At 42.6% G+C, this 72089-nt stretch overlaps 1 long non-coding RNA gene and 1 other non-coding gene across 2 annotated transcripts; both read left to right on the top strand.

Moving 5' to 3' along the window:
* Positions 1–18283: 18283 nt before the first annotated feature.
* On the top strand, positions 18284–70725 carry LOC128686096 (uncharacterized). Its single transcript, XR_008406599.2, has 3 exons — positions 18284–19760; positions 28856–29407; positions 65393–70725. It is a non-coding gene; the product is annotated as an uncharacterized lncRNA (long non-coding RNA).
* TRNAL-UAG (transfer RNA leucine (anticodon UAG)) lies at positions 37165–37246 on the top strand. Its single transcript has one exon. It is a non-coding gene; the product is annotated as a tRNA-Leu (tRNA).
* Positions 70726–72089: the final 1364 nt, after the last annotated feature.

Raw genomic sequence — 72089 nt, 5'->3', positions numbered from 1 at the left:
CTCTTCAATAAATCACTATAAACATCTTTAGTGGTCTAGGTATTGAGGATACGCAATGTCATACCTGTAATAAAGTTGGTAGAATTACCGACAATATGTAAAGTAAAAGGACACAAGTGCAACTAATGTGACATTTATTGTGGCAACGTTTCGCTCTCCAGGAGCTTTATCAAGCCATTACAAACAATACATGGACACAGAGGGTATATAAAGGCTCCGAGTGAGGTGCAATACTAGTGAGGTAACATTTCGATGTTCACTAGTGGTGGTAGTAGTAGTAGTAGTAGTAGTAGTAGTAGTAGTAGTAGTAGTAGTAGTAGTAGTAGTAGTAGTAGTAGTAGTAGTAGTAACAAAAATAATACCACTACCACTTCAATAAAGGATCTAACCAGGACAAAATCCAAGCACCACGAACCAGTCAATGCAGGAGTTTACACTATACCCTGTGGAGGCTGTGACAAGATCTACGTAGGTGAAACAGCAAGAAACCTCGACACCCGCCTCAATGAACACATTTACGCATGTAGGAACGACAACTTAAACAACGCCTGTGTACAACACCGAAATTCCACCAATCATCTCATGAAATTCAGAGACGCCCAATTAGTGATCAAAGAAACTAATTTCCGCAGATGGAAGTGCCTTGAATCAGCACTGATCGCTGTTTCGAATACAATTAAACAAAACAACGGCAGCTTCACCATCTCCGAAGTCTTAGCAAGAATCCTCCTGAAAACAGTAAACCCTGCCATCACATAGTCTCTCCTGTTATACTACACAAGCACATTACAGAGAGTGAACACTGAAAAAAAAAAAAAAAAAAAAAACTTGCCTCTTTCCAGTCTATATTTGTCCAACCTATTTTTATGTTACCCAAGTAATAGCTTTTATATCCTTTTACTCATGTACGAATTAATTGCTCTTCCTTATTGTATTATTTTTGTTACTACTACTACTACTACTACTACTACCACCACTAGTGAACATCGAAATGTTACCTCACTAGTATTGCACCTCACTCGGAGCCTTTATATACCCTCTGTGTCCATGTATTGTTTGTAATGGCTCCTGGAGAGCGAAACGTTGCCACAATAAATGTCACATTAGTTGCACTTGTGTCCTTTTACTTTACATAATGTCATACCTGTTTACAAAAGCAGAAATAGGTCCTTATCGTCGAATTACTTCCCCACAACCTGACCTCAATAACAACAATTTTTGAATCAATGGTCACCTTGATAACCAACGAGTTTCAACACGGTTTCAAAGGTCTTTCTTGCCTAACAAATCAACTGTATTGTTTTTTAGCTCAGGTATTTGAGGAAGTGGACGAACCACCACAATGGAATCATGTCAGTCTTGTGATAGTTTCACAGGCTGGACAATAAGTGTACGACATTAAGGGAACATTCTTCCAAGGATCGAGGCCTGACTGACTGATAGGCAACAGAGTTCGTAGAAATTAAATTAAAATCGGAGTGAGAACCAATCAAAAGTGGTGTCCCAAAGGACTAAATCTGGATCATTTGTTGCTCGCAATCAACATTAACTAACTACTCAAGGAAATAAGTACTGACGTAAGTACGCCGATGACATAATAAGCCAATGGAACAACTGAGGACACTAGGAGACTTCAGAATATTTTTTAAATGCAAATATAAAAAAGTGGGACACGTGGCAAATAGAATTCAGTGTGGACAAGTGTTAATCACAGGAAAAGAAATTAGCATCGGCATCGTTATTGTAAATAATAATAATAATAATAATAATAATAATAATAATAATAATAATAATAATAATAATAATAATAATAAGCGTTATTGTAGTGGGGGCGAAAAGGACTCAGGAGTTCTGGTTGGGAAAATCTGAAACCAAGTCAGCAGTACCTTAGTGTTTCTGTAAAAAAAAAAAAAAGAGCATACGTAACAGAAGTCATCTGTAAGTCTGTTAGATTATGTTCACCAAAATACAAGTTGTAAAATACTGTTCAACTTATACAGAAAAAAAGTTAAGTAACATAATTAAGTGAACACTGTGAACTACTGGTTGATCAGGCTCTGATCCACCAGGAGGCCTGGTCACAGACCGGGCCGCGGGGGCGTTGACCCCCGGAACTCTCTCCAGGTAAGCTTATAGGAATACTCTGGTTAAACTTATGAGATGGAATAGAAGAGTTTGAAAAGAAATTGCAGACTGCTGTAAACTAATACATCACCTGTAGACTAATACATCAATTGTAGACTAAAACAGCTGTAGACGAATACACTGGTTGTAGAAACATACACTACCTATAGAATAATACACCTATAGAATAATACACCAGTTGTTGAATAATAAACCAGTTGTGGAATCACCAGCACATTGACCGGATGTGAATTTGCCGAAATCCCGAGCGGCTTCAGTCGACCGAGAACCCGTTAACCCTTACGGTTCAGCGATCGGCAGTCCGGCAACACACGTCACTCCAACGATAATTGCTGCCTGAACATGACGTGGTCACTAAAGCAGGGAGCGGGTGGGGATATGGTGGTGGTGATGGTTGTGGTTGGTGGGGGGGGAGAGGAGTATGTTAGTGATGGGAGTTGTCGTGGTGGCAGGAGAATACAGATATAGTGATGATAGGGTAAATTTTGTAGTGGAGAGAGAAGCGTAATTCTTGACTGGCTGACAGTGTTCAGCTGGTTGCCAGGGTGGTTAACTGCTTGCCTTTTCACCAGTGACAGCGGCATTGGTGTCAGAACATATTTTATTATGGAAAAAAATATACACAAATTTTGTATCATCATCATCATCATCATCATCATCATCATCATCATCATCATCATCATCATCATCATCATCATCATCATCATCATCATCATCATCATCATCATCATCATGGAGCAGCGCTAAACCCAGAGGGATTAGCAAAGCATTCAGACTTAATTCATGGAATTGGAGCACAGACCCAATTCCCTAGATCAAGAGCCTCAAGGGATGAGGGGAAAGAGAACGTAAGAATAGAGGTACACTGCAGCAGGCCTAGTGGCCCATGCAAGGCAGGTCCTTAAAACCAACCATTCCCACCCACCCACTTGTCCAACCTTATACTATCTTGTACTGTTAAGGATAACCACTCCTCCTCATTTGTCCGCTGTGGTGATGAGAGTATCATTATTAGTGGCCATGTTTATGGGTGCCTGGATGTAGCGGCGTGGAATGACTGGACGACTAGGTTCAGAAACCGCAGCTGTAGTTCTTGTATGAAACCTTTGTTAAATTCAGAGTCATCGAAGTCGTGGTTTTTTGTATGGAATGATGAAGCACTGTGTGGCGAAACGTTTCTTCAATAAAGATACCCAAGTGTTGCACATGTGTCTAATTTATCAACTTGTGGGTTCTCTGAACCATTCATCTACATGATGACGTGATTAATCATGATAACGTGATTATAATGATGACGTGATTATAATGATGACGTGATTATAATGATGACGCGATTAATCATGAAGACATGTCTATTCAAGATGGTGTAATTAAACATGAAAACATGATTAATCACGATGGGGTATAAGCAAATACAACTGCAGTATAATACGATCCTTTAGTGAGTATGTTTTACCCATACAGTAAGCTTGATCAAGTTTGGGACTTGATAAAGCCCACTGTGTAAGCGAAACGTAGTCAATACAGGATCGCATTATACTTCATTTGTGTTTATTTTTCCATCGTGTCGGTATTGTATACCTTTTATCGCCACGATGGTGTAGTTGGAAGTCTTCATGGTTAAGATTCTGTCAATCATAGCGTAGCTTTTGGCATTACAACCAAGGCAGGACTCGCAGTAACGGGTTCAAGTTGAAAAAAAATAGATTTAGAAAGGATATAGGTAAGCAACGGTTTGGTAATAGAGCTGTGGATGAGTGGAACAAACTCCCGAGTAGGGTAATAGAACTAAGACCTTGTGTATCTTTAAAAACAGGTTAGACAAGTGTGGGTGTGAGTTAGGCCTGCTTAGTTTGTGCAGCAGTGCTCCTTCCTTCTTAATTAAGTGGGTGTGACTTGAACATGTCTAACATGATGATAAATTAGACACATGTGCAACTCTTGGGTATCTTTATTGAGGAAACGTTTCGCCACACAGTGGCTTCATCAGTCCATATGTAGGAGAAACTTGAAGAACAGGAGGAGAATGAGGTAATCAGTCCCTCAACCTTGAGTCGATGTGTTCAGTCCATCAATCTATTCAAGATTGATGGACTGAACACATCGACTCAAGGTTGAGGGACTGATTACCTCATTCTCCTCCTGTTCTTCAAGTTTCTCCTACGTATGGACTGATGAAGCCACTGTGTGGCGAAACGTTTCCTCAATAAAGATACCCAAGAGTTGCACATGTGTCTAATTTATCAACATGTCGGTTCTCTGAACCATTCATCTACATGTCTAGCATGAGCTAGTAGGCCTGCAGCAGCGTTCCTTCTTTATGTTCTTATGTTATGCTGCATCATGCGTCATATTATGCTGAATCGTGTTACGGTTTTTGTTGACTCACGAAATCGTAATGACACGAATTGCAAACAAACCATACCACGGGCGGGATTGAACCCGCGGTCAGAGAGTCTCAAAACTCCAGACCGTCGCGTTAGCCACTAGACCAGCTAGCCACAATAAGATTCATCCAACTAGGTATATTTCTACACCATAGGAAGGTTAGCATAGGCACCACTGTGACCACAAATGCAAGTTTTTGCAGACGAATCTCCAGCTAGCGTGGCCGTGACGAACTCTAGCTCCAGTCCCCTCAATGCTAGCTGGAGATTCGTCTGTAAAAACTTACATTTGTGGTCACAGTGGTGCCTATGCTAACCTTCCTATGGTGTAGAAATATACCTAGTTGGACGAATCTTATTGTGGCTAGCTGGTCCAGTGGCTGACGTGACGGTTTGGAGTTTTGAGACTCTCTGACCGCGGGTTCAATCCCGCCCGTGGTATGGTTTATGGTTTGTTTGCATCGTGTCATTACGAATTTGTAAGTCATGCTGTGTCATGCTATGCGGTGTCATGGTATGTTGGGTCATATTATGCTTCGTCATGTTATGCTACATCACGTTATGCTGCATCGTGTTATGTTGTGTCATGTTATGCTGCACCATGTTATGATGTCATGTTGCATCATGCTATGCTGTGTTATGTTATGCTGTGTCATGCTGCATCGTGTTATGCTACGTTATACGGTCCTAATGAAAATGTTGCATTACGTTTTAGTTGTAACACTGTTTAAAGCACGATGAGTATGGTAAGCATGATTTATCACTTATGCTGCATCATGCAGTATCATGGCCGCAACATGCACAACTGCCACACATGATGCGGCCATGTTGACCGTTTTATTCCAATACGGATATGGGTGTCTGTAATAATAATAATAATAATAATAATAATAATAATAATAATAATAATAATAATAATTAATAATAATAATAATAATAATTGTATAACAATAGATTTTTGTACCAACTACAGTGACGTACACGAACCGACAACTGTGAACGAGGTTTCAAGCCTCAGGTCTGAGTGCTGACTTCTCATCGTGCCTGCACAGCGCCACCATGACTCCCATATTACTGCATTAATAGGAAAGCGTCATGCAGCAACTGGGCAATTGACGGGTATTAGGTTTGATTCAAGGGAGGGGAGGGTAGCTCCAGTTCGTTGGATTAAGAGTCCTTCACCGACTTCAAGACACTCCTTTGAAGGGTGATACAAACTATCTTGTGGAAAATATGCATCAATATCTTATCTTATAATCATTTGTTTAAAATGGGATGTGAAACCTAACTGGACAGTCCATCCTCATAACCACAAGTTATTATTTTACTGTTGCTAAGACAGTCAAATGGGTAACTGTTCATGAGCCTTAAACAGTGATTATCAGACTGTGTATCATAGAGTGCACGCAGTCTCCGTTTTCTGTTCGCGTTTCAACATATTTTATCCATTTCTATATTACTATATTTTACATATTAACGTTGTGGTAACAGTGGTTAATACTTAGACAACAATCAAACCTAGTCTAACCTAACGTAACAAGTAACCTAACTTTATACCTAACCAAACCTAAATTAAGCAATCCTAACCTAACCAAACGTAACCTAACTTAACCAAACCTACATAATGTAAATCTATAAATTTGCTGACACTCTTATGTACAACAGCGTCAGAATTTACATTGATGGGTCAGCCAAGGGGTAGTAGTAGCCTTGCGGATGCTTAACCAGTAGACGGGTAATCATCTGATTAAGACTTTTGTCAGGAGAGACTGTTTTATTTCCTAGTGAACAAACTACCATCTTGAAGTGTGACTCCCAGAGCAATGGCCGAGCTGTGACTATTGTGGTGGTCACATTTATCTACCGTTGTAATTTATAAACCTAGAGATTTTTGTAATGTACTGGGTACTATACCTTTCAGTTTAAGAATAAATTTTCATTATAATTTCAATGTATAAATTACACTATTTTTTAAAGCCCACAGTAATTTGCTAGTCTCTCATTATATCACATGCTTTACTAATTTTTTCATAGAAAATTAAGACGTTTACTTAGGCGAGAAAAAACAACAAGAGAAGAGGTTGAGAAGACTGGCGCACTGCAGGCAGTTCCCACTCACCCAGCCAGTCTACCTCGTGTATCTCTTAACTAATTTTGAAAGTAACTCAAAATATTAGCTTCAGTAACGCTACTTTGCAGTTTGTTCCATTCGTCTATTAATTTTTTTTTTGTTGTTAAATCGAGGCTTTTCTATGTTTTGTTTTATAAAGCTGAGTCTGTCCATTTTAATCCATTGTTGAAAGTTTGAGATCAAAACATTCTCAGCATTCCATTATTATCCACTTTATTTATGCCACTATCTCTTTTGTGAACTTAAATCAAACTTCCCATCATTCTACTCATTTATATGAAGCAGTAAACCCAGGTGAGTCATGCAGCTCAAGGCGTGGTGGAGGCTCCATCCTCTGTCCAATAATCACCCGACGTGATAACTCTCAACCAAATACTTTCCCGATGCATTTTAGGAAAATATAAGCTCAGTTATCTTAATGTTAGCAAATAATACTCCTTATAGATAGAATTAACTTCTACACTTCTCTGCATGTTGCCTAGCGCATTTATATCCTTACTGTAATATGGAGACAAGACCTACATTGCACAATCTAACAAACATATCATCACTGATAAACTAAGTAGCAGCGTGTCCTTGAGACTTCTGTTAAAATACAATTTGTATAACTAAGCACTCAATTAGCTTTATTAGCTGCTTATGCGTTGTTACTTTGGCTTTAGATTTCTACTACTCAGAACCATATTATTATGGTCTATGTGTGTTGTGGTTATTCTCTAGTTTCATGATTATGATCTCATATTTGTTCAAGTTAGACAGTATCTAAAAACAACTTTTAATCTACTAAGGTCATCCTGAAGCTCTCTGATGTCTTCTGAATCTATTAGCCAGTTTTTTTTTTATCGTAAGCAAATTTAGGTAGTTATTCCCTATTTTATGTTTTGTAACTTGTGAACAACAATGACTTATCAGTCATCGCTGTTCGAATAATGCCCATTCTAATTTCTCCCAGGTTATGCCACGTTAATATTACTAAAGAAAATTCTCTATGGCCCATGTACCTAATGCAAAATGAAGCCCTCAAATTATTTTCGGCTGTCCTAAATCTACGAAAGTTCTTAATGTGAGGAAGGAACTTTACTTATCCTAGTACCAGTGATAATATTATTGAGAATGACACTGTACTTTGTATTTCAATGCTAAAAAGTGAACTAGACACCGTCACTACAAATCTTGGTAAATATCTAGAAATACACGGATCTAAATGAGTTGTGAACACATGCAATTAAATTAAATTTTATAACTTGCACGAACGGTATCACTGACAAAAAGAACATTTCATCCCTAAATGGAAGCTGTGTTCATTTAGTATCACATACCTGCAAGTCCCTCCCAAGAAGCTCATCATAAGAATACAATTTTCGTTTAACTGTTATTAATAATTTATCATAAGTTATATACATTGATGATCTAAGCACGAGTCTACTGACAGTACTGCATCTGATCTTGTTACCAGCCTCCTACATAAGAACAATAGTAATTATGTTGAGTTAGGCCTAAGAATTAACAACTGGGCGTCTACACTGTAAACTGAATTGTCATCCTAATGGTGCTAAAGTTAACTTATAACACTGAGCTTGACTCTATGATTATTGCTGAGTCTATGTTATCACTGAAGGCTTTTAACTGACATAATAACTAACAATCTACTCATTGGAGGAGCCAGATATAAATACTCAAAAATCCGGGAACAATTAATTGATAGAATGGATTCCATCATACATTAAATTACTCCGTCATGCTACGGTTGAAAGGTTAACTAAAAAAAAACTACGTTGAAGGAAGATGTATAGTGGCCAGGCTGTAGCTTGGTTACAAGCACTTCTGGCATATTGTCAGAGATACATATGATGATCCCACCAAATACAAAGTATGTGACCAGCCCTATGGTCATTATCTTGAACACTGTGCGATAGTGGCCAGGCTGTAGCTTGGTTACAAGCACTTCTGGCATATTGTCAGAGATACAGATGATGATCCCACCAAATACAAAGTATGTGACCAGCCCTATGGTCATTATCTTGAACACTGTGCGATAGTGGCCAGGCTGTAGCTTGGTTACAAGCACTTCTGGCATATTGTCAGAGATACATATGATGATCCCACCGAATACAAAGTATGTGACCAGCCCTATGGTCATTATCTTGAACACTGTGCGATTAATTGTGCACTTATTAAGGAATACAGAGATAGTATAATAACCTATTGGATATTTCAAGATATCTCATTAATGAGAATAAGATACCAGAAATATTAAGAAAATTTTCTAAATTGGCTTAAAACAGGTAAGTGAAGTATACATATAAATCCAGATGTACTCATATAAACTCTTTTGAGGACTAGTTCCTAGGCCTTTTGTGTATCCATATGCTCTTGGTTACCCTCCGAAGGATGGATATGGGGAGCACAATAAACTAGTAGCTTCAGTGGCAAACTCTGATATCTCCGTTTATACACACTAACACGCCAAACGAAAAGCAATGACGTAAACGTTGTATAAGCATATGGATGCAGGAAGAATCCATACAACCATTTGCTTAAATACCATCTACGTCTCTCGTAGACTTTTGGGTATATAAATGACTACTAAAATATCTACATTTATTAAGTAGGAACGATCCCTCCTGACAAATACTATACTTGCATGAACTGCATCTGTTATCATTGATGCAGGCGGATGCAGGCGGTACAACACACGTCAGTCATGTCTACTCCAGTGATGATAAGTTAGTGACAACATATAAGCCGAGTCTACTTCAATGTGACTACTACAATGTTAAAGTAATGACACATCAGTAGCGTCTACTACAATGCTACAGTAGTGATACATCAGTAGTGTCTACAGTGTTACACTAGTGACACATAAGTGGTCTACCTGGAGGGCATTCCGGGGATCAACGCCCCCGCAATGTCCTCCAGGTAGACCACTTATGTGTCACTACTGTAACACTGTAGACACTATTGATGTGTCACTACTGTAACACTGCAGTAGACACTACTGATGTGTCACTGCTGTAACACTGTAGACACTACTGTTCTCGACTACAATGTTACAGTAGTGACACATCAGTAGTGTCTACAATGTTACAGTAGTGACACATCAGTAGTGTCTACTACAATGTTACAGTAGTGACACATCAGTAGTGTCTACCACAACGTTACAGTAGTGACACATCAGTAGTGTCTACAGTGTTACAGTAGTGACACATCAGTAGTGTCTACCACAATGTTACAGTAGTGACACATCAGTAGTGTCTACAATGTTACAGTAGTGACACATCAGTAGTGTCTACTACTATGTTACAGTAGTGACACATCAGTAGTATCTACAATGTTACAGTAGTGACACATCAGTAGTGTCTACTGCAATGTTAGAGTAGTGACACATCAGTAGTGTCTACAGTGTTACAGTAGTGACACATCAGTAGTGTCTACCACAATGTTACAGTAGTGACACATCAGTAGTGTCTACAATGTTACAGTAGTGACACATCAGTAGTGTCTACAATGTTACAGTAGTGACACATCAGTAGTGTTTACTATGATGTTACAGTAGTGACACATCAGTAGTGTCTGCTACAATGTTACAGTAGTGACACATCAGTAGTGTCTACAATGTTACTGTAGTGACACATCAGTAGTGTTTACTATGATGTTACAGTAGTGACACATCAGTAGTGTCTACAGTGTTACAGTAGTGACACATCAGTAGTGTTTACTATGATGTTACAGTAGTGACACATCAGTAGTGTCTACAATGTTACAGTAGTGACACATCAGTAGTGTCTACTACAATGTTACAGTAGTGACACATCAGTAGTGTCTGCTACAATGTTACAGTAGTAACACATCAGTAGTGTCTACCACAATGTTACAGCAGTGACACATCAGTAGTATCTACAATGTTACAGCAGTGACACATCAGTAGTGTCTACAATGTTACAGCAGTGACACACCAGTAGTATCTGCAATGTTACAGCAGTGACACATCAGTAGTGTCTACAATGTTACAGCAGTGACACATCAGAAGTATCTACAATGTTACAGCAGTGACACATCAGAAGTATCTACAATGTTACAGCAGTGACACATCAGTAGTGTCTACAATGTTACAGCAGTGACACATCAGAAGTATCTACAATGTTACAGCAGTGACACATCAGAAGTATCTACAATGTTACAGCAGTGACACATCAGTAGTGTCTACAATGTTACAGCAGTGACACATCAGAAGTATCTACAATGTTACAGCAGTGACACATCAGAAGTATCTACAATGTTACAGCAGTGACACATCAGAAGTATCTACAATGTTACAGCAGTGACACATCAGAAGTATCTACAATGTTACAGCAGTGGTGACACATCAGAAGTATCTACAATGTTACAGCAGTGACACATCAGAAGTATCTACAATGTTACAGCAGTGACACATCAGAAGTATCTACAATGTTACAGCAGTGACACATCAGAAGTATCTACAATGTTACAGCAGTGACACATCAGAAGTATCTACAATGTCACAGCAGTGACACACCAGTAGTATCTGCAATGTTACAGCAGTGACAGATTAGTGTCTACAATGTTACAGCAGTGACACATCAGCAATATCTATAATGTTACAGCAGTGACACATCTGTAGTATCTACAGTGTTACAGCAGTGACACATCAGTAATATCTATAATGTTACAGCAGTGACACATCAGTAGTGTCTACAATGTTACAGCAGTGACACATCAGTGTCTACAGTGTTACAGCAGTGACACATTAATAGTGTCTACAATGTTACAGCAGTGACACATTAGTAGTGTCTACAATTTTACAGCAGTGACACATCAGTAGTGTCTACAATGTTACAACAGTGACACATCAGTAGTGTCTACAATGTTACAGCAGTGACACATCAGTAGTGTCTACAATGTTACAGCAGTGACACATCAGTGTCTACAATGTTACAACAGTGACACATCAGTAGTGTCTACAATGTTACAGCAGTGACACATCAGTAGTGTCTACAATGTTACAGCAGTGACATATCAGTAGTGTCTACAATGTTACAGCAGTGACACATCAGTAGTGTCTACAATGTTACGGTAGTGACACAGTAGTATCTACAATGTTACAGCAGTGACACGTCAGTAGTGTCTACAATGTTACAACAGTGACACATCAGTAGTGTCAACTACAATGTTACAGCAGTGACACATCAGTAGTGTCTACAATGTTACAGTAGTGACACATCAGTAGTGTCTAAAATGTTACAGCAGTGATACATCAGTAGTGTCTACAATGTTACGGTGGTGACACAGTAGTATCTACAGTGTTACAGCAGTGACACAGTAGTATTTACAATGTTACAGCAGTGACACATCAGTAGTGTCTACAATGTTACAGCAGTGACACATCAGTAGTGTCTACAATGTTACAGCAGTGACACATCAGTAGTGTCTACAATGTTACAGCAGTGACACATCAGTAGTGTCTACAATGTTACAGCAGTGACACATCAGTAGTGTCTACAATGTTACAGCAGTGACACATCAGTAGTGTCTACAATGTTCCAACAGTGACACATCAGTAGTGTCTACAATGTTACAGCAGTGACACATCAGTAGTGTCTACAATGTTATAACAGTGACACATCAGCAGTGTCTACAATGTTACAGCAGTGACACAGCAATGTCTACAATGTTACAGCAGTGACATAGCAGTGACACATCACATCAATAAGTAGACACAGATTTTTTAGGGTGAACATCATACAATAATAATTTTATCATGGTCACCGGAGTCGCTAAACCCGTAAGGGTCACAGTGTCGGGAGACTGGGAGATCACAAGTTCAGAAATGTGAGATCAGAACTCAAGAAAGAGAAGATGAGAAGTCCAGATATGGGAGATCAGAACTCAAGAAATGGGAAATCAGAAGCCACGAAATGGAAGGTCAGATCCAGTTCCTTCAAGGAAAGAACTGCATTCAGAAGTTCACAGTTACAAGGGAAGTTCCTTGAGTAAATGTGACAGTTTCTTGTAAATGTAAATATGTGCAACATGAAACATTGAAGTGAGACAATAACATGACTGAGATTAAATTATATATATATATACAGTGGTCCCCCGCTTTTCGTAGTTCCCGGCAATCGTAAAATTCGCCAATCATAGAGGTATTTTCGTATAAACATGGACTCGCTTTTCATAGGTTGACTAGCGAGTCGTAGTTCGTCTGGGACGCGTACCCACGGCGTGAGCCAGGGCGGCAGCCAGTCTGGCATTGTTTACCAGTGAGCGAAGGTCCCCTTACGTGCTCCAGCGAAATATTTCATAATATTCAATTTATTTTAGTGCTTGCAAGTAGTAAATAAGCTACCATGGCTCCAAAGAAAGCTCCTAGTGCCAAGCCTGTGGTATCAGAAACCTTCCCTATGAGGATAGACTAAGGGCCCTGAATCTGCACTCTCTAGAAAGACGTAGAATTAGGGGGGATATGATTGAGGTGTATAAATGGAAGACAGGAATAAATAAAGGGGATGTAAATAGTGTGCTGAAAATATCTAGCCTAGACAGGACTCGCAGCAATGGTTTTAAGTTGGAAAAATTCAGATTCAGGAAGGATATAGGAAAGTACTGGTTTGGTAATAGAGTTGTGGATGAGTGGAACAAACTCCCAAGTACCGTTATAGAGGCCAGAACGTTGTGTAGCTTTAAAAATAGGTTGGATAAATACATGAGTGGATGTGGGTGGGTGTGAGTTAGACCTGATAGCTTGTGCTACCAGGTCGGTTGCCGTGTTCCTCCCTTAAGTCAATGTGACCTGACCTGACTAGGTTGGGTGCATTGGCTTAAGCCGGTAGGAGACTTGGACCTGCCTCGCATGGGCCAGTAGGCCTTCTGCAGTGTTCCTTCGTTCTTATGTTCTTATGTTCTTAAAGAAGGTGAGAAATATGATTAAATTTAAGAAAACCATCACTGAACAATATGAAAGTGGTACAAGTGTGGCCAAACTGTCCAGGATGTATAAGAAACCCTACACAACCTTATGTTCCACAGTGGCCAAGAAAAATGAAATAAAGGATGCTCTTGTTGCAAAGGGAGTAACTATGCTAACAAAAATGAGATCACCAGTACTGGAAGAGGTTGAGAAGTTATTATTGGTGTGGATAAATGAGAAACAATTAGCAGGAGATACTCTTATGACTTCGTTTTTGTGTGAAAAGGCTAGGCAGTTGCATGAAGATTTGGTAAATTTGGTAAAGAAATTGCCTGCAAATAGTGGTGAAGTGAGTGAATTTAAGGCCAGCAATGGCTGGTTTGAGAGATTTAAGAACCGTACTGGCATACACAGTGTGGTAAGGCATGGTGAGGCTGCCAGTTCGGACCACAAGGCGGCTGAAAAATATGTGCATGAATTCCAGGAGTACATAGAGGCTGAAGGACTGAAACCTGAACAAGTGTTCAATTGTGACGAAACAGGCCTCTTTTGAAAGAAAATGCCAAAGAGGACCTTCATTACACAAGAGGAAAAGGCAATGCCAGGACACAAGCCTATGAAAGACAGGCGGACGCTAATGTTCTGTGCTAATGCTAGTGGGGATTTCAAAGTGAAGCCATTACTAGTGTACCATTCTGAAAATCCCAGAGTGTTCAGGAAAAACAATGTTATGAAGAGTAAATTGTGTGTGTTTTGGAAATCTAATAGTAAGGCATGGGTCACGAGGGAAATTTTCGTCGAGTGGTTCAATGAAGCGTTTGGCCCTAGTGTGAAGGAGTATCTCCTGGAAAAGAAATTGGATCTCAAGTGCCTGCTAGTAATGGACAATGCACCTGCTCATCCTCCAAACTTGGATGACCTAATTTTCGAGGAGTTTGGGTTCATCACAGTAAAGTTCTTGCCCCCGAATACCACTCCTCTCCTCCAACCCATGGACCAGCAGGTTATTGCAAACTTTAAAAAACTCTACACAAAAGCAATGTTTCACAGGTGCTTGACTGTGACCACAGACACTCACTTGACCCTAAGGGAATTTTGGAGAGAACACTTCAGCATCCTCCATTGCATAACCCTTATAGGTATGGCTTGGGAGGGAGTGACTACCAGGACTTTGAACTCTGCCTGGAGAAAATTGTGGCCAGATTGTGTCGACAAGAGGGATTTTGAAGAATTTGGGATTGACCCTAATGAGCCTATGTCTGTTGTAAAATCAATTGTGGCACTGGGGAGTTCCATGGGGTTGGATGTGAGTTTGGAGGATGTGGAAGAATTGGTGGAAGACCACAATGAAGAGCTCACCACTGAGGAGCTGCAAGAGCTTCAGCAGGAAGAGCAACACATCGCAGCTCAGAATCTTGCTGCAGAGGAGGAGGAAGAGGGATGGAAGAAGGTGCCTTCTTCAGAAATTAAAGAGATTTTTACTATGTGGGGTAAGATGGAAAGCTTTATGGAGAAACATCACCCTAACAAGGTTGTTGCAAGCCAGGTTGGCAACATGTACAATGACAAAGTCTTGGGCCATTTTAGGGAAGTGTTAAAGAGACGCCAGAAACAGAGCTCTCTCCACAGTTATTTTGTGAGACAGGACTCCAGTGACTCTCAAGGTGGTCCTAGTGGCATTAAGAAACAGAGAAGAGAAGCAACCCCAGAAAAACAAATGGTACCTGAGGTGTTGATGGAAGGGGATTCCCCTTCCATACTATAAACAATCCACTCTCTCTCCTCCTCCAGTCTCCCATACACTAAGAAGAATCTCCAATAAAGGTAAGTGTTATGCTGTTAATGTTTCATTCATCATTTCCCATTGTATTGTTTAAGTACTACATGCATATTTCATGTTAAAAATTTTTTTGTTTTAATACTTCTGGGTGTCAGGAACGGATTAATTGTATTTACATTATTTCTTATGGGGAAAATTGATTCGTAAATCGTAAATTTCGTTTATAGTAACGGCTCCAGGAACGCAAACAACGAGGGACCACTGTATATATATATATATATATATATATATATATATATATATATATATATATATATATATATATATATATATATATATATATATATATATATGGTAGGAGAAGAAAATATTCAAACAGCTCCGGGGAGAACCTTGAGTTTTCCGTGAGGTACGTTTGTCTTCTCTGAGGATGAGGGTCCCCATTCCAGCTATAGAGGTGGTACTTCCCTATATATTTTGATTCAAATAATTATATATATATATATATATATATATATATATATATATATATATATATATATATATATATATATGCAGAACAACCATTATGAAAAAATAGCGAAATTCCTGGTGCTTTCGTGACTTTTAACATTATGATAATGTGAGAAGTCACGAAAGTACTAGGAATTTCGCTAGGTAAAACTTGCGATTTTGGCTTAAATAGCAACGTTCTTCTTGAGAATAAGACAAGCGAAAATTTGTGTATGCAATAATTTCGTAAAATCGTTCTGAACCTAACGAAAAAGTGTTTCTTTATTATTAAATTATTGTAAACTTATCTAAAATATATTTAGTTGGATTAGGCTAAATTAAATTGCGCTTGTTATAATAAGGTTAGGTAAGTTTTCTGAGGTTTTGGTACAAAATTATTAATTTTTACATTAACATGTATGAAAAAAAAATTTAAACGTATAAGAGAAAATTTTAGAAAGGACTTAATTTTAAATGAGTTCTTGCTAATTGACCAGTTTTACATATTCGGCACGACACACACACACACACACACCTAGAAAGGAATGATCTCATCAACAGCAGCCAACATGGTTTCAGGGATGGGAAATCCTGTGTCACAAACCTACTGGAGTTCTATGACATGGTGACAGCAGTAAGACAAGAGAGAGAGGGGTGGGTGGATTGCATTTTCTTGGACTGCAAGAAGGCGTTTGACACAGTTCCACACAAGAGATTGGTGCAAAAACTGGAGGACCAAGCAGGGATAACAGGGAAGGCACTACAATGGATCAGGGAATACTTGTCAGGAAGACAGCAGCGAGTCATGGTACGTGGCGAGGTGTCAGAGTGGGCACCTGTGACCAGCGGGGTCCCGCAGGGGTCAGTCCTAGGACCAGTGCTGTTTCTGGTATTTGTGAACGACATGACGGAAGGAATAGACTCTGAGGTGTCCCTGTTTGCAGATGACGTGAAGTTGATGAGAAGAATTCACTCGATCGAAGACCAGGCAGAACTACAACGGGATCTGGACAGGCTGCAGACCTGGTCCAGCAATTGGCTCCTGGAGTTCAATCCCACCAAGTGCAAAGTCATGAAGATTGGGAAGGGCAAAGAAGGCCGCAGACGGAGTACAGTCTAGGGGGTCAGAGACTACAAACCTCACTCAAGGAAAAAGATCTTGGGGTGAGTATAACACCAGGCACATCTCCTGAAGCGCACATCAACCAAATAACTGCTGCAGCATATGGGCGCCTAGCAAACCTCAGAACAGCATTCCGACATCTTAATAAGGAATCATTCAGGACCCTGTACACCGTGTATGTTAGGCCCATATTGGAGTATGCGGCACCAGTTTGGAACCCACACCTAGCCAAGCACGTGAAGAAACTAGAGAAAGTGCAAAGGTTTGCAACAAGACTAGTCCCAGAGCTAAGAGGTATGTCCTACGAGGAGAGGTTAAGGGAAATCAACCTGACGACACTGGAGGACAGGAGAGATAGGGGGGACATGATAACGACATACAAAATACTGAGAGGAATTGACAAGGTGGACAAAGACAGGATGTTCCAGAGATTGGACACAGTAACAAGGGGACACAGTTGGAAGCTGAAGACACAGATGAATCACAGGGATGTTAGGAAGTATTTCTTCAGCCACAGAGTAGTCAGTAAGTGGAATAGTTTGGGAAGCGATGTAGTGGAGGCATGATCCATACATAGCTTTAAGCAGAGGTATGATAAAGCTCACGGCTCAGGGAGAGTGACCTAGTAGCGATCAGTGAAGAGGCGGGGCCAGGAGCTCGGACTCGACCCCCGCAACCTCAACTAGGTGAGTACACACACACACACACACACACACACATATATATATATATATATATATATATATATATATATATATATATATATATATATATATATATATATATATATATATATATATATATATATATATATATTGTTACTGTTTCTAATGCAGTAGTAGCCTGCTGCTGATGTTCCTACTACTATAGCGTCAGACACACCCTAATACTGCTGTCCCTACTACAGTAGAATCACACACACCCTAATACTGCTGTTCCTAGTACAATACAAGTAGGAAGGCGTGGCGGAATAGGGAGCAGTTAGCTGGCGGACCCACGCCAGAGGCAGCATAACAAGAGAAGAACAAATGACTGGTGTTCTCCAGCCACCTCCGTAAGGTGAGCGAGAGATCGATACTCCCTCCCTGGGCGGGGGGTGGTGGATGTTTGGGGAGTAGGGGTAAGGGGTTAGGCTGGCCAGTCCCCCCTCCCCCCCTGTCTGGCTCGCCCTGACTCATCATCTGTGCCATGTCGTCGGTGTTTTGGTATATAAGAGGGTCGCAGCGGGTCCTAGAAGCAGTAGACCACCAGACAGTGTACAAAGTATATAAGAAAAGTGCTTATTATCCCGCCAGCAGGACTAGAAGGGCGGGACGCGGGGGAGACGGGGGGACAGACGAAGGAAGGTCGATGACCCGCCCGTTTAACACAAGTGCCAGTTTAGAACATTTTCTCAGCAAATTGCTGCAGTCACTCTTGGTGTTCGGAGAAAGATATTACTCTGAGAGTGCTCATGTGAGTGGTGGGAGCAGGTGTGCAGAGTACCGAGAGTAGAGGAGCAGCAAGATGAGGGCTGTAGTAAGTGAGGTTAAAGTAGTGGCGAGTGGCTGCGGCAGCAACCGTCTGTGGGGTCCCAGCCAGCGAGCCACTCCGCCACTTCCACGCCGGGTCCCGAGCCGAGCAGACCACAGCTGGCAGCCAGGACAGCCCACCACGCCCTACTATCTCACTGCTAGTCAGGCCTCGAGGCCACCTCTTACCACCCGCTCAGCCTTTCTGCAGTACCGGAAATTACACTTGCGACAGAGGAAGCAGCCCCAAAGACTATATTTAGCTGGCCACGAGGCGGCTGACCCAGCCAGTGGCGACCCGTTACGTGAGGGGTGCCTCCCGCACCGGCCAGCAGCCTCCGCACTGCACCAGCTGCTGCTGCTGCTGCTGCTGACCCAGCCACCACCCCATCCATCAGTGATACACACACCACTTGTCACCCCAGTGCTACTCGACCATGCTTTCGGTACCTGCACGATCTCTCATGCCCCTTTACTAAAAAGACCATCACGTAGATAAGATTTCTAAAGTTGTCACTGGAGTCCTTGCCTCAACCTTCGTATGGAAACGTGACGTGACGTGACGGAGCAGGCGCGGCGAGGCATCAGCTGGGCGGGTGTCAAAAGGGGAGGGGAAGAGGCACTCGGCAACAGCGGGGCCAGCGACAGGGAGGCCTACCACGCTGAGCAACCCCTTACCCCCTAGCTGCCATCGTAACTATCTCCCCTACTGATACTGCCCAGACCAACCTCCCGCTAAAGCAGTGGCAATAGAACCCAAACTCTTGCCCTCACCAGTCGTGCTGCCACCTGTGTCCTTCCTTCGGCCTTCACACTATAGCCTCCAGCCCTTCCTGCAGCAAGGCATGACGCTGCTATCCCTGGGGCCCTAGGGAGTGGCACCCTAAGGCTGAGAGGGACCGGTGTCGCGCCTAACACCTCAGTTCCTCAATATAGCACGCCACGTGGCCGTCGGCTGGCTGGCTGGCTCTCCGCACCGCCTTCCTGGAAGTGAAAGTTGGTCAGCCAAGGTTTCTCGTCGAGGTCAGTGCAGTCCCACCTGGCCAGCCCCACCACCTGCAAGCCTGGGACGCTCTCACCAGGTCGGAAGAGTGAACAGTGCTATAGGGATTTTCATGAGAAAAGTGGATGGGGTAGTATGGAGAGCAGCAGGTGGGACCCACTGGCGCCACCCGTGGAATGTGTTGATACACTTGTGATGCGTCGCCCAGGGACACAAACATTTATATTGATCTGCTGCTGTCTTGTCGCCCACTGGGAAGGGTAAGTGAATTTCCAATAATGCCGATAAGTGAACGATCTTTGCTGAATTCTTCGTACCTTATTTAATAACGTTTCCTCTATAAATTATTAATGACAAAAATTATCCAGGATGTATTTTTGTCTCAGGTCTCTAATTATCAGAATTCACTTGATGCAGTGGTGATAATTCCATGTTATTTAATGTGAACGAACATTTTTGGTCGTCCTGATTTCTAGTGTTCTCTGGTATACGCGTGTTTTCCCACCAACTTCAGCCAGTTTTAGCTGATTATAATAGTCAGAGGGAACTGCACTTCATTGCGACGTCTTGAATGCATTAGAACCTCCAAACAGTATCCTCTGCGTGTGGGGTGCTTATAGACATACAAATGTATTATAATAATCGCCGATGTGAAGAAGTTCCGAGTACCTCTGATAGGTTGGCAAGGCTTGACCAACCCTTAAAAACTTTACCTGGCAATCGTATCGATGTAGAATTAGGCAGTCAGGTCAGATTATGCCGGAGGGGAGGAGAAGGAAGAGGCAGTGCTGTCTGGTATGGTAGCTTACTACAAACTAGTAAAAGTAAGCGCTGATGGACGCTCATTAACCGAAAACAAATCCCTGTTGTTGAATGGAACAATTTCAAAAGCATCCTCGAATACAGCCTTGGTGATGATTCCGGGCTAGGAGTTACCACTGAGTTGCTCTAGTGGTTGCACAACTCACCGGCGGCCAAGGACGCTGCGAATACAATGGTTTGTATTCTATACTTTAACCTGGGGAGATGAGATAGCTTTATTCAAGTCAGCGAAGGTGAAGATAGAAATAGTGTGATAAAAAGATAGAAAGTCATGAATATCGGTTCCTTGGAGACCGTCTCTGAACAGAGAAGACAAAGTCTAGGAGACAGAAACCACTATAAACTATCAAAATTGAGAGTCAGAGTTAGAGAGAGTTAGGGTACACAGAAAGAGAGAGAATCAGAGAGCTAAGGAGACTGAAAAGTTAAATAGGTAAATTCATGCTGTCATAGAAAAAAAGTGTAAAATGAAGGAATCGTAAAGGACAGGCTGTCTGGTGAGTAAATGTTTGTACAGGGCTTATAATCTTAAACTTTTTGCAGTGGTTTGTACATAGTAAATTAGAGAAAAATAAAAGTAGGTCAAGTGTAAAAGAAACACGGAGAGAGCAACTCTCTAGTGTAAGTGATACAGTTCAGAATATAGAGTAAGAGTTAAAGAGAATAAGAATGTACAGAGTGAAAGAGTGAAAAATGAGAGAAAGAAGAGGAAGGGGTGGAGAGGTCCCGTTACCCCACCACCGTCTGGCTAGCGACGCTGCTGCTGCTGCTGCTGCTGCTGCTGCTGCTGTCTGCCCGCCAGCCTGCCTGCCTCCTCCGCGCACCTCCGCCCGGCCTCGCGCAGGGCGAGCCCAGCCCGTCCTCCTGGCCCGCCCTTCTACTCTGGCTTGGGACTTTGCTCTGATACAGCCTTCCTCAGACAAATCTCTCTAGTATAGTCCTTAGCTCATGCCTACCCTTCGCTTTAACCAACTTTTCGGATATACAGACCTATGTATGTTGAAGCCTGGCCTACTTCAGCCCAGTTCTTTGCTTTGACGTAGACATGTGGAAAGCATAGTTTCTGCCATTCGGCTTACATATGACATGGTTTTATCATAGTCTTGTGGTACATCTATGGTTTCTGCTAAGGACAGATCACCTGCAGTGGCTATGTTCTGTGATGCGGTTGATCCCAGTAATGTAGCTGGTACTATGATCTGGGCTGACCATGTGATAAGACCTGGCCCAGTTATGCACTCAAGCTTTTTGGGGAGTACCCGACTTCACTTACGTTCCGGCCTTGAAATGTGGTCGGCCCGTAGTGTGACCAGGTGATGTGACTCAGCCCTTAATGCCCCGCCCTCTGAATGCGACAGCCTGGTTGAACACCTCGGCTCAGCAACTACATTTTTCAGTGTTTCTAGTGAGATGTTTTAATGGATTATTACAGGGTGCCCTAAACCACTTCTGGGAACTTAAAATAATATGATATATTAAAAGGACTGAAAACCACAATTTTATTGTATATATATATATATATATATATATATATATATATATATATATATATATATATATATATATATATATATATATATATATATATGTGTGTGTGTGTGTTGTGCGTAAGTGCAATTGAAACTTGAACTTTGGTTGATCCTGCAAGTTCTCAGGCTTGCATGTATGCACCGTATGTACTATTAAGACATTCGGAACTGGTATAATCAACCAAGGTTCCCTCTAGGCTGGGGAAGGTTATCCATAATTTATGTATCACCTGTTTTCCCATAGCGTATTTTCATGTAATGACACGTTGTGGCCGTGTGCCCTCTACTCTTGTAGATACCTTGATAAATTCCAGTGCATGGGGGCTGCCATGCCTATTCTCTTATGTATGCCTCCAAGTGTATTTTCTGGTAATGTCCAATTCAATTCTTGTGAATACCTTAGAGTATTTTCTCCATTGTGGCGCTGTCCTCTCTACTCTTGTGGATATCTGGGTATCTTATATGTTGTAGCTGTATCTTCTCTACTTCATTATCTGGCCTTTGAGTTTTAGTTCTTTAAACTTTATCGGGTTATCCTGGGTTAATTACTTCAACAAAATCATGGTCATCGTCTTCCTCTTCTTCATATAACTTGTTTTCTTATCTCTGCGACTATCCGGTAGCAAATTTTTTGATCGAAGTTATAGTGTAAGATTCCTGACCCCAATTGTTATATTACCTAATGTTGCATTTACTGGTAATCTTATCCTGTTTATATGCGCCCTCAGATGTAAGTTCAGTGTTATATCTGCTTTTAGATACTTGCCTCTTTCTACTTGTAGCAACTGCTTCACTCACATCTGACTGTATCAACTGCTTCACTCACATCTGACTGTATCAACTGCTTCACTCACATCTGACTGTATCAACTGCTTCACTCAACTGCTTCACTCACATCTGACTGTATCAACTGCTTCACTCATATCTGACTGTATCAACTGCTTCACTCATATCTGACTGTATCAACTGCTTCACTCATATCTGACTGTATCAACTGCTTCACTCACATCTGACTGTATCAACTGCTTCACTCATATCTGACTGTAGCAACTGCTTCACTCACATCTGACTGTATCAACTGCTTCACTCACATCTGACTGTACCAACTGCTTCACTCACATCTGACTAGCAACTGCTTCACTCACATCTGACTGCTTCACTCACATCTGACTAGCAACTGCTTCACTCAAATCTGACTGTAGCAACTGCTTCACTCACATCTGACTGTATCAACTGACTTAGCAACTCACTCACATCTGACTGTATCTGACTGTATCAACTGCTTCACTCACATCTGACTGTATCAACTGCTTCACTCACATCTGACTGTAGCAACTGCTTCACTCACATCTGACTGTATCAACTGCTTCACTCACATCTGACTGTAGCAACTGCTTCACTCACATCTGACTGTATCAACTGCTTCACTCACATCTGACTGTAGCAACTGCTTCACTCACATCTGACTGTAGCAACTGCTTCACTCACATCTGACTGTAGCAACTGCTTCACTCACATCTGACTGTAGCAACTGCTTCACTCACATCTGACTGTAGCAACTGCTTCACTCACATCTGACTGTAGCAACTGTTTCACTCACATCTGACTGTAGCAACTGCTTCACTCACATCTGACTGTAGCAACTGCTTCACTCACATCTGACTGTAGCAACTGCTTCACTCACATCTGACTGTAGCAACTGCTTCACTCACATCTGACTGTAGCAACTGCTTCACTCACATCTGACTGTATCAACTGCTTCACTCACATCTGGTATGGTACTAAAGTATTTGTCTTCATTCTACCTCATGTTCACACACTTTTCTGAAATGACTGAAAAGTCATTTATTGGACCATTTTTCCTTTTTTTTTTCTTTTTTTTTTTTAAATACCTTACCATTCCAGTTCTCACGAGATCTGTGTCAACTGCAAATAATAAAAAGTAGAATTTTCTCCAGGTAGGCCCATGACGTGTAAATATAAAACAAGACAGGACCTAAAACTGAGCCTTGAGGAACGCTTCCTGTTACTTCTCCACAACTCGACGTCTCGCTATGACTGCTTTCTGTTTGTCTTGGACTTAGCGTTTTCTCCCTTCTATCCCAGTCACCTTTCCAAATTGAAGATGCCTACGTGGCACTGTATTGAAGGTTTTCCGACAATCTCCAACTGTACAGTATGGCTGTCACTTTCTCAACTCTTTTTAAAACTTCATATAATTTTAGGTTGATAAGACATGCTGTTATTTCACTGAACTCGTCTGTTGTTCAGCGCTGAAGTTTATATTCTGTAAGTGGTCTACTATCCACTTTGTTTGAATGTTCTGTATCACTTTACAAGGCATTTTGGAACGAATGTAAATTTTTATGTATATTAAAGGACTCTTATCTATCTCTTTAAATATTGCAACATTACGACATTTGTGTAAAAAATACTTATGCAATGTTAGGTTGCATAAGTGTCATTTTTACACATTTGCTTGCAATATTTTTACCTTTGCTGGTTTCCAGCTTCTCTGTTTTTCTCCTGACACCTTAATTCACTACCATCTCAAAATGCCTTTTATTGTATTCGGACATTTTGCCTATCAGTTAGACATACTTATTAAGTTTTAAACACCTCTTGGAATGTTTGAGGAGTTCCTTGTTTTATTCATGAGCATATCTCAGATTAATTTTAGACTGATCACTTGGTTTTCTACCGGGCACCTTACAAAGCGGCTGTATATTAATTTGGGCTGTACTTTTGCTTTGGCAGATATGTAGTTTTATTTTTTTTAAATTTCTCACACAACATGCCTCTTAAATACATTTGAGCCTCCATACCTTGTACTTGGCGTTTGAACCTCTTGGTGGCCATCTATATACTCCCTGTCCCACTTCCTTCATATTTGTCATACCTTTAAGTATTTAACTAACAGGATGCAGTGGCTGCTGGCCCCTACTGAGGCTTCTTGATGTCTGATACTCCCTGAGTGAATGTCAGAACCAGTCTGACATTTTACCATCCACATACCTCAAGGCTACTTTGAAGTTCATTATAGCATACGAGTATCTCACTGCTATACGTTTCTAATATCTAGCGAGAGAGTTTCTTATTACTTATTATCTTCAACACACCATCAGAATACTTCATAAGATCTGTTACTGATTTATCCCCTTTACATAATGTGATACCTACGTTTAATTATTACGCCATCCATTTATCATCACCTCAATTTATCTAAATATTCTTATAAGGATTTACGGTCATTTTTAATGTTTTTTTTTTTTGGCATAAGATTGCTTCAGAATCCGTGTATACACTTAGCTGTGGTTACGGGGGGTATCGAGGCATAGGTCTTGACATTCTTCACAACTAGCAGCTAGTGGTGTTTCAGATTCTTAGCCTCTTGAATTCTATCATACCAGTATTTGAAGCTACCATACTTAAGAACGTCGCCTCCAATTATTCCTTATCCAAGTAATTATATTTCCTAACCAGACTGAGACTACCAGTGTGCTGTGTGTATGTTGAGAGTTGCGAGAGTTACCGTCCCGGTCACAGACCAGGCCTCCAGCTTGATAGAGTTCGCTTCCATTAGTCTCTCCTCGTAGGTCACTCCTCTCAGCACAGATACCCTCCTTTTTACTAACCTTTTGACATTTTTCTATTTTCTGGTTATACTTGACCAGGTCTGAGTTCCATGTTGGTACTGTGTGTATGATGTAGGTTTATATAAACACAGTACTGATGCAGTGTGAATTGTAAGAAATAGTTCTTAGAGAAAAAATGATTCTGTGAGTACTTAAAACTGATCCCTAGCTGTGTTTCCAAAATTTATGTCTGTAGTCTTGCAACAACACGCCCTCCACCCAACTACCACATCCTCCACCCTAGTTACCACCACACCCTCCAACAGTCGTCACTATCACTCCACCCTCCACTACATCCATCACATTAAGCACCATCACGTCTTTCACCAACAGTCATCACCACCTCCATGTACTCCACCACCATGGTCATAAGTGATGTACAACACACTCCATTAATATCACGTCATTCACAGACTCCATCAGTTCTGGAGCACACTACTAACAATCCACTTAAACACAAGTGGTGGACACCAATACTGGGGTACACCAATAACCAACGTAAGCACATACAAGTGTTGGACACCAGTCCTGGGGTACACCAACCTAAGAGCACATTATATTTCAGCTTGTGGTATAAAATTCCACTTGGCTAAAACTGGCCACGGTTCTGCCATATCCCTAATGGTATTTCTGTCGTAAACTAAGAATTTTATCATCTGTTTGAAATTCTATGGTACCAATAAAAATGAAGGGTGATTTCACTTTGCCGAGTGTCTGGTGAAGACAGACATGGTAGCTGGACAAGGACACTCGTCACTCAGTGTAGCTTAATGATACACAACTGCTACACTTTAATCTCTGTTAATAACTGGAATTGTCTCTTAAGGCCAATTGAGATGTTTCTCAATCTTGCCTTCGGGGTTCAGCACCAACTTTCTCACCTCTATCCTTTTACTGCTGGCCACATACAATCCAACGTACGAACTACAGCCAGGCTGATCAGGCACTGATTTCGGGTATGTGCTCCAATTGCATCTTGTAGACAGCCAATGATCTATTGGTAATTCCCTTTATGTATGATGGGAAGCTGTTGAACAATCTAAGGGTCCGGGACACTTACTGTGTTTTCTCTTAGCGTACTCATGGCACCTCAGCTTTTCATTCTGGGTATGTTGCACCGTCCTCCTAGTCTTTTACTTTCTAAGGAGAGATTTTTGTGTGCAGATTTGGAACCCTCTTAAGATTTTCCAGTAGATTATGATGTATCTTCTCGCCTGCTTACAACTGAGCTGAGAACATACAGGAATATTTCATAAAATACCCTGCTACAAGCAATGGTCAGTTCTATTTAAGATCGTTATGATACGGTCAAATCATAGCTTATTATTAGTACTATAAGCTGACATTCACAGGACCCGGGTTCATTTTAAGGCGAGCGGAGACTATGGCCAAGTCTCCTTTCACTTAGTGTTAACGTTCACCTAACAGTATTATTTACTTTATTTTATGAGGGAAAGCGCTAAACCTATGTGGATGATACAGACCCTTGGGGAATGGAAGACAATCAGAATCGATCCAAAGAAGGACATCTCCAATTTTCTGGATCAAGAGCCCTTCGCTGCTAGGGCACCGCCCCTCAAGGAAGGTTCCTTGACGCTGGTGAGGGGCTCTTGATCTAGGGAATTGGATCTGTGCTCCAGTTCCCTGAATTAAGCCTGAATACCTTCCACATCCTCCCCACAGGCGCTGTATAATCCTACGGGTTTAGCGCTTCCCCTTAATAATAATAATAATAATAATAATAATGCTAGGGCACCGAGCGGTAAATACCTAACTGGGCCCATGTTAGTAAATTTATTTAGGTACATGTACACAAAAGTAACGTGTGTAAATTACCTAGGATAACTTAGTAACGTGTGTAAATTACCTAGGATAACTTAGTAACGTGTGTAAATTACCTAGGATAACTTAGTAACGTGTGTAAATTATCTAGGATAACCTAGTAGCGCGTGTAAATTACCTTGGATAACCTAGTAACGTGTGTGAATTACCTAGAATAACCTAGTAACGTGTGTAAATTACCCAGGATAACCTAGTAACGTGTGTGACTTACCTAGGATAACCTCAAAAATCTCAGTAACTTATTTTCATTAGCGTCCTTAAACGTCAGGTGCTTCTAAGCGCGTGATGCTGACCACATTAAAGTTCTCTAGCATTTAATTTACCAATCACTGCATACCTCGTGTTCTTTTGCTTAGGATGACCCTTGTGGGTTTAGCGCTTAGGTCTGCTTGCAATAATTCTTGCTTAAGATTTTTGCTAATCAGAATTCCCGAGTTCTCGCATTCGGAAGGAATAAGTTGTATTTTGTGCATTTTATAGGCGCTGTAGTGATTCATTCCCCCAAGTTGTAACTAAGGTTCGTAGCATATACACAATATGTAGGATATTAAGCAATTAGATCACTTGCAAAGGATGCATTGCCTGAATGTTTCAACAGCCGAGGAAGGGGGCTGATAAAGCCATGGTCCTACGAACTACATCTGGATGGACCTCCTGAAGTTTCTAGGTGTGGCCAGAATTTGTTACCGGTCAATTTGTTCTGTCAGCAAACTTTGTATGTTGTTATTATTAATTTCCTCGTCAAGGTCGTTTATGTAATTGTGTACAAGAGCTTCAGTGTGTCTGAAGACACAATATGCAGGACAAGCCAATGGGAGAATGTTTCGCACTCTGTTACTCCATATTGTGTCTTCACGCCAATACTTGCCATTCTACGTCTTCCTGTAAACATTCAACAGATCCGATACTTGTTCCTGTGGAACGTCACTCTTGCCTATTCCTAGCCTGGAACCCAGCTCCAAGACGTGTGATGCTTATGTGCCAGGATCAGAGGTCTTTCTGGAATAACTAAGATTATATCATTAATTAAAAATTACAGTACATTTGTCTGAGGTGGAGCGAGTGTTGGCTTGGAGCTGTGTGTGAATGTTGGCTTGGAGGTGGAGAGAATGTTATTATTCTGGCCCAGTACAAGACTGTAGGTCAGTGGTGTGAGCCTAAACACTGTCCAAGGGAACATATAAGCCATGACGCTGAAGCGTGTAAATAATAATAATAATAATAATAATAATAATAATAACAATAATAGCGAGAAAATATTTACCGGCTTAAATAAAGTCTGGAGAATGTTACTTGCCCGCCTGCAAGTTTCCCGTTCATTAAGAAGTGATTAAAATTTTTACTAGTAAAGAATGCAAGGATCATAAAGTATGCATGAAATTAATTAATGTTTAAATTATGCATGGATACTCTTAAAAAGTGTTTTACGTATGATGTATAAAAAAATTGGTACGTTCTTGCGCACTGGCTATTGATTTTTGGTTGGGTGTGTCGACTGCATTGCTAAAATCTTGACTTTAATTTCAGATGTTCTAGAGAGGACATGCTTCCCACTCATCACGTGAAACCTGCCGGATGTTACGTCACCGTAGACATTTGCCATTATGAACCCCTCACCATGACTGGTCAGCGCTTCGAAAGCGTCATAAAAATGAAGCCTCCCAATTGGTGCTGACCGTACGATGACGTCACGAAGGGGGTTCCTGATTGGCCAACTACGGCTGGTGACGTGTAGGCGGAGCAGTGCTGTGGTTGGTGGAGGCAGCAGCTGCCAGAACCAGCCAGACCACGGCGGCGCTCACATGGCCTGGGAATGGAACCTCCAGTCTGGACGCTTCTCATCAGCTGTTCACTGGGGTTGAGCATCAGCGGACGCCTCTGGCCTACACTCCTGCCTACCTAGTCGCATTTATTCCAGTTAAGGAATACCTACTTCTTTGCCGACTGGAGGCACAACATTACGGGACTTTGTCGCTGGCAAGGCAAAGGGGGCCCTTATTCTAGGGCCATAGGATCTGTTGAAAGTTCAGCCGGCGACACCTTGACATCAGTTGCTGCCGGCCGGCTTGTCTTCTCAAGGTGAGTAGAACATTCTAGAGCCTAGTGGTGCCTCGCCCATACAGCCCCTTATGTCTGCTTCTGCCACCACCAGCAGCCCTGCCTCCTGCTCTCTCTCCCTCCCTCCACCCCTCACTACCAAGACGCAAATACGGCTCGCACTCGTGCAAAAACTTCCCGGAAGTGTTGAACAAGTAAACCATGTGAGATGAGTAAGGCCCCTGGATTTTCTGTGATTGTCAACTTTTTGTAACTTAAAAGTTTTGATAGAACGCTGAAATGCAAATTTTACTAATAGATTTTTACACAGCCATACTGCGACATCTGTTGTATTTTTTGTACACGATATACAAAGTTTTTAGGCCATAATACAGAATGGCCGACACAGTGGAGTCAGTATCTTGTGTGAAGTGTCTGTAGTGACTTGTAAAAATGGGCCTCTGTCGCAATGTGTTTTTTCCCGAGAGTTTGTGTGATGTGTTGGCTAGCAGAAGGCACTCGAGTGCTTCCCAGAACTGCGTGGGTAGTTGGGACTGGTGGCGTTTCCAGGAGTTGCTGCCTTGTGGAGCAAGAGAGAGTTGCTGGTGGTGGTAAATGGAACATTGCTGTTGGTGGCATAAAGTGGCCTTAAATGGCGATGGTAGCAGGTAACATGTTACAGGTTTCCAGGATGTCAGGTATTTCACGAGCTTCAGGTAGAGAGATCTGAGTGAACGTGGCAAGACTATGAAGTTGAGGCACGTCTAGAGAGAAATACCTGTGATCTCGTTGACGTTCCTGCTTCCAGAGAGGAATACCCGTAATATCAGTGACGTTCTCTCGTCTACAGAGGAATACCCGTGCTTTCACTGACGTTCACATGTCACTGATTGCTCAAAATCTTCCGATAATTTCCACCAAGCGAAGAATTCTCAGTTTTATAAATTTAGTAAACTTGTCGGCAAGCACTACGATCGTGTAACCTAAAGAAATGTATCCTAACTTCAGCCTAACTTATGCTGCATAACTCGTGGGTATATTTTATAATATCACCTAGTCTGCCGCTTGGATAACTCACTGACATCAGTGATTTCACCACATTCCTCAAAAAGTATTCTCTCTAGCTCTAATACGCAGCAGAAGCAAAATTCCTCAAAGTGGAACGTTTAGCTTCCTCAGAACACTGAAATTATTATTACTATTTCATTTCTGCTTTGCTCTTTTGCAAAATACTCTTAGCCTTTCATCAACAGCAGTGAGAGGTCTTATTTTGTGCTTTATAATCAATTTAAGGGCGTGTGTATACATGTTTCAATTACTAAATTGTTCCAAGAGCGACTGGATGCACCTTACCTTCGTTAATTACTGGCTGGTAAAGAGCAGAAAGTATGACTAGTTTGGAGCCATGGGTTACATTTAACAAGATTGCAGTAAGCCTTAGATTAAGTTAGACAGGATGGTGAGCCAGGAGTGAAGTGAACTGAACTGTGACTCGCAATACAATACTGTACTCACCATCAAAAGTAACCACATACTCTTGCCACATTCAAAAGCACATCTCTTCCGTTTATTCACGCCATTTTGTCGCAGCGTAGATCCTTGAAACCTGGGAACAGTTCCTCCTGTCAAATGTTTCCAATATGCAACATGTAGCTCATGATGATGGCCAGCCTTCAAGGGACAGATGACTTGATTGGTGGGGAGAAGGGTGAACGGCTCTTGACCCAGGGACTTAGAGCTGTCCTGCATTTCGGCTCAAACCTGACTGCCACCCTTTCTCCTGGCGCCGAACGACGACTACGGTTTTAATAATTCCTCATAAATATAGCATTAATGATGAAGATGGCGTGGGTAATATGGCTTCTCACTACCGTAGAATTTTTTGTCAAGACTGATTCTCATTCTCTCCTCTTTTCCTCTCGTTAGTAATTTATAATTTTGACAATTTTGTCAACTTATTTTAATAAAAATTCTAGCTTGACACAGGAGCTTGACCTCTATATCCATAAAGCTCGCAAGACATTTTCTTCAGCCGGTAGATGTTCCTAGTGTTGTGCTAAAAACAAGAGTAAAAATACAAAGCTAACAAGTCTGGCGTCATGGTCGGTTCAAGGTCTGAAAGTCTTGTGACAAACAGGAAGACTTGGTAGGCTTCCATGGCAAACAGGAGCGAGTGAACAAATCCTTATGGTTAACGAAGGAGCACGTTAGCAACGTCAGTCACCTGAAGATATATAACTCCAAGGTAGTAAGTTTGTTTTGCCAGCCTCGTCATCCTTGCATCTTTGCTCTACCTAGAGCCTTCTCACTCCTGCTATCTCGTTTACTGCTCTGTATAACTAACACTTGTCTTCAAACTAGTTCAGTACCCCGCTTTTATTTGTATTTGCTAAAAGTTTCAACTTGATGAATAAATACTTGATAGGGTGAATGGTTTGTCAGGTGGGTAACTGGAAAAACCTGCAAGAGGAAAAGCATTCATTATACAATACTGGAAATTCCAATCACCTGCTGTCCGCATGTTCACCAGCTGACCTAGGTTAGTATTCATGTTATGGCATTGGACACTTTTGTCCATCAGGAAGGAACCTTCCCTAACTGCCATCAGTTTTATTTGCATGTATGTGGGTATTTTACCATTGTATATACCAGCTTACTCTGCCACCAACCATTCCTACACTCATGTCGCACGTATAAGTTCTGTCAAGCACCTTAACTACTGGGAACGCTTGAAAGCACTTGACTTGTACTCGTTGGAACGCAGGAGGGAGAGATATATCATAATCTACACTTGGAAAATCTTGGAAGGAATGGTCCCAAATCTGCACACAGAAATCACTCCCTACGAAAGTAAAAGACTGGGCAGGCGATGCAAAATGCCGCCAATAAAAAGTAGGGGCGCCATTGGTACACTAAGAGAAAACACCATAAGTGTCCGGGGCCCAAAACTGTTCAACAGCCTCCCATCAAGCATTAGGGGAATTGCCAATAAACCCCTGGCTGCCTTCAAGAGAGAGCTGGACAGATACCTAAAGTCAGTGCCGGATCAGCCGGGCTGTGGCTCGTACGTCGGACTGCGTGCGGCCAGCAGTAACAGCCTAGTTGATCAGGCCCTGATCCATCGGGAGGCCTGGTCGTGGACCGGGCCGCGGGGGCGTTGATCCCCGGAATAACCTCCAGGTAACCTCCAGGTAACCTCGAGTGCTTGGAGTTGGTTCAGTAGTATTGGCATACAGGTGGCAGTTCTGTAACACTAGGTTGTAGTGGTTCAGTAGCTCCAACACTGCAGCTCTCCTGGAGTGTTGGAGTGGCGGCTGCGGTCATCTGAGGAGGAGGGGGTGGCGGCGGCTGTGGTTATCTGGGGAAGGGGAAGTGGCGGCTGGGGTCTTGGCTGCGCCTCCCCTTCCCCTCACTCGTACCACTAACACCCCTTCCACCTTCCAGTCTTACCACTAACACTTTCCTTCCACCTTACCACTACTAACATCATAACATTCTCACATCACTGTCTGCCTGTAACAACCACTGTGGTGCCATCCCATCACAAAAACCATTACATTACTACCACTACATGCCACACTACTACCACCTCCACCCACTACATGCCACACTACTACCACCTCCACCCACTACATGCCACACTACTACCACCACCTCCACCCACCACTTGCCACACTGCTACTACCACCACCTCCACCCACCACTTGCCACACTGCTACTACCACCACCTCCACCCACCACTTGCCACACTGCTACTACCACCACCTCCACCCACCACTTGCCACACTGCTACTACCACCACCTCCACCCACCACTTGCCACACTGCTGCTACTACTACCACCACCTCCACCCACCACTTGCCACACTGCTACTACTACCACCACCTCCACCCACCACTTGCCACACTGCTACTACTACCACTACCTCCACCCACCACTTGCCACACTGCTACTACTCCCACCACCTCCACCCACCACTTGCCACACTGCTACTACTCCCACCACCTCCACCCACCACTTGCCACACTGCTACTACTACCACCACCTCCACCCACCACTTGCCACACTGCTACTACTACCACCACCTCCACCCACCACTTGCCACACTGCTACTACTACCACCACCTCCACCCACCACTTGCCACACTGCTACTACTACCACCACCTCCACCCACCACTTGCCACACTGCTACTACTACCACCACCTCCACCCACCACTTGCCACACTGCTACTACTACCACCACCTCCACCCACCACTTGCCACACTGCTACTACTACCACCACCTCCACCCACCACTTGCCACACTGCTACTACTACCACCACCTCCACCCACCACTTGCCACACTGCTACTACTACCACCACCTCCACCCACCACTTGCCACACTGCTACTACTACCACCACCTCCACCCACCACTTGCCACACTGCTACTACCACCACCTCCACCCACCACTTGCCACACTGCTACTACTACCACCACCTCCACCCACCACTTGCCACACTGCTACTACTACCACCACCTCCACCCACCACTTGCCACACTGCTACTACCACCACCTCCACCCACCACTTGCCACACTGCTCCTCCTACAACCACCACCTCCACCCACCACTTGCCACACTGCTACTACCACCACCTCCACCCACTACTTGCCACACTACTACCCCCCCACTATTTGCCACACTACTACCACCACCCACTACTTGCCACACTACTACCACCACCCACTACTTGCCACACTACTACCACCACCCACTACTTGCCACACTATTACCACCACCCACTACTTGCCACACTATTACCACCACCCACTACTTGCCACACTATTACCACCACCCACTACTTGCCACACTATTACCACCACCCACTACTTGCCACACTATTACCACCACCCACTACTTGCCACACTGCCACCACCACCCATTACATACCACACCACCACCATCACCCATTACATACCACACTACTGCCACCACTCACTACACACTGCACTACTGCCACCACTCACTACACACTGCACTACTGCCACCACTCACTACACACTGCACTACTGCCACCACTCACTACACACTGCACTACTGCCACCACTCACTACACACTGCACTACTGCCACCACTCACTACACACTGCACTACTGCCACCACTCACTACACACTGCACTACTGCCACCACTCATTACACACTACACTACCACCACCACCCATTACACACTACCACCACCACCCATTACCACCCATTACACACCACCCATTACACACTACCACCACCACCAATTACACACTACCACCACCCATTACACACCACCCATTACACACTACCACCACCACCCATTACACACCACCCATTACACACTACCACCACCCATTACACACTACCACCACCACCACCCATTACACGCCACCACCACCACCACCCATTACACGCCACCACCACCACCACCCATTACACACCACCCATTACACACCACCCATTACACACCACCCATTACACACCACCCATTACACACCACCACCACCACCCATTACACACCACCACCCATTACACACCACCACCCATTACACACCACCCATTACACACTACCACCACCACCCCATTACACACTACCACCACCACCCATTACACACTACTACCACCACCACCCATTACACACTGCCACCACGACCACCCATTACACACTGCCACCACCACCACCACCCACACTACACGCTGCCAATATTGGATAAACTGCAGCTTTACCTTACCTCCTTTCTACCTGGAGGTTGTTGCGGGGGTCAACGCCCCCGCAGGCCGGTCAATGATTATGCCTCGCGGTGGATCAGGCCTTGATCAACCAGGCTGTTACTGCCGGCCGCGCGCAATCTAACGTACGAACCACAGCCTGGCTGGTCAGGCACTGACTTTAGATATCTGTCCAGTTCGCCCATTCTGTGCCTCTTAGTATGCCATTCTCTTCTCTCCCGTTCCTGTCCGAGTCCATTGCAAGTCATTACATACCTTCCTCTTTTATCCCTTGTCTGTCTTTTTCTGTCAGTTCCACATTTTCCCCCCTCGCTCAGGCCGGGCTGCGAGGAGAAAGAGCTCGAAACAGGTTACAGGTATATGCCTTTGTTCCACCAGATACCAAGAAGACTTCCTCTCAACTCTCTAACCTCTTCTCTCTTCCTATACTTGTTTTACTTTCTTCTGTTTCCTTTGTTGTCTCAAGTTGTCGAGCCTCTTGCTGCTGCTGGTGGTTTGCGATCTAGCTGAAGTGGGATAAAACAGACCAGAAAGCTAGCGGCTGTTGGTTACACTTAAGCACAGGTTTAGCCAGGCTTGGTCAGGTTTAGCCAGGCTTGGTCAGGCTTGGTCAGGTTTGGCCAGGCTTGGCCAGGTTTGGTCAGGTTTGGCCAGGCTTGGTCAGGTTTGGCCAGGCTTGGCCAGGCTTGGCCAGGCTTGGCCAGGCTTGGCCAGGTTTGGCCAGGTTTAGCCAGGCTTGGCCAGGTTTGGCCAGGCTTGGTCAAGTTTGGCCACTCTTGGCCAGCAGCACTGCCCTTTCAAACGCTTTCCCCCTCCACTTCCTTATCTGGCTGTCTACCTCTATCCACTCCCACACTCTTATCAAAACATGGCTACCTCCATCCCTTTCCTCGAGCACCTTCCCTCCCTCCCTAGCACTACCGGACACCACCTTCCCTCTCACTTACCTAAGCCTCTTTCCTCTCCTTCGAACAACTTAACGACTTCGGTTTACTGGGTCATCAGTAGATTGTGTGTGAAGCCACAGAAAAATCAGCTCTCGCTTCTAACTCCGGCTCAAGCATTTCTTGATCATCTTGCCTTTATCTGCTCTCCGTTTATCCGCCATATCCATATCTAAACAACTCTTCTGTTTCTAAATATCCTATTTTTTTTCACTTAAACTTCGTATATACCTATACCTGTATGAGTTTTTTTTTTTTTATGTATATACACAACCACAACTTCAAATTTCGCCCGTGCCACTCCGATGCTGTCCAAATGTTAACACTTTTGGCAGTTCTGTTACACATGGGACCATAAAACAACTGTTGACTCTTGGAAGGTGTATTGGAACCATGTGTGCATGATGTGCAGGAGCGGCAGTTTATGTGGTTTTTGGTGTCTGTGGTGTGGTTGAGGAAGGGTAATGGTGTGTACTTTGGGGAGAGTAATGGTTGTGGTGTGTGTACTTGGCGAATCGTAATACTGCTGGCGTGTAGCTGGGAAAGGATGGCGGTGTTATGTAATTGAAGGATGGTGAGGGTGGAAGGGTGGTGTGTGGTTGGGAAAGGGTGGAAGGTAGGAGAGACGGTGGTGGTGGGTGAAGAGGTAGGAGTTGTAGAGGGGTAGGAAGCAGCAGCAGCTGTGCAGATGCGCGCGAGAGGACACACACACACACACACACACACACACACACACACACACACACACACACACACACACACACACACCTACCTACCTAGAACAAAATGGTAACTAACACACGCACACAGAGGTACCTGGAGGTTATTCCGGGGATCAACGCCCCCGCTGCCCGGTCCATGACCAGGCCTCCCGATGGATCAGGGCCTGATCAACTAGGCTGTTACTGCTGGCCGCACGCAGTCCAACGTACGAGCCACAGCCCGGCTGATCCGGCACTGACTTTAGGTATCTGTCCAGCTCTCTTGAAGGCAGCCAGGGGTTTATTGGCAATTCCCCTAATGCTTGATGGGAGGCTGTTGAACAGTTTTGGGCCCCGGACACTTATGGTGTTTTCCCTTAGTGTACCAATGGCGCCCACCAATGACCACACCAATGGTGTGGCCGAGTGGTCTAAGGCGCTGGATTTAGGCTCCAGTCTCTCAGGAGGCGTGGGTTCGAATCCCACCACTGCCAGATTGTTTTTAAGCAGAGGAGAGTTACCCAGTAGCGGCCAGTGAAGAGGCGGGGCCAGGAGCTATGAATCGACCTCTGCAAACACACACACACACGCCGCACTTTTCTGTTAGGCACAGTGGCATAATTTATGAAGCCACAAGCTTCACCCGTCACAGTATCCCAGATAACCATAACATTCATCACGGTGACATGCACTACGCAGTTAGTCCTGATATCGGTCCAGAAACCACGTAGATTAGCAGCAGGAGAGTAAGATAACGGGGGAGAGCAATTATAAGCATCCTTAGAATAATATTTGTCCTTGCTATGTTTAAAGTCTGCTACTTCAACCATCATCTCACTTGTAGACAACAGCATCCTGACGGGCGTTACTGAACGGGATGTCTAAACCTGAACACTTTAATTACTCCCTGAGAGATGGAGAGGAAGTTCTCAGTGAAAAGCAGGGATGCAACAAGTACACTGATAATCAGTGTAAAGGGTCAACGACTTTTCAACACCCCTTCATATGTAAGGGGTGTTAATGCATTTAAAGAGGAAACTTAATAAAGTTCAGCCGGACTATTTGCTTATGTTGGCCTGCGTGCTGCTGCTAACATCCTGATTGATCAAACATCACCAAGAAAGCCTGCTCGGTCTGGTACCGGACTTGTGGGAGATGACTCCGAAATTAACAAAAGGTATCCCTTACCCCCCATCCCCATTATCCCGTAAAAACATAATGGGGAGTCGGAATGAAAAGGAACTCTTTTGAAAGGGTAGAGAGAGTAACAGACCAGTTCGGAAAATTTCGTTGATGTGGAAGGTCATTGCCTCCGTCACGAGGGGAGACGGGGGGGAGGGGAGTGAGTAGCACGATGTCACAAGCCTAGATTTATATCTGGTACTGATAGTGCCGCCGTCTTGTACCTTCCAGAAACTAATGTCACTACTTTGCTTCTTGATACTGCGATGTCACTGCTGTGTTGTATCTTGGTACCGTTATATCAGTGATGTGTTGTATCTACTTGGCACTGTAGTGTCAGTGTAGTCTACCTTCCTGGCACTCGTGTCATTGTACGTTATCTTCCTAGCACCACTGATGCCAGTCTTCCATCGCCATAAAATCACTTTAGAGGTGAGAGCGCGTACTTTACTAGTTGTGAATGCACTTGGTGTGTCGTAGCTCGTGGCCCCTAACTGCAGGTGATTTTTTTTCGTAAGTTAATTGGCTATTGATTTAGGTATGTATTTTTGTTCTGTGGTCGAAATGAGAGGTTTAAATGAGATTAGCAGTGTTGGAATTAATGGCCTGAAGACTGAGTGTAGCAGCCAACAGTTGTGGTGGTACAGGAAGAACCAGGAAGACAGATGGTGTGGATGAGTGGGAAGAGAAGAACCAGGAGGCAGAGGCTGAGATGAATTAGGGGAATACAAGGAAGAGCCATAAATTGCAGTGTTGTGGAGGGTACATTACACGAGATGGTGGTTCGAGAGGCGGACAGCGTACCCCGGCGGGGAGACATACACGAGATGGTGGTTTGAGGCGGAAAGCGTACCCTGGCGGGGAAGCATTACACGAGGAGATGGTGGTTGGAGAGGCGGAAAGCGTACCCTGGCGGGGAACTCGGCACCCAGACACCAGTATTGATCTTTGCTCGTAACATATTCACCTTACATTGGTGGTCCGCCCACCCTCCCTCTTATTCCCTCTCCCTCCACCCCTCTCTCTCCCCTCCTCCTGTTCAACCCCTCACCCTCTCTAGTTAGCTTTTGTTCCAACTGTGTAACTTATCACATGGAAAAGCGTAGTTGCACACTGCTGCTGTATCCAATTTTCCTCACTCACAAAGTTTAAATAATTAAGGACCCCAGTGGAACTAAGTGACTTTGACTTGATTATGTTATGCCAAGTTCAATTCTACCTAATCTACTATTTTAGTACGAACCCTAAAAATGTTAAATTTTTACAATGTTTCGTATAATAAATTAGCAAAATTTGACTTTGGAAAGCCATTTTCATATTAAAATTAAGAACGAGGCCTAAATAAACTCTTACTCTCCGTCTTTCATCTATCTGGAATGTCTAATCTAATCCACATAAATGTATTGTCTTGCAGCCCCCTTTCCTCCCTCCCGTCTTAACCTTACCCTAGGCCTATTTCCAGTACCTTCCTACCCCAGCATGAAGCACACGTGTGCTCAGCGCTCCATCAACCTAGTATTGCTGGTGTCTGGTCGTCTTTTATGTCGGTTAAAGCAAAATGTGTGTCCTAATGTTGTCATAACGTTATTTTAAGGTGTACATTCACTCCTGCCTACAGCCGATACTTTCCGAAGAGGATCCTGAGGGAAAGGGGCCTTATAGAAAAGTCATTTCTTGGGTTATCCAGAGCCTCCTGGGTTAATAATCTGAAGCTTCTTTTTTCCGATAAGTCTTATATGAAGCGACTCGGCAAGACAAACAACTAATCTCCCCCCTCCTCCTCCCTTGCCTTTCCCGCTGAACCGGAAAAGGAAACTAAAACAGAAAACCCTCAAGACGTGAACATCCGGTTATAAGAGTTAACGAAGATGATTACAACACATACTGTAGCGGAGACATCTTGTGTGGTCAGTCGGAGGGAAAAAAAAAAACACTAATACTAGTAGTCCCAGCGTATCCGGTCGAGGTCCTGAAGCCTTGAACACAGTTGATGTGGAAACCTTGTTGCGGAGAAAAACAACCGAGGATGTGGTTTCTGTTTTAATAAAAATGTAGAGTAAATGGTTGAACAAAGTGTACCGGTACCATAGGAACTATACAAAGAGCAGAAAACTGATGGTTTGTATATGGCCTCAAAATCCGCTGCAGTAGAGACATTGTTGTGTACAGTAAAATCCAACTGAAGCCTAACGATACCTCTAACAAAATCCACTATCGAAGAAATTTTCACCGAGCACATCACACACACAGGTTCAAACAGATAAGAGGTGTGCATATCGGTTGAGTGGGCAGTGCTGGTAGACTTAATAAGGCGAGACAAATTGCAGAAATTGTCACATTCTATACATAGCCTGTCTGCTTGAGGCCTGAGTGTGCAGATACCAGTTGTCCTTGCTCCAGTCTGGATCTTACCCTGGTAGAGAACCTATCCTGTGTTCTAGATTCTGCCCTGATTGAGCCTAAGATGTGTTTTCTCGTCGTAGGGTTCCTACCAGGATAAGATCTATCTAGTGGCCTTGTTCTAGATCCTACCCTGGTAGAGGGCCTATCCAGTGGGGGGGGGAGGGGTGGGGGTGGAAGGATCCGGGTAAAAGTCCTGCGTGCAAGGTTTCTCGTTGCATTGCAATTCGTCACTCAAGGTCACCAGGTATCTCAACCAGTCATGTGAAAGGTTTTTAGTAAAAATATTTTTTTATTAGGAATTTAGTAGGGGGACGCACGCACGCACGCGCGCGCGCGCGCACACACACACACACACACACACACACACACACACACACACACACACACACACACACACACACACACACACACACACACACACACACACACACACAGTGGTAATTGCAGTGACGCATAACCCACCACAGAACAGCAGGAGGCTAAGGGAAGAGAATAATGAGAGTAACAGAGCAATGGTTGACAGTGGCTGAAGTGGCCAGAAGGGTTCATGCGAGCCGGGCAAATTTACTGACTGTGGGTGACTTCAATCACAAAGAAATTAACTGGGAGAGCTTGGAGTCACATGGAGGGCTAAGAGGTGGTACCTGGAGAGAGTTCTGGGGGTCAACGCCCCCGCGGCCCGGTCTGTGACCCTCCTGTACCAACACGTAAGGGACACAACCAGAAAGAGAAGAGAGGATGAACCAGCAAGACTGGACCTAGTATTCACCTTGCATAGTGCAGATGTTGAGGACATCACATATGAAAGACCCCTTGGGGCCAGTGACCACGTGGTTTTAAGCTTCAAATACATAGTTAAAAGTAGAGAGGGAAGCAGGAAGGGCAGGACGAATGAAGCTAAAGTACAAGAGTGGAAACTACAGAGGCATGAAGAATTTCCTGCACGGGACAGTGGGACAGAGCACTGGCAGGGAAGTCATTCAGTGAGATGATGGAATATGTGACAACAATATGCAAGGAAGCCGAGGAGAGGTTTATACCCAAGGATAACAGAAATAGAGAAGGCCAGGATGAACCCTTGGTTCACTCAAAGGTGTAGAGGCCAAAACCAAGTGTGCGAGGGAATGGAAGAAGTATAGAAGGCAAATGACCCAGGAGAATAAGGAGAGCAGTCGTAGAGCCAGAAATGAATATTCACAGGTAAGATGGGAGGCCGAACGACAATACGAAAATGACATAGCAGCGAAAGTCAAATCTGAACCAAAGCTGTTGTACAGCCACATCAGTAGGAAAACAGTCAAGGACCAAGTAATCTGACTGAGGAAGGAAGGAGGGGAGATCACAAGAAACGACCGAGATGTGAGGAGCTCAACATGAGATTCAAAGTGTTCAGAGGAGACAGAAGGGACTCCGGAAAGACGGAGAGGTGGGGTACACCATCAAGTGTTGGACACAATACATATAACCGAGGAAGAAGTGAAGAGGCTCCTAAGGGAGCTAGATACCTCAAAGGCGATGAGGCCAGATAGCATCTCTGCATGGGTCCTGAGAGAGGGAGCACAGGCACTGTGTGTGCCACTAACAGTCAACACATTTATCGAAACAGGGCAACTACCTGAGGTATGGAAGACAGCAAATGTAGTCCCAATTTAAAAAAAAAATAAAAGGAGACAGACATGAAGCATTAAACTACAGACCAGTGTCACTGACATGTATAGTATGCAAAGTCATAGAGAACATTATCTGAAGAGTGATGGAGCACCTAGAAAGGAATGAGCTTATCAAAGACAACCAGCACGGTTTCAGGGATGAGAAATCCTGTGTCACAAACCTACTGTCGTTTATGACAGGGTGACAGCAGTAAGACAATAGAGAGAGAGGGGTGGGTAGACTGCGTTTTCTTGGACTGTAAGAAGACTTTTGACAGTTCCACACAAGAGATTAGTGCATAAAATGGAGGACCAGGCAGGTATAACAGGGAAGGCACTGCAGTGGATCAGGAAATACCTGTCGGGAAGGAATCAGCGAGTCGTGACGAGGTGTCAGAATGGGCGCCTGTGACGAGCGGGGTTCCAAAGGGGTCATAGGACCGGTGCTGTTTCTGGTATATGTGAACGACGTGACAGGAAATATAGACTCAGAAGTGTCCCTGTTTGCAGATAACGTGAAGTTGATAAGAGGAATTCAATAGGACGAGAACCAGGCAGAACTACAAAGGGATCTGGACAGGCTGCAGGCCTGGTTCAGAACTGGCTCCTTGGGTTCAACCCCACCAAGTGCAAAATCATGAAGATTGGGGAAGGGCAAAGAGGACCGCAGACGGAGTACAGTCTAGGGGAGCCGGAGATTACAAACCTCACTCGGGGAAAAGGATCTTGGGGTGATTATAACACCGGGCACATCTGAGGTGCACATCAACCAAATAACTGCTGCAGCATATGGGAGCCTAGCAAACCTAAGAACATATTCCAATATCTCAACAAGGAATCGTTCAGGATCCTGTACACCGTGTATAACAGGCCTATATTGGAGTATGCAGCACCAGTTTGGAACCCATACCTAGCCAAGCATGTTAGAAAATTAGAGAAAGTGGAAAGGTTTGCAACAAGACTAATCCCGGAGCTAAGGGGCATGTCCTACAAGGAGAGGTTAATTAAAGGAAATCGACATTACACTGGAGGACAGGAGAGAAAGGGGGGATATGGTAACGACATATAAAATACTACTGTTTGGAAGTGACAAGGTGGACATACAGGATGTTCCAGAGATGGGACATTGTTAGGAAGTATTTCTTCAGTCAGAGTTGTCAAGAAGTGGAATAGTCTGGGAAGTGATGTAGTGGAGGCAGGATCCATACATAGCTTTAAGAAGAGGTATGATAAAGCTCGTGGAACAGGAAGAGTGACCTAGTAGCGACCAGTGAAGAGGCGGGGCTAGGAGCTTGGACTCGACCCCTGCAACCTCAACTAGGCGAGTACAATTAGGTGAGTATATATACACACACACACACACACACACACACACACACACACACACACACACACACACACACACACACACACACACACACACACACACACACACACACAAATAAATATTCTTTTTATGGAGCTATCAGACAGCTGGAAGGCGGCCAACGTCTTTCAAATGTTTTAAAATACGAGATTAGTAAATTACTTGCATACCTTGTAAGGTATTACTGCTTCAACATCTGAACAAACTTTTGAAACTAAAAACTAAAATTAAAGCTTAGTAACCCTCACCTTAAGAACCTAAATTAACATCGAGACTGAAATCAGTGAGGACATTGAAATCAGGAATATACCTTTGAGTTCCGAGAGTTCTTTCCACTCTGAGTCCGGCATTGAAATCATTTCCAGACTATTCTAGGACCTGCATGAGGGTGTTATCCATTGAGGACACGGCAAATCTCCAATAAGATATAAACCAAGTTTTCCAATGGGCGACGGAGAACAATATGATGATCAGTGAAGACAAATTCCAACTACTCCGTTGTGGAAAACTGGAGGAAATAATAACTAGAACTAAGTACGTATACTACAAACTCTAATCACACAATAGAGCGGAAAAGTAATGTGAAGTACCTGGGTGTGATAATGTGCGAGGATCTCACCTTCAAGGATCACAACACTGCCACTTTCATATCCGCGAGGAAACTGATGGAATGAATGAGAACATTCAAGACAGAGATGCTAAGCCAATGATCTTTTTTTAAGTCACTTGTTCTCTCAAGGCTGGAATACTGCTGTACATTAACATCCCAATTCAAGGCAGGTGGAAACTGCAGATCTAGAATGTACAGAGGACCTTTATTGCACTGTAAGTTCCATCAAACACCTTAACTACTGGGAATGCCTAGAAGCACTTGACTTGTTCTCTCTGGAGCGCAGACGAGAGATTTTTCATAATCTACACGTGGAATATTCTGGAGGGACTGGTTCCTAATCTGCACACAGAAATCACTTCCTAAGAAAGCAAAAGACTTGGCACGCGATGCGACATCCTCAGTGAGAGTAGGGGCGCCACTGGTACACTAGGAGAAAACACAGTAAGTGTCCGGGGTCCAAGACTGTTCAACAGCCTCCCACCAGTCATGAGGGGTATTACCAATAGACCCCTGGTTGTCTTCAAGAGGCAGCTGGACAGATTCCTAAAGTCGGTGCCGAATCAGCCGGGGTGTGGTTCGTACGTTGGACTACGTGCGGCCAGCAGTAACAGCCTCGTTGATCAGGCCCTGATCCACCGGGAGCCCTGGTCGTGGACTGGGCCGCGGGGGCGTTGATCCCCGGAATGCCTTCCAGGTAGACTCCAGGTAGAGGACACTGAAATCAGATGGGACACTGTTCCCCAAGTCACAGTACTCGCCTCCATCCTTTCACCCGTCCACATATCTGACAAACATAGATGTAATCCATAGTACCGTCTTCTGCAAAGGATACAGAATCTGCACGTGTCATCCATTGATGACACGGCAATTCTCCAAGCGGATATAAACCAAGTTTTCCAAGGGACCACGGAGAATAATTTGATCAATGAGGGACTAATTTCAGTTACTCCCTTAGGTAAACTTGAGGAAATATAGCTAGAGCCGAGTATAAAACAAATTTTAACAACACTAGAGTGAAAACCATAAGTGCAATACTTGGGAGTTTTAAAGTCAGAGGATTGTAGATAATGGTTCAGAGAATAGACACGTTGATAAATTAGACACATGTGCAACTCTTGGGTATATTTATTGAGGAAACGTTTCGCCACACAGTGGCTTCGTCAGTCCACACAAGAGAGAATCTTGAACAGGAGGAGTTTGAAGTAATCAGTCCCTCATCAGCCTTAAGTCGATGTGATCAGTCCATCAATCTTGAAAAGAATACAGCATATGTGCGAGGAAGTGGCTTATATACTGTAGGCAAAGGGAGAGGTGCATCAGTCGTAGATAGTATCACATTTGCCCAATGTGGAAGTAGGTCGTGCCCAAGGGTTAGGCAAGTAAAGAATTCCCAAGTATTAAGATCACAAGAAGTTGCAGTGCCAAACAGGATTGTAGATGAATGGTTCAGAGAACCGACAAGATACCCAAAAGTTGCACATGTCTAATTTATAAAGTCAGAGGATCTCGCCTTCAAGGATCACAACAGTGTCATTATCACATCTACGAGGAAAATGATAGGACAGATAATGAGAACCTTCAAAACAAGTGATGTCATGCCAGTGATGATCCTCTTAGGCTGGAATACTGATATACACTAGGCTGGAATGCTGATGTACATCTAGAGAATGCATAGAGAACATTCACTGCACGTATTAGTTGAGTCAAGCATCTTAATTACTGGGAACGTTCGAAGGCACTTGACCTGTACTCCCTGGTACATAGGCGAGAAAGATGCATCATAATCTACACCTGGAAAATCCTAGAGGGACTGGTATCAAAACCACACAAATCACTCCCTATGAAAGCGAAAGACTCGGCAGATTGTGCAGCATACCCTCAATGAAAAGCAGGGGTAGCACGAGTACACAACGTGTCCAAAGCCCCAAGACTGTTCAACAGCCTCCTATCATGTCATGCATAAGGGGGATTACCAATGGACCTATGACTGCCTTCAAGAGGGAACTGGACAGATACTTAGTACCCGATCTGCCGGGTTGTGGTCCGTACGTCTAATTGCATGCAGCCAGCAGTAACAGCCTTGATCAGGCCCTGATCAACCGGGAGGCCTAGTCGAGGACGAGGCTCCGGGGGTGTTAACCCCTTGAACAAATTTCAGGTAAGTAGGTCCCTGATGTACTGAACTGGCCAAGAAAGATGTCTCTAGAGACGACGCGACACTGACGAGGATACAGACAGATGAAGAGTGCAGGAAGACTTTGGCAAACCGCAACAATAGTTAACAAGTGGATGTTGGTCAATTTTAATATTGCCAAACAATGAAGATAGTAACAAAAATGAAGGTCTGAGACAAGGTATTAGTTAAGAGGGACCCAACTCCACGGATCGAATGATCTGATGGTAGAAGTGACATTAAATATCTCCTGAGGCGCACACGAACTGAAGACCATCAGTAGCATGACAGGTTTGCAAATGTAATGACTGCCTTGAGGAACCTTAAATAAATCATGTACATCCTCGTCAGACCAGTCCTAGAAAGTGGCACCAGTGTGGCGACCTCGCCAAATCAAACAAAACCTTGAGATAGTGTATAGCAGTTTGTTCCCAGACTCTCAGATCTGAAAGACGTGAACTATTAGAAGCTGAAGGGAATATCTCAAGACACTGGAGAAGACTTAGATAAAATATACAGTACCTGAAAAGAAAAGCCGATGCTTGACAAGTAGATCACAGGAAGGACTTTACTGAAGATACAAAATACATGCCTCAATTAGAGATAATTAATATATCTGCAATAGCAGAACCAACTAGACTCACGAAATCGTAATGACACGATTGCAAACAAACCATACCACGGGCGGGGATAGATTGTAGACACATTCCACCGAACTTAATAGTCCAAGAGGTTAGAAGTAAAATACACAGGCCCATCAACACAGAGTCGGGGAATAGGAATTCCAACTCGACCTATTTAGCAATAATGGGAAAGTACGTAAGTGCAATCCAATGTATTTAAAAATACTTCAAATGTAAATAATGGAAAAGTTGAATGTCATCATGCTGTCGATTAATGGCTATGAAAGAGAACTCAGGAGGCTGGAGGTTGATGGTAACAGACAGGTTACTTGTGCATAAAATATATAATCTTAATACTGTGCTGGAGTCCCTCGTACCTCTCCTGTCTCTTCTCATCTGAATACGGGCGTAAGCCAAAAAAGAGGACAAACATAACCCTGTTTGTACGTTTCACCGTGCCATTCCTTACAGTATATATATATATATATATATATATGCATGTTTTTTTTTTAATTAGTTTCAAATGAGTGGGATACCTTGTCGGGTACGGTCATAAAAGTAGACTTTCATTTTAGGAAATTTTAAAAATGGACAATTTTGATAGTTAAAATACTTTTCTGTTGACATGATCCGCTGGCATGGACCAGCAGGCGTACTGCAGTTTCCTCCTTTAGTTTATTGTAGTTTACTGTAACTATTATCTCGTATGATATATAGTATATAAGTGCAGTAATATGTACTAGCAATTAATAATACTAGACCTTGAGTAATAATAATTTAACATACAATAAAGACAATGTGAACACCAGAAGAATAACAGTGGACAGGTTTATGCGGATTTATTAATTTGGAACGAAAGGTAATTATACTTTGTCTTTATTTACAGCAGGTATTAATAAACAAGTAAAGGTAGGAGGGTGTTAGGTGAGGCAAGATGGCTGGCTGCCTTCCCACGTGCCTGGACTGTGAGAGTGCAGCTGCCTGCCAGTTACACCACCACGGTTACCACTAAATGAACATTATGTTCAGTTTTTACATTTGAATGAACTGGTGGAAACTTAGCCAGGAGCACTGTAGAGATATGAGAGATGAAGTGACAGTGTAGTGACGTTCTGAGCGAAACTGTTGGGGATGGGGGGTTAAGGAGTGTATGTCTGTAGTCATAACAATACGGGTACAACTATTATATTTGGGTAAAGTTTTACGGTAATATCAACAAATATAAGTGAGAGCCAAGTGACACTAATACTGCTGATAACCAGACGATGTGTGCATGAGTTTCTGAACCGTCTACACAAACGTGTGTGTGTGTGTGTGTGTGTGTGTGTGTGTGTGTGTGTTTCCATAACATCTGTACGTGTGGCGTCTACACCAGGGCCAGAAACTAGTGCATCGCTATGCGGACACACACCCTCCTTTTCCTTGCCGTCCCTGCCACCACCCACACACCCACCACCAACCCCTGCTACCCACTCATCCAACGTCACCCACCTTCACTCGCCAGACACACCCAACAGCTTCCGTCATACATTCACACTTAGACCACCCACACACCCCTGCCATCTTTTATACATCAACTTTGCTATGAAGAATGTTCATTGAGTCTGGAGCTGGAGCTCAACTAAACTAGAGAAATAACAATATCTTATTTAGTGTTATCAACAGCTGTCAACTGACGTTCTAAATTAGTTTAGACCTTTGAAAGCTTTCTCAACGTAATAAGAACATAAGAACATAAGAACGAAGGAACACTGCAGAAGGCCTACTGGCCCATGCGAGGCAGGTCCAAGTCCCTACCGGCTTAAGCCAATGCACCCAACCTAGTCAGGTCAGGTCACATTGACTCAAGGGAGGAACACGGCAACCGACCTGGTAGCACAAGCTATCAGGTCTAACTCACACCCACCCACATCTACTCATGTATTTATCCAACCTATTTTTAAAGCTACACAACGTTCTGGCCTCTATAACGGTACTTGGGAGTTTGTTCCACTCATCCACAACTCTATTACCAAACCAGTACTTTCCTATATCCCTCCTGAATCTGAATTTTTCCAACTTAAAACCATTGCTGCGAGTCCTGTCTAGGCTAGATATTATCAGCACACTATTTACATCCCCTTTATTTATTCCTGTCTTCCACTTATAAACCTCAATCATATCCCCCCTAATTCTACGTCTTTCTAGAGAGTGCAGTTTCAGGGCCCTTAGTCTATCCTCATAGGGAAGGTTTCTGATACATGGGATCATCTTTGTCATCCTCCTTTGTACATTTTCCAGAGAATTTATATCCATTCTGTAATACGGTGACCAAAACTGTGCAGCATAATCTAAATGAGGCCTAACCAAGGATGTATAGAGTTGAAGAACAACCTGAGGACTCCTATTATTTATGCTTCTTGATATGAAGCCAAGGATTCTATTAGCTTTATTGCGAACACTTATGCACTGTTGTCTTGGTTTCAGATTACTGCTAACCAGAACTCCTAAATCTTTTTCGCAATCCGTAATATTAAGATCTACATTATTTAGTTTATATGTGGCATGGTTATTGTCCTGTCCAACATTTAGAACTTTGCATTTGTCTATATTAAACTGCATCTGCCACTTCTCCGACCACTGCATCAGTCTATTCAAATCTTCCTGGAGTGCTCGAATGTCCTCGTCAGAATGAATTCGACGGCCTATTTTGGTGTCATCGGCAAACTTGCCGATGTCGCTCTTTATGCCCTCATCTATGTCGTTTATGTAGATTGTGAACAGCAGGGGGCCCAACACTGACCCCTGTGGAACACCGCTCGTGACGCTTCCCCACTCTGATTTCTCCCCATTTATGCAAACTCTCTGCTGCCTATTTGTCAACCATGCCTCTATCCAGGAAAAAATTTCTCCTCCTATTCCATGTGCTTTAATTTTCCTCAATAGTCTCTGATGTGGGACCCTGTCAAAAGCCTTACTGAAGTCCATATACACAATATCATATTCGTTACCATGATCTACCTCCTCAAATACCTTAGTGAAAAAAGTTAATAAATTCGTAAGGCAGGAACGTCCCTTTGTAAAACCATGCTGAGATTCGTTGATTAATTTATGCTTTTCAAGGTGGCTACGAACTGCCTCGGCAATTATTGATTCCATAAATTTTCCCACTATGGAGGTTAGGCTTATTGGTCTATAGTTCGAAGCTAAGGACCTGTCACCTGTTTTGAAAATAGGTATCACATTTGCCATTTTCCACTTATCTGGCACCATGCCAGTTTGTAGTGATATGTTGAAAAGATTAGCCAAAGGTGTGCTAAGCTCCTCTTTACATTCCTTTAGAACCCTTGCATACAGTTCATCAGGGCCTGGGGATTTGTTAGGTTTTAATTTATCTATTTGCCTAAGGACCATGTCACTTGTGACCCTAATAGTGCACAGTTTATTATCGTCCTGTTCTACATAATTTATCATTACTGGAATATCACTGGTATCCTCCTGTGTAAAAACTGAGAGGAAGTATGTGTTAAAAATTCTACACATTTCCTTATCACTGTCAGTGAGCTGACCCGAGGAACTTTTGAGTGGGCCTATCTTGTCCCTGATCTTACTTCTGTATACCTGAAAGAATCCTTTTGGGTTAGTCTTCGATTCTCTTGCAACTTTAACCTCATAATCTCTTTTTGCTTTTCTAATTCCCTTTTTTATTTCTCTCTTTAACTGAATATATCGATTTCTTAATTGCCCCTCTCCTCTTTTGATTTGCCTATATATGCCTCTCTTTTGACCAATCAGATATTTTAATCTATTGTTCATCCATTTAGGATCATTTTTGTTTGATCTGATTTCCCTATTTGGAACATAATTTGACTGAGCAGCTAGAACTATGCCCTGGAAAGCATCATATCGGCAACCATCACCACCTACCTGACCCCTAGTCAGGTCATTCCAGTTCAGCCCACCTAAGTAATTTTTCAGTCCTATGAAATCAGCCAAGCGAAAGTCAGGGACGGAGACTTGATTGCCATTATTAGGGGAATTCCATGATATGTTAAAACTGAGTGATTTGTGATCACTCTCCCCAAGCTCATCATTAACCTCAAGATCATTAATTAGTGTTTCCCTACTGGCAAGAACCAAGTCAAGGAGGTTATTTCCCCTAGTTGGCTCTGTCACAAACTGTTTTAAAAAACAATCCTGGATCGTATCAAGAAAGTCACCCGACTCTAAATTTCCTGTCAAATTGCTCCAGTCAATCTGTCTATAGTTGAAATCTCCCATTAGCACAACATTTTCGTATGTAGATGCCTTACGAATTTCGTCCCATAGAAGTTTACTGCACTCCCTATCAAGATTTGGGGCCCTGTAAATCACACCCAAAATTAGTTTTTCTCGGCCCTCGAGAAGCTGTAACCAAACAGATTCAGTGGCTGACGCTTCTAATTTAATATCTTGTCTAACACAACAATTTAAATTGTCTCTGACATACATCGCTACTCCACCACCTTTCCTGTTGACCCTGTCAGTGTGGAATAATTTATAGCCTTGTATGTGACATTCAGATGGCATCTCTCTATCTTTCAGATTGAGCCAGGTCTCTGTTATAGCAATAATATCTATGTTTCCTGCACTTGCAATTAATCTTAGCTCATCTATCTTATTTCTAACACTCCTGCTATTAGTATAGTAAACCTTAAGGGAGCTAGTCCCTTGCTGCCCTCTGCTAAATTTAAAGGTGGTACCCTGATCAAATTTATTGCTATGTTTGTATGACCAGTGCACCTTAATAGTAAGACAGATTTAAAGGAAATGGGTAAACATTTAACTTAAGAAAGACACAGCAAAGACGTGTGGAACAATTTAGCACGATGGATTGACGTGAAGTTACCGAGAGTGTAAAGCAAAGGTTGATTGATATTGCTTGTATATGAACTGCTTCCTAGTCAAGTAGACTTGGACTAAAACAAAGGATAGTCACTCATTGTGTGACATAAATCTGTCTGCTGATATTGCAAGTGTTTAACTCGTTATAATGGAAATTTACCATATGTGCACTTCCTAACACATTTGCGTATCTCGCACGGAGTCAGTGGCACGAGGAAGAATGGGCAGGCGAGGCGAGGAGAGGAATACAGGTTTAGTGGCAGTCGCTAAGATACCTTAGATAAGCACAAGTCGACAGACGGTGCATAGCTGATACACTCGCTAAGTAATTGATGGGCACTGTCCTGTCATGTGGCCACCAGCCACCCGCTGCTTGTCTCCCATCCTTGTTTCCTCCTCCATCCCTTCCTCTCGCTTATCCAGCCTTTAATTCCCACAGTGTAACTACCCTATAGAATATGATACCGCAAGTGTTCCTAATTCTGTATAATCAATAAATTCTCTCTCTCTCTCTCTCTCTCTCTCTCTCTCTCTCTCTCTCTCTCTCTCTCTCTCTCTCTCTCTCTCTCTCTCCAATAAACGTAGCCAATTATAAATTATATTTTGATTTTGCTCACCGCCGCGCTCAACAAGGCTGCCACGAGAGCCCACTTAAGTCGTCTGTGCCAAGTCGACAAAGGCAGATGTGGTGCGTCTCTCTTGAAGTGAGGAGGAGGAGGTGGGGGGACGGGGAGCGGGGGGTGGGGGCTCTCAGTGAAGCTAGTAGCGGCATGTAGGTAGGAGCTGGGTTACTTGAGATACAGATGTTAGGCTTAGGAGGTAGAATAATAGTATTAGATCATACCTTTTAAGACTCCTGGGTGCATGGCCATAAGTCACTGAGATGGACAGGTGTTGAGTCCAAAGCAAATTCACTCCTCTCATTCCATCGAGCACCATCACTAACAGCTGCCTCACTCGGTACAAAGCTGCTCACCAGTCTTATTTCTACGGACTTACCCCACCCGAGTAACTCCATGGTATAAACAAGTGGTACCTTACTAATGAATTAAAAAGCGTTAACGGTACGCTTCTGCAATAATTACAGCTGGTTAAATTGCACAACTGAAACTAACCCAGCTGTAATCCGGTACCATTATCAAAATTCTACAGTGAGAAACCATCTCTTTCCACCTCTCATTCCCAGTCCACATTCTCTTACCCAGATTTTACAAAGGGGTCAAAAGACACTCAGACAGGGGGGTGGGAGGGTGGTAGGGGATTTTTGAGTACTAGTAATCACAAGGGAAACAAATAACAGACGTAAACAAATGCGTACTAGCTCTAGGATCTGGAAGAGCATGGGAAGTGTGAGCACCCCACAACCACTCGTTAACAGAGTGCAATATTCCCACTGTTACAAGAGATCAAATTTATACACATTAGAGCACTCCAGGAAGATTTGAATAGACTGATGCAGTGGTCGGAGAAGTGGCAGATGCAGTTTAATATAGACAAATGCAAAGTTCTAAATGTTGGACAGGACAATAACCATGCCACATATAAACTAAATAATGTAGATCTTAATATTACGGATTGCGAAAAAGATTTAGGAGTTCTGGTTAGCAGTAATCTGAAACCAAGACAACAGTGCATAAGTGTTCGCAATAAAGCTAACAGAATCCTTGGCTTCATATCAAGAAGCATAAATAATAGGAGTCCTCAGGTTGTTCTTCAACTCTATACATCCTTGGTTAACCTCGTTTAGTTTATGCTGCAGTTTTGGTCACCGTATTACAGAATGGATATAAATACACTGGAAAACGTACAAAGGAGGATGACAAAGTTGATCCCATGTATCAGAAACCTTCCCTATGAGGATAGATTGAGGGCCCTGAATTTGCACTCTAGAAAGACGTAGAATTAGGGGGGATATGATTGAGGTGTATAAATGGAAGAGAGGAATAAATAAAAGGGATGTAAATAGTGTGCTGAAAATATCTAGCCTAGACAGGACTCGCAGCAATGGTTTTAAGTTGGAAAAATTCAGATTCAGGAAGGATATAGGAAAGCACTGGTTTGGTAATAGTTGTGGATGAGTGGAACAAACTCCCGAGTACAGTTAGAGGCTAAAACGTTGTGTAGTTTTCAAAATAGGTTAAATACACGAGTGGGTGCGAGTTGGACCTGATTAGCTTGTGCTACTGGGTCAGTTGCCGTGTTCCTTAAGTGAATGTGACCTGACCAGGTTGGGGGCATTGGCTTAAGCCGGTAGGAGACTTGGACCTGCCTTGCATGGGCCAGTAGGCCTGCTGCAGTGTTCATTCTTTGTTCTTATACCCATTTATTTTTATCAACTTCCACTTTCCTAAAACTTTCAAAACCAGTAGTTCTACGGATTTTTTTTATCGACTTTTGATAGACGTTTAAGTTAGTAGAGTTTTTATATTCCCAGAGCCCCGGCCTTGGGCCAGGCTTGTCTGGTCAACCAGGCTGTTGCTGCTGGTGGTTCCCTGACCAACATATCCATCACAGCCTGGTTGATTTTGCATTTACGGTATGTTTTAGAGAAAGTACACGTGCTCGAAAAAGAAAGTTAGTCTTGTTGCATGTATACATACAAACATACACTCCTCACTTGGTTTTACGGCTAAGCACTTCCAGGTCCCATTCTTTATTGAAATTTGCCAATTATATTATTGCAATTCTAGTTTCCAAATCTCAGAACTAATTTTGAGATGCATTTCCTTTCTATATTTAAATCTGAAGCTAAATAAAACCCTATTATTTTCCTAGTCTTCCTTAAATTTATAAACTATTAAAGTGCCGTTTGCAAATTTATGACTTTGACAGATCATATAAACCTTGCCTTACAGAGGAATGGTTCAGAGAACCGACATGTTGATAAATTAGACACATGTGCAACTCTTGGGTATCTTTATTGAGGAAACGTTTCGCCACACAGTGGCTTCATCAGTCCATACGTAGGAGAAACTTGAAGAACAGGAGGAGAATGAGGTAATCAGTCCCTCAACCTTGAGTCGATGGACTGAACACATCGACTCAAGGTTGAGGGACTGATTACCTCATTCTCCTCCTGTTCAAGTTTCTCCTATGTATGGACTGATGAAGCCACTGTGTGGCGAAACGTTTCCTCAATAAAGATACCCAAGAGTTGCACATGTGTCTAATTTATCAAACCTTGCCTTACTCTTAACCTAGTTTAACACTTGTAAAATGTATATGAACAAAGGCTTTTTTTTCCCATTTACTGTGAAGATCATTTATTTCTCTAAAGCCTTTCTTACAAATGATGTTAAGGAAATTAGGTAATGCTTTGGAGTTATTGATCTATCTTCCTCAATCGTGGAATCTGTAAATCAGTGACTCCATGCCACTAACAATAGTTTACTGAACAAGCTTGCAGGATGATCATTTTAAATTATCAGGTAGTAAAGACTTCAAGGTAAGAAATGAACTCTATTTGACACTAATTTACAAGCTTCTGGTTTAGTAATTTGAAACTTTCTCGTCCCATTTACTTATCTCATAAGTTTTAGTCCGGCAGCCACCTCATCAGTTTACTGGAGAACCTAAAATTGTTGGTAGCACAATATTCTGCGGATTTATTATTCTTAAGGGTCTCAGGCCCAAATAAATACTACCATGGCAGCAGTGAGCATTTGACAATTTTCAGAAATTCAAGATGGCAGCCATGAAACTGTGTATACAGCAAATCGTTTTTGGCCATAACGTAGCTTCTGTTATGGATTTTAAGAGGATTCGAACACCTAAACCCATCTTCCCTTTTCAGGGAATTAATTTTTAGTCACTGTAAATTCACCAGGATGATCCCCCCCCCCCCCCAAGTTAAACACCGTAACATTGCATTCAGGATATTAGCTCTTTCATTTAACATGACAGAAAATGTCGCAAGTTTTGCAAACTGATAATGAAATTTTATTTTATTTTGAAAACGGTAAGTGTAAATATAAAAGCTACATCAATTATTCAAATATAAACGGAAATACACATAGTAAACAAAAAAAGATATTGCAGAGACCAAGCTTTAAATAAAGCCTATTTTATTAAAGCTCCAAGTTGATAATAGCATTCGATGGTAATCAAGATGTCAATAATGAAGATATCAAACATGATACAGCTTAAGTGAAAAATACGATTATAAAGTCGAATGCAATCAAAAGACATTTATAGCTGATCTCTTATTTTCATTTCCCTGGGAGTACTGATGCAGGAGTTATTACATCCCTCAACAGCTTGTGCCTGACATACCAGCAGTAAAACGGCTGCCTCTCTTCTGAGTACATAAATCTTGAGCTTGGCAGTTTCATGCGATAACCATAGGCAATGCTGGTGGGGACAAGTAATAACGACTCGCATAGAAAACGCTCTACAGGAAACACATGTCAGAACTAAAAAAAGTTGTATTGTCATACAGTGCCGAGCCAATGATATTCTTCAGGTGACTTATTATCTCCAGGCCGATGAATGCTTGAAGTCCCTTAAACTGTGCTCCTTGGAACGTAGGCGATACTTGATACTTAAAGGATACCTGAAGAACTGGTCTCAAACCCTCACACCTAGACCACTCCTATAAAAAGGAGGAGCTCGACGAACTGTGTCAGAGGTCTTCCGCTTGGTTTACACGGTAAACTTAACTCGTATGAAGAGCTTCAAGTGTTCTCCTGTGCTGCTGGGGTTAAGTAAAACGTAACCATAGCCATATCGTCTGTCCTAAACAGCTCTATGAAAATAAAATTATTTGTAACGTTGATAAAATTTATTAATTGTAATAGGGATGGCATTTATGTTGATATGTAATCAGTGAAGGAAATGGAGGGGAAGAGGGTTGTACCTGCACTGCCATGTACATATTGAACATCCATTTCCATCAATGATTGTACCTGACTGGCTAATAATAGTAATATTTTATCAACACGTGTAAAACACACACACACACACACACACACACACACACACACACACACACACACACACACACACACACACACACACACACACACACACACACACACACACATGAAGCAGCAGCAACAACAAAATTTAATATTTTCAATATTTTCTATTTCATAACGTATTTGTTTATCCTTGAAACAAAATTGAGATCCTACGAAGCGTAAATAAAGACTACTCCAGCAGCCACCTGGTCAGTTCAGTTTTTCCCATAGAAAATCTTTCTCTTGGGTTTGAAAAGGTATTTTAGCCATCTAAAAAAATTCACATTAGAAGCGAAGTTACCGTCAAAAACTGTTATACCCATTTCCGTAGCATCCATCTTGGATTTCTACGAATTCTACACATGCTAAATGCTGACATGGTAGCAACATTACAGAGAAAAGAATGCGGAAATAAGCAGTGCATGGAAAAGAAAGGGAAGGCAAAAGAAACAATGAATGGTGTCCAGAAAGGAGCTGATTTACGTTGATCTCATGAACCAAAAGATGTAATGTGGAATAAGTGAACCTCATTGATGCTGGATGTAGTGTAACCACGCAGGAACAAGAGAGCGCAGACCAGACATTAAAGGAAGCTAAAAATTTTGATAGCTATAGACTCGGTTACCGAGGCAGCTTTCAGCAAATGACAGAACTAAGCACAGAACTGAAGTAAATCAGATGCAGAAAAGTCTCAAGCGTCCTCGTTGGCATAATTAACGCTTAGGTATCATCATATACTGTTCGTAATAAACTTGCTAGACGGAATTCTTATCAAGAGGTATAAATACCAAGTCCAAAGGTTAAATTAATTCTTTTCAAGTGACCTGTCATTTAGAATACACTTGGGTAAATGGCACTAAGACTAGAAAAATGACAGTGGATTATGAGAATTTTCAAAGAAATAATGCCAATGGTGACAGTTCAGATCACTTGTCATAAATCGCTCGTGTTCTCATTTAGAATATTGTTCGCTGCTGACTCTCCGCTTACTGCAACGCAGAGCCATAAAAGCATATAAGTTACTGGGAACGCCTCGACGTACATGGAATATACAGTGGAGTAAACTAAGAGAGAACGCGTAGTAAAAATAGATACTCGAAGGCCTAGTCCCAAATCTACACATTACCGTAATGCAATGCAGTGAGATGTGTTAAATGTAAAATATTTTTTTTATTTATTATCACACTGGCCGATTCCCACCAAGGCAGGGTGGCCCGAAAAAGAAAAACTTTCACCATCATTCACTCCATCACTGTCTTGCCAGAAGGGTGCTTTACACTACAGTAAATGTAAATGTGAAATAGACCCGGTGAAAATCGGGGGCGCCATGGACACAAAAGGAACACTGTCAACATCCACGGTCTTAGACTATTCGATTTGCTACCAGTAGATGTATAAGAAATGCTGCCGGAAAAATTGTAGAAGCTAGCCTTCAAGAGGAAACTGGATCACTGCCTCCAAGTCCTGGATCAACCGGGCTGTGGTGAATGCGAATCAGCGGGCTGCCAGCATCATCAGCTGCTGGTTTAATAAGCAAAAGACAGAAAAGCCTGACCCTACCTACCTAGAGTCTTTATTTCAGAGGTCACAGCTCTGGTCTCGTTTTACTTTGGACATAATATGCTGGAACACTTTCAGAAACGAATAACAGTTATCTGTATCAGGAATTTCTCCCGTGAAGGCAGAAGACTGAACTTTAAGATGCAGAATGAAGAGGAAATAAATGCAGGCTTAGAAGGCAGGAATACATAGAAAGGGAAGTAAAGTCGATAAAACCTAACTGGAAAATACTGACTGTAGACCGAGAGAATAATTTGCAGTAAAACAATAACCAGTATGAGAAGACATGTATGGAAACATACTCGTGCAATATGGACATTAGAAAAACTTGTTTTGTTATAGTGAAGACGTGAAACCTGTTACGTAGTGATGAGAGCCGAGGAGTTCCACATGGGTCAGTAGGCCTGCTGCAGTGCTCCTTATGTTCTTAAGTATGAGGAAACCCAAGAATAAAAAAAAAATACTACGATTAAATGTACAGCACACACACAGGTCGGACTCTCCACACTCACTGGCAAAATGCACACACGGCAGCCATTTTGTTTGTGCATACCGTCAAGAGGGAAAAGCTCTAAAGAGAGCCCGGCCTCCGACGCCCCCGCACTGATCCCCCTAGTTTTAAATGCAGCCTAACCCACATTAAGTAAAGAGGGAACCCACTTAAACAGCGAAGGGCAACAGAGGCTCTTTTCAGGGTCTTTGTACAGCTCTTTCTTCTGTATTTTATTTGCATTTAGTTTTCGGTTGGGAGGATGGAGCGTGGTCAGAAAATACACTAGTGTAAAATATTAGCGGCTTGTGGGTTGCATTAATTTCTGTCCCACTTGGGTATGATATTTCCCAGAATAATAAACTAGCTTATGCCGATATGATGAGGATCTGAGTAGGTTTTCTGGCCTGCCTGTTCCGTGGTCGCCTCTTAACAAGTATGACACTGGGTAATTGCACACGATATGTACGAAAGCAATAACTAGGCAGGTGAGCAGATGGATATTTAACTTCCTAACAAATAAAACCCAGAGAGTAAAAGTAATCAGAAATCAGAGGCTGCTACAGTGTAAAGTTCTGTCCCCCAAAGCACGGTATTTGCCCCACTTCTAATTCTTACTTCTGAGACACAGACATATAGCACTATATCATCCTTCGCAGACGATACCAGAATCTGCATGAAAGTGGCAGCCATAGAAGCGGGCCCCAAGTTAATATAAACAAAATTAAGGAAGAATGGCGGAAATAAAAGTAAGATCAGAGAAAAAAATAAACTTATACCACGCGAGTCAAATGTTAGAGACCTAAGAGTCATAATTTCACGTTCAAAGAGCACAACAATGTTATCGCAGTTGTAAGAAAAAGCACAAGTTGAGTACCTAAAACCTTTAAGAGATGCCAAACCAATGATGACAATGTTCAGGTCATTTGTTCTCTCTGGCTTGGAATATTGCTGTGTACTAAAAGCCCCCTTCAAGGCAGGCAAAACTGCCGAGCCGGAAAATATGCAGTGTCTGACAGCTCGTATCAGCTCGGTTAAGCACCTAAAATACTGGGGGCGCTTGAAGGCCCTAGGACCCTTAGAACGTGGGCAAGATGAATCATAATCTACACCTGGAAGATACTGGAAGGATTGGTCCCAAATCTGCACACCAAAATAACTATATATGAACATACGAGGCTTGGCAGACGGTGCAGGATACCGCCTATGTTTTTAAAAGCAGGGAAGGGATGAGTACAGAGAGAGCGAGCGAGCTAGCTAGCTTTCAAATGTTAAAGGACAAAGACTAAACACCATGCATAAGGGTAATTGCCAACAAACCCCTGGCTGTCTTCAAGAAGGAGCTATAGAATTTTTCAAAGCAGTTAATTTAAATTTCCATACCCTATTTATAGTCCCGTGATTCCTTGATTGATGTCTCGTCCATGTGTTAACTTCAATCATGTATACTATTAGTCATGTATACCCTTAATCTACACTTTCTAGTAAAGTAACTTCAATGCTCTTGTTACATACTGTGCTTAGTCACGTTATAGTGTTTGTCGTAGTAAGATATTCAGTGTTGCACTGGTGTTGGATGTAGCACACAGGCGTTCGGCATTCCACCACTGTTTCATAATGGATGTGCGTGTTCCAACATAGCTGCTGATGTAATGATACTAGTTTTCAAACGAAGATAATGAGGTTGGAAGAAATGGGCTCACCGTTTAGTTATGACGTGGTTCTTGCCTTGTTTCGAAAAGGAGCATATGAAACCCGGCAATGAGGCACACTTGGCTATCTTCGTGGCCGAGCTAGCTGAGAATTTTTTGTACTATGAGTTAATTCCGGAATTTACAGTGCTTAAGCCCTAGAATAGCATTAGTATCTTTACAGTGTGCAAATAAACTTAAGTCTCGTGGAGCTTGTCTTCCCTAGCAACAGCGAGATGCAACCCCCCCCCCAATTCCCCACCCCGTCGTTGCTACCCTATCCCTACTAGCCAGCCACCGTCGGACCAAGTAGCCAAGAATAGGCCAAATTGTCCCCGCCCCTCTGCGTCCTCAGCCCTGGCGTGTCTGTGTACAGTATTTATAAGTCTTCCGATCTTAAACTCGAGGAAGAAAAAATGGATATAGATTACAGCAGGTCGTAGCTCAGTGGTAGTGCCGTCAGTTCACAACCAGTGGACCTGGTTTCAATTTTGGGGGGGGGGGGAAATTCAGACGTGGGCATATTTCCTTACACCTGTTGCCCCTATTCACTTACCAGTAAATACTCAAATGTTAGACTTTTTTTTGTTAAATCAAATTTGTAATCATCAATGTTTCTTCAGTCATATTCCATTATAAGGTGTCATCCTGGAGGGATGAGTGTGACTGATATACGCTATCAGGGTTTGCTTGGCGCTGATATGAGACGAGGTAGATATCAAATGTTAGTCTTAATAATTTCATGCACATATGTGCATAGTATATCATACTGATACACATAAAACAGTATTTACGAGGAAAAGCATTATGCTGGTTCGAACTGTCAGTTCGTGCTGTGAATGGGGAATAAAGTTGAAAAAAAGTATTAGATTGAGAATAAGCTCAGGCCAAAATTAAGACTGAAAACATTAATGAAGATTGATATCTGAAAGTCTGAGACAAGCGGAAGTGAATTATAGTATCTAATGATGTTGATGTGTTAGTATTTGAGTTCCTGGTGGGAAAACTGAAGTGAGGATAGCATGGTCAAGGCATTGTGTTGATTCAAACCCGTTTTAAGATCAGTTTGACTTGTGTGGTAAAACTTCCTTTCCTTGTGTTTAAGGAACACAGACGTGTGTTGCATACAAATTTGTGAATTACTAAAATATTTTACATACAAACTACAGTAATAAGATAAAGCGGCAACCGAGCATCTCTGCCACGTGTCAGGTCCCGAGAGTTTCACAGTAAATGCGAAAGGCAGGTGTTGAGAAATCTTGTCGGGTTACAAAAACACTCCCGGGAAAGAGACCACCTCACCTTCCCTTCATGCATAAAGGGGATTACCAAGAAACCGACAGCTGTCTTCAAGAGGAAATTCTAAAAAAAAAAAAAAAAAAAAAAAATTCCTGATCAGCTGGGATGTGGTACATACGTTGGGTTGCGGGTGCGGGAGGCGGGCTCCAACAACCTGATCGATCAGGCCAGTAACGAGGCCCCTGGTCTGAGACCAGGCTGTGCAGGCGGTGATCTCCGGATCCGGCTACAGGTAACCAGGCTGCCTAGGTATGATTTCAGCTAATTTAGTGGCGCGGTAACGTACGTACGTGTGTGTCGTGCCGAATAGGTTAACCTTGCTATTTTGGCTTAAATAGCAACGCTTTTCTTGCCGAATAAGGCAAGCTAAAATTTGTGCATGCAATAATTTCGCAAAAATCATTCCGAACCTAACGAAGAAAATATATTTCATTTTGTTTATTTTCAATTGTAAACTTATTCTAAAGTTCTTTAGATACAAAATTATTAATTTTTACATTAACATAAATTAAAAAAAATTTAAACGTATAAGAGAATTTTAGAAAGGACTTAGTTTTAAACGAGTTCTTGCTAATTGACCAGTTTTACCTATTGGGAATATATATATATATATATATATATATATATATATATATATATATATATATATATATATATATATATATATATATATATATATATATATATAATATATGTAATATCTGGCACTGGCGTACCCCAGCATACTCAAGGGAACAAAGAATGAGTGCGGAGACTGTTGTAAAAAGATTGGTAGGAATGTTAGACCACGGCGGACAGGGTATTAATGGCTTAAATCTGTATGTAGGTTACAGGAACAACGTGTCTCCGCCGAGATCTTTAATAGCTCTCATAGCTATTGTACCTATAGTCACTAGTGGATTGTAATCTATATAGCACAGCGGATGGTAATAATCGGAGCCCAACTGAAGTCTCCCTGTATTGGCTAAAATATTTAAATTCAATGCCTTGTGCAAAAAATTAGTCTGGTAAGGTGCGGATTTAACATATTTTGGATGAAATGGCACAAAAACATACAATTAGGATATCGTTAGTGGATAAGTTTCAGTTCTGGGACCTTGATCACTCCAACAATAAAATAGGTGCATGCTGTGGAGACTTGCTGGTAGTTTCCCTTATGCATGACACAGAGGGTATTGATAAGTCAGGCCTTTGACAATCGTAGAGTTTTCTCGTAGTGTATTAGTCAAGCCCCTGTTTTGTATTGGAAACAATTTGCACTGTCTTCCAAATTTCTTAAATTCATACGGAGTGATTTCGGTGTAGGGGCTTGGACCACACTGCAGGATTTTTCAGATGTATATTACAATGTACCTTTATCGTGCTCAGTAGTTCAAATGTTTGACTATATACGGTCAGTGAATGTAAAGAACTTGCAGTGCCTACGTTGGACTATGGTTGGAGGACACCAACGATCTGGTAGATAAGGTCAGCATCCAGGTCTGGTTTGGGACCAGGCCACTGGGGCGGTGACTCCCGGAAGAGATTTCAGGTAGCTTACAAGTACTGGGAGCCTCAAAGCAGAGGCAGGATAGACTCGTGAAACTTGTACCCCATTCAACTATAACTGCATGGGAACAAAAGATAGCCACGTTTCCCGTTCGCTTTCTAACGCACAGGATGGGTTGCGTACATGAAGTAATAAAATCTGGCAGCCCAGCTGGGCGACGAGGATATCGCTAAGCATTCCACTATGGGTTAAGTACACTTACGGGCAGACGTTGATGCGTGCTAGTGGCACTCATGAAGGGAAGAAACGTGATTGGCAACCTAGTCAGCCGATCAGCAGTTCACCGCCCCCTCTCAATCATCCGTTTGTCCTTCACTGGCTGGTTCATTTCCCTTCCCTCTTCCCCCTCACTGCTGCCCCCCATTCTCTTACTGCACCAACATTTTCTCTAAACCTTTCCATCATTTCCCTTACCCCCTCCCCGCATCCCCCTTCAATCACCCTCCGTCTGATCAGTTTGGTGCATCCAGCTCCTGGACAGAATCATTGATGAGACAACGGCCAAGGATCCACAAAAATGCACCATATAATGCTTTTCTTTTTTTTACATGCCATTGTGAATTTTTTTTAATTTTTGTTAATGACTGACTTTTTATCTTATCTAGGCATGTCTCCCGGACTAATAATAACTCTTATCAATACGGGTATCAGACAGGGGCGACCCCGGGTAAAGTGACAGTCCAAATATTCTCAAATTTATTAGCTATTTCTTTGATTTGCTGAAGATAGTTTGATTTTTAAATCTATTAGATGTGTCAGAAAGAGGTTGCAATTTGCCATCTAACTATTCTTAGTTTTCACTGAGGGTTTTCGAAGGATCTAGTGTACGAAGTAATTAATTGCTGGTGTACGAGTGTTAAACGCTGTGTGCGAGGACTTATTGCTTCCTTGTTATACAGTGGACCCCCGGTTAACGATATTTTTTCACTCCAGAAGTATGTTCAGGTGCCAGTAGTGACCGAATTTGTTCCCATAAGGAATATTGTGAAGTAGATTAGTCCATTTCAGACCCCCAAACATACACGTACAAACGCACTTGCATAAATACACTTACATAATTGGTCGCATTCAGAGGTGATCGTTATGCGGGGTCCACTGTACTTCTACTTGCCGTGAACATTGTGACTGTAAATAGTCCAAGTCGGACCGAAACGTCGTCGTAAGCTTCTCTCTCCTATTTGTTTTTTTTTTTTTTGTTTTCCAGTCAGGGTATTGTGCCTTTTTGTTCTTATTATCTGGCTATTTCGCTGAGCCATGCGAAGTTGGGTTGGTACTTAGCAACCCTCCAGAGGAAGTACTACTTCTGTTAAACAGCTGCAGGCCGGTAACTAGCAATCATTACAATGGTATATAATACCGTCAGGCAAATGAGCAACAATAATCCATCTTTATTTCGTAAACGTTTCGCCTACAAAGTAGGCATCTTCAGTCTAATACAGTAGATCACATCTTTACCTCTGATTCTGCTGTCCTCCTGTTTAGTCACATCTATATTAGATTGAAGAAGCCTACCTAATGGTGGGTATAGAGTTTTTTCCAGTCCTGCTCTGGGCCAGGCTTGTCTGGTGCTTTCCTGGGCCAACCAGGCTGTTGTTGCTGCTGTTCCTGCAATACTTTCCAACTTAAGTTGGTTAACTGAGTTTAAAGCCTTCAAACTACACAGGGGGTCAATAAGGCTGCATCAGACAAGACTATTTAAATCCCTTCAATAGGGATTAAAGTAAACGGTATATATGAGACACCTCTCGGTATATCCTTTCTCCTTCCGTTTCAGAAGCCTGATGTGAGATTCGGCCTCGGAGGCCGATATTACCCGCAATCATTAAGATGTATAACGTGCTAACTTTACCTTTAACGTACTTATGAGTTTCGAGAGTTTATGTACTCCCAGAGCCCGGCCTTGGGGACAGGCTCGTCTGGTGCTTGCCCCGTCAACCAGGCTGCTCTTACTGGCGACATGCTGGCCCACGTATCTATCACAGCCTGGTTGATCTGGCACCTGGTGAAGATACTTGTCCAGTTTCCTCTTGAAGACTTCTACACTTATCCCAGCAGTGTTTCTGAAAACATTACTTATTCCTTAATCCTTAGTTTTTCAGTGACCAGATCTAGAAAACTAATGCTGGTTTAAATTTGAACGGAGTGAAGGTTAATTCCGCATTAGCTTTGTTTATAGTTTACTGCTATTTAGTATGTTAATGTTTTTATTTCTTCTTTTCAGGTGAGTAACGAAGTTGACCAACCCGAGTGTTACGGCAGTGTTACTGCCCTCTGCTGTGTGTAGCAGTGCTACTGGTCCCCGCTAAATGTTGCTGAGTACACTGCCAATTACTATTGGGTGCCACCGTGTTATTGAATTACCAAATACTGCTGGGTACCAGTGACTGTTATAAGATGAATGTTGCAGGAAGTTATTAGGTATTTGGTGTTAATGCTCAATTTTACTGCATAAATGAGTCAGATGTGATGAATAAGCCCCAGACAGACGGACAGCTATATTTGGGGAAGAAAAGCTTTCTAAATGTGCCCGTGGAGGCGTAAGGATCTCTGTTGGTGGCACATAATGAATAGCAGTGTTTGTGGGTGTCTTCAGCTTAGATATACTGAGATGAACGCCTCTCAAATGACATTCTTCAAATACTTCCGAAGCCTGCGGTACAAATACATCTACAATTCCTATCGCCTGCAGTATACGGCAACAATTGTGGGGATTTTATGAATGTGTATTACAGGGAATGTGGACTCTTGGAGGAGCTACGGATGTTATATATACAACACTAAAAAATGAGGAAGATAAGGCCCTCCAAGAAAGGCGCTGCAAACCGTCGTGAAGGTCATTTGCACTCGACAGGCTCCTCCCAGCCAGGCACAACGAGGGACCTCAGTGAGCCGCTAAGAGTAGTAAAGGGAGGTCATCTGAGCTCTACGTGTTTCTGCCCCTTGCGACGCAGTGCTGCGCAGGTGCTTACGACTTGAAGTTAAAGAGTCAGGTACCTGATGTAGCGCGCGCCGCGGGGGGCACCACCTACTTGATGCTGAGTCACGCCCACCCATGAATCGTTGGTGTTAACTAAGAATGGATAAGTGCTGCAGTAGGCCAGAATTCAGGTGCTGAGGGTTATGTGAATATTAATTTGTCCGTCAGATAAGAGTATTACACGATTCCATATTACATGTAAAAACTTCTTAGCACCCTTGCTACACTACACTACCCTCTAGTACGCCTGTACCAACCTGTCCCTTGTAGGTAAATTAAAACCTTGCCTACAAGGATCGAGACAAGGCCCAGTCACCAACTACAAACAGGCTTTTAAGCTACCAGTATATACTAGTCACAGGTATGTCACACAGGATATACCATCTTGCACAGGCTTCAGTACACCAGCTGCTCAATAGCTGCATGCACCTATCATGCATATGACACTCAAATATACAAGGTTCCTACAGTCTGACACCCAAGAGCCAGTTGACACAGTGCATGACTGTTTGTGTATCCTGTTTCAATTCTTAAATTTTATGAATTTCGCTTGAATTTCATCTGATATATATGTGAATGAAGGTTGTGTGCTAACGCATGTACCTAGTTGCCTCTACAGGGGTTAAGTTCTTCCTCATGACCCTGTCTTCGCACATTCAACCAACTGGTCTAGTTGGTTCCGAATTTTTGCTTTTATGGAACTCCGATTAGGCTAAAGGGTGTTTATTCTCACTCTTTGCGGATGAGAGGATAGATCATTGGCCCGCATTGAATAGCTCCTTCTGTTTAGCTCTTCATGTAAGACTTTTTTTTTTTAATCTTCTTTTAATCCATATATGGAGATTGCTTCCACTAGCTCGTTAAACACAGCCTTTACACTTCTAAAGGGCCTTCTGAGTGTTCATCTCAAATGTCATATTGTTCTGCTCCTTGTCAAGTCTTGTTGTCTAGCCAGTAGTGATTCTATCTCCGGCTTTTCGCTCCTTCAGTATCTTGAACTTTAGTTCCCTTAGTATATCCTTGTACCTTAATGCTTCGTCTGATGGTAAATCTTAACTTTTGCGAGCTTCTCTATGCCCAATTGACGGCGCTGCATACTTGAACACTGGTCAGACAAGTGGTATGCAGTGCCTTGAATAATTCCCTGGAGGTTGTTCTTGCATTTCTCAATCTAACATTCAACAAAATTTTCCTGTGTGCGACTGGGAAGAGAAGTTAGGTGCTACGTCTACTTCATGTGATCACCTGCTTGTCGTTGAAGAACCAAAGCTATTCTCGTGTTTTTTATAGGTGTCCAGAAGATATTCCTCGTATTATCTTCTGGATTTACAGCAGTTTAGTGTTTGGTACTTGTGGCTCGTACACTGGACTTTCTCCAAAATCAGTTTTTAAGTTGTCAACGTCGCCCAGGAAAATGAGGAAGGTGACCCCATTCCAGAAAGCCCGCTGCAGTGTTAATTTTATATGAATAGACTTCAAGTGGAACTAGCAATCAAGAATGGAAAGATGAACATTAAACCGATGGGAAAAGGTTTGTATGGAATCCAGTGAAGCAGCGTGCCTAGAAACTTCACCCAGGAGGACCGGAATGCAACCGAGAAAAAAATCATAAAAGCTACATAGAAAATAAGAAAATTGTGCAAAGAACTATGGCAAATATTTGATGAAGTGTCAGAAAAGAGCATATCATATGCGAATGAGACAAAGAATGACGTAGTAGAAGAAAAGAAAAACTACGGCCTGGATAGAAAGAAAATGGTGAACAAGGATGGTAATGGAGGACAGAGGATAATTCAGAAAAAACGATTACCTTCTGTTGTCCGGGAGCTATATAACCCACATGGGTTTGGTACCACCCAGTGAATATAATAAGAAAATCTATAAGCAGATAACAGAAATGTTGCCGGAACGAAAAAAGTGTACAAGTCTTTGAGGAAAGTGGATCACTACCTCCGGCAGGTGCTAGATATGCCAGGTTGTTACTGGTACACAGCACGGGAAGCACTGCACGAGGCATTCATACTAAATTAGTACTTGCTCAGTCATTTCCACTCGCCTATGTCTCTAAATGTTTTTTTTTTTTAATCTGTTGCTCGGTTGGGCAAGGTTTGTCAGTAAACAGGACAAGTGTTTCCTGACTATTTAGCAATTTCTTCTTCTCATTGACTTCCTGTAATATTTTAAATTTCAATCCATTGTTGAGAAACCTGTATTAACTGCATGCAAATTTCATTATCTCCTTCATGCTCTTCATTTATTATGTATACATCATTTATAACTCTCCTACTTCATTCTATGTATTTCAGTAGTGTAAGTACTGTACTATGCTCATAACCTAAATGGGTTGAAAAGATTAGTGAAAAGATTGGTTTTTCCCTCGTCAGTTTGTACCTGAAGACAAGGTGCGCAAGTGGTTCTTCGTATCCTATTGATGTTTGCTATGTTGATCAGTAATGTTATTATTTTAATGTCTGGCGTATACATAAACACAAAACAATACTAGCAATCCTTTAAATTGTGCCATTGTACATGTGGTATCATACACAATCAAGTAACGTAGTTATATATAATATATATAACTACGTGTGTGTGTGTACACGGTGCAAGTAACATGGTTTGGTTTACACACTGCTGATAACCATCACAATCGAGGGGCATCTCTCGTCACGATATTTTTAGACAGTCAGTCCTTCTACCACGTGCCTGTGTGTGCGTGTGGGGGGGATGATGTGCGTGAAATGAATGTGTATACACATGGTGCTTACGTTGAACTGCGGGTGGCGAGAACTAACAGCTTGATCCATCAGGATAGCAACCAGGAGGCCTGGTTTGGGATCGGGGCGCGGGGGCGATGATATCAGGAAGCAACTCCAGGTATAGGATATAATCATTTTTGAATGTCAAATGTCTAAGCTATCGAAATATAAGTGACAAGAGGATAACTGAAGTGATACGATAAATACAGAAAGAATACATTAAAAAATAACTGTTCTTGAGCCGAGCAAGAAACATTTCGCAAGACCTTCTGAGAAACAGTCTTAGCTTAATATTTATGGAGGATACCGAGAAAAGATTAATGTAGAAAGAATATGAACGGAGGCGAAAGGCTGCGTTTGGATAGATGGTAGCCAGCGTTATGAGGGTAAAAAAAAAATCTTTTATAATGAGTGGCAGAGGAATTATAAGTTAACAGAGGGCATCAGAGGTTTTATCGATAGTAAAAAAAAAAAAGTGGACTTGTATTCGAAACATTGCCTTTAGTCCTGAAGAAAGAAAAAACTCGTTGGCAGTATATTCCCGAGCTCTCCTCACTTTTAGAACACATGCTTCAGAAAGAGGTAAATCGTAATTGTCTCACCTTACTCAAGGTCCACCCGTGGAAGCAATGACTGCTCTGGTGTTGTGAAACCTCAGATCCGATTAGATACAGCCAATGGTGAGTGAGGCCAGGCTGGGGGTAGAAGGGTATACTGGTTTGGATGAGGGAGAAGGGGGGAAAGGCTGTTTGTTCTGCTTTAGATAAGGAGTGGGGGAGGGAGTAGTTGTTTTTGGATAAGAAGCGAGTGTAGTGATGTGTTCCTCTACGAGAGTGAGAATAATGTGGTGCTGCATAAAGTAGTTGTTGTTCTAGGTGGAGTGTCAGGATACTGAATAAAACAGGTAGATTTTAGGAAATGTGTGTGAAATGTGTACTGTGATGAACTTGCATCAGTATTAGTTAATATTAAGATTCAGCCGAATTAATGTAGATCAGAGGGAAAAGACCAAGCAAGAACCTAACCGCAGTTGTTAACTGACGAATAAGTGAGTTTAAGGAATTCACCCACACTAGACTGGGTCTAAAACCGGAAACTAGCTCAGCTGACCTACTTATATGGGTTGGCAGCCTCGACTCCACTCGGATGATGTTTGGCCAGGTAAGTAGCTATCAGCTGACGTGATGTGCGGGGGTGATAAGTTTCCCCCTGGGCGTAGGGCAAACCCGCTATCAGCTGTTATCTCGTGGGTTGGCCCGCCACCATTCTCCTGTTGTGCCACTTTACCATCACATTATAATAGATGGCGACCTCTGCAACACACCCTGATTAGTTACACGCGAGGATCTATTGTGGTTTGCTGAGGAGCGTTGATTTAGCGAGTACTGTCAGCAGCAACAGCAAAGTGGTTATGTTCTTTTTGCAGCACCGGTTAAGGAATATTCCCTGCAGGCTGATCTGCTGCACGCACGTTACTAGTCTATGCAGCGAACTATCATTGGAATACTGGGCACAGCAACCCGAGTATGCATTAAGTGAAGACTGTCCACCTGAGTGATATCTCGTGACAAGTCACTGCAACCACCGCCCGGAATATGCACTTTCATATACACTATACTAGTTTACTGCTCATTTATTGGTTAAACTAAGCTTTTTTTTGCGGTTATCCGCCTTAATGCCCACCACCACTTTGCCTACCTTATGCCTGTAGTGGCGGATGACCACATGGTATGGGATACTCTGGAACCTGATACTTGTTTAGCGTAATTACTGCAGTGTGCTCCTTTATGTAAACGCGTGCCAGCATGACCTCATCGTGCTAAAACTCCTCTCTCTCTCTCTCTCTCTCTCTCTCTCTCTCTCTCTCTCTCTCTCTCTCTCTCTCTCTCTCTCTCTCTCTCTCTCTCTCTCTCTCTCTCTCTCTCTCTCTCTCTCGTTTCTAATTCTCTACACTGGGGCTCGTGTGTGTGTGTGTGTGTGTGTGTGTGTGTGTGTGTGTGTGTGTGTGTGTGTGTGTGTGTGTGTGTGTGTGTGTGTGTGTGTGTGTGTGTGTGTGTGTGTGTGTGTGTGTGTGTGTGTGTGTGTGTGTGTGTGTGTGTATGTATGTATGTATGTATATATGTATGTATGTATATATGTATATATATATATATATATATATATATATATATATATATATATATATATATATATATATATATATATATTATATTTATATATATATATATATATATATATATATATATATATATATATATATATATATGTGTGTGTGTAAGAAACACGTTTGTCTATAGTGTATATGCATAGATATACTTATCCATTTGTAGTAGTTTATTTGTAGATTTGTGACCCCCACCAGGTGGGTGTTCATATACAGTGATAGACAAAAAATTTAATTTTAAAGTTAATGAGGCATCTGTCAAGTTATGCAACACGTGTAGGATGGGAGGGCTTGAGGGGGGGGGGTATATTACATTACATTACATAACAAGCCGTGGTGTTTGGTATCACTGCATTCCTTGACAACACTACATACCCCAAAGCCTTTGGTTATTGTGTATAATACTTGACTGTATTTACTGAGACGAGAAATAAGCGTCTTTCACACAACTTGTAAATGAGGATGATACTCTTATGTCATCAAATAGAGGATGAGGGAGAACGTAAAAACCTGAGGCGCAGAGAGGGAGCGAGAGACCAGGTTAGGTCGTCACGGGTGTTTTAAATATTAGTCGCTAAGATCCCCGGAATAACCTCCAGGTAACCCATACGGGTTCAGCGCTTGATTGTCTCGGTTTTCTTCTCTACAAATTTTAACTTAGTTTATGTACACTATCGAAACGGCTGTTCTTGCACTGCTAATGAAAGTCCTAAAGTCTTCAATGTGTCGAGTTGCTTTCTAGCCTACTTTGATGCTCGCATCTATTGCTCTGTGACTACCTACCCACTTGCTGGCCTCTGGGAGGTCATCGCCGCTGTAGCCCGGACCAGGCTTCCTGATAGCTAGCCTGATCAGACTATTTGTACTACAATAGCAGCACACAGTCTTACATATGCAGCATATTTCAGCTGGTCAAGAACTATCTAGAGATGCCTGTCAAGCTTTATATTAGGCATTTAGGGGTCTGTATTTTTCTTGGTTTACCAGTCATGTACAGTGGCATGTATATTCACAACGCATA

This window comes from Cherax quadricarinatus, chromosome 9 (genome assembly GCF_038502225.1).
Source record: "Cherax quadricarinatus isolate ZL_2023a chromosome 9, ASM3850222v1, whole genome shotgun sequence".
Classification (NCBI taxonomy): Eukaryota; Metazoa; Arthropoda; class Malacostraca; order Decapoda; family Parastacidae; genus Cherax; species Cherax quadricarinatus.
The sequence above is the reverse complement of the archived record's forward strand: the minus strand, read 5'-3'. Positions and strand labels throughout refer to the sequence as shown.